This window comes from Phocoena phocoena, chromosome 1 (assembly GCF_963924675.1).
Source record: "Phocoena phocoena chromosome 1, mPhoPho1.1, whole genome shotgun sequence".
Classification (NCBI taxonomy): domain Eukaryota; kingdom Metazoa; phylum Chordata; class Mammalia; order Artiodactyla; family Phocoenidae; genus Phocoena; species Phocoena phocoena.
This window is the reverse complement of record NC_089219.1, coordinates 28,200,431-28,267,313: the sequence shown is the minus strand read 5'-3', so window position 1 is coordinate 28,267,313 and position 66,883 is coordinate 28,200,431. Positions and strand designations below refer to the sequence as shown.

General features: G+C 36.8%; 1 pseudogene; it reads right to left on the bottom strand.

Annotated features, from left to right (window-relative positions):
* Positions 1-35,497: 35,497 nt before the first annotated feature.
* LOC136124077 (neuropilin and tolloid-like protein 2 pseudogene) lies at positions 35,498-54,029 on the bottom strand (annotated as a pseudogene).
* Positions 54,030-66,883: the final 12,854 nt, after the last annotated feature.

Sequence of the window (66,883 nt, the reverse complement as noted above, 5' to 3'; positions counted from 1 at the left end):
GCATGAAATATGCACTTTGTGTGATCAACAGTTTAATCTAAGTTCTATAGTATATAAGAAGTCAACTAAAAAGTAACATTGCAAGCAACTTCCAAAATCTCTATGTTTTAATTCAGGATATGGTACTGGGAGAAAAGGTAACCACCTGAAAAAACTGGATCCCTAACTCATACCAAAATAACTTCCAGATGTATTTAAGGTTTAGACATAGAAAATAAAACACTAGTATTAAAAAAAACCACGGAAAAATTATTTTTAGGGGAAAAACCTCTCTAAGAATGACAAAACCTAGAATAAAAGACTGATTTACTGAATAAAAGACCAAATGTGACTATAAAAAAATTCCTAAAGAAAACATAACCCAAACCAAAAGATTAAAGACAAAGTTGTTCAAAACATTTTACTGCACTTTATATCACGAAAGGTCATTTCCCTAATGGATAAAGATTAAGACTCATAGTTCAATAAAGATACCAAAAACCAAATACATTTGTAAAAGCAAAGGATCTGAACAAACATTTCACAGGAAAGGAAACACTAAGGTTGAATTTTGCTCATAAGTGAAATGCAAATTAATAATGCAATTAGATAACAGGTTCATACAGCAGGCTGATAAAGACAAAAGGTTTTGATAACAGCCTGGCAGCTATGCTATTGGCCAAAGCTGCCAGACTATGACCTGAGGCCAGAAAAGTATACAAAGAAGAGTGTGGCATAGACCGTATGTGAGCTGAAAAGCCTAACGTAATAATATTTACTATGTGGCCCTTAACAGAAAAAAAGTCTGCCAATCCCTGTAGTAGAATACTATTAGAGGAAGTATAAAATGGTACAGTCGTAAAAAAGAGCAACCAGGCAATACTTATGATACTTTAAATACACATACCTCTTGATCCAGCAATTCAACTTCTAAGAATTTATCCTACAGATATTTCTCAAAAGATCTATGAAAAAGAACATGTATAAGCAGCAAAGACTGGAAACAGCCTATCTGTTCAACAGTGAGGCTCAATTAATTACAGTACGTACCTATAATGGAATATCATATAGCTGTTAAAAAAGAATGAGGCAACTTTATAGGAGTTCTCAGGGTCAACTAGTAAAAATATCTGAGTGAGGAAGAATATACATATATATGTTATCCTACCACTGCTGTATGTTTTATAATTTATGTGTATGTACAATTGTTTATACATTAAAATACCTTCCACTGATTTTCTGTGACACCAGAATCAGGTGGCTATAAGACAGAAAAACTAACTCTTCAAAGCATATCCTTCTGTATCTTGAGTTTTGAAGCACATGCATCTATTGTCTATTGAAAAAAAATTTTTTATCCTTATTTGAGTGCACTCAAGCTTTTTCAGAGATGGCAATTTCTAATAAAGGATCTAATTTGAATTTGCAATTTTGCTAGTTATCACACAATAAATCTGTAGGCTGCATAAAATCTTATGAGATTAAATTATGTTAGTTATATTTTAATATATATAATTAAATGGAACAGAATTGTACTCATTCTTATGGCCCAAATAAAAGAAATAGCTTCTGTTTCTCAGAGCCTACATCTACAGAAAAAATGCAACACTAAAATTATATTTGGGGATCACAGTAGATAATGAAACACTTGAAAGCAAATTTCTCACAGAAGATTCCTAGCTAGTTTTTAGACACTGTGAACAGGCTTGGTATGTTTGAGGGAAAGCAAGGAATATAGGGCTGGAATTGAACAGGCATGAGGAAGAGTGCTTAAAAATGACAAAAGAGAAAAAGCCAGAGGATACATATATTAGGAATCTGCAAACCACAAAAAAGATCCCAAAGAGTAATTCCATGATTTACGTTTTACAAGGAACACCCCAGCTTCTGCAGGAGTACTTTAAGGCTGTTAAATGTTACAGAGAGTGAAGAAGGGAAGGAAGAACACCACATAGGAGGCTAATGCAATAATCCAAGGGAAAACTGGTGGCTAAGACCAGGATAGTAATGGTGGATGTGAGAAAGAGTAGTCAGATTTGGGTATAATTTCAAAGTAGAGGCATTTCTTGGTATATGAGAAGCTGAATATAAAAAGTCAAAAAGAGCACAACAGGGTGCCATTTCTTGAGATGTAAACACTAAGGGAGTAACAGACTGAGAGGGGTAGAATGAATAGTTTGGTTTGGACCCATTAATTTTGAGAACCTTATTAAACCTTCAAATGGAGATATCAAGAAGGCAACTGGACATATTAAAGAGTTAAAGAGGAGACTCTTGCCAAGAAATGACATAAATTTGGGAGTCATCAATGAAGTTCATGGGACTAGTTAAGATCACCTAGTGACTGTACTTATTACTGATGGAAGAGAGCTGAGAGTCTTGAGATACTTCAACTTTTAGAAATCTGTAGAAAGGAAGGAATCAGAGAAAGAGGCTAAAATGGAACAGCCAATGAGGTAGGAGGAAAATTAGGTGGGTGATGTTATACAAGCAAAGTGAAGAGAATATTTCAATAAGAAAGAAGTGGCCAACCATAATGAATGTTGTTGAGATAACACATAAAATGAAGACTGAAGACTGGTTATTAATATTGGGAAAGATGAAACAAACTTCTTCCTTGACAAGAGCTATATCAGTGAAAAAATGGATACACAAAAGCTGGAGTGGGGTGATCCCATAAAGAGATTGAGAGGAGAGAACTGGGGAAACTTAAGTACAAACAACTCTTTAGAGGAGTTTTGCTCTAAATTAAAGAAAATGAGCAGAAACTGGACTAAAATCTGGAGTGAAAAGTTTTTCTGACTTTGTATTTTTGTTTTGTTTTTTTTCTTTTTTTTGGTGAGATTGTTTTTCTAAAGATGGAGAGTATTACAGCTTACAGTATACTCATGGAAATGATCCAATAAAGAAGGAATAACTATGGGAATAGAATCTAAAAAAGAGTGGATATATGTGTATGTATAACTGACTCACTTTGCTCTACAGCAGAAACTAACACAACACTGTAAATCAGCTACTCTCCAATAAAAAAAATTAATTAAAAAAAAGAGGGAATAATTAGTAAGTTCAGAGGGAAAATCAGGGCACGTGATCAGTACATAATTTTCCTTTGTGAAAGAATGAAAGGAGCACATGGGTTAAATGCAGGTAAGTTGTTAGATTTTGTAAAAGGAGAATGAAAGTTATTTTAAACAATTTAAGTACAATATTTGTGTCTGATAATGAAAATAAATTTCATGATGTCAAATCAACTTTTACTCCTTGTCCTCCTTTTGCTCAGTCCTTGCTTTAGTGACATACTGATATTTATATACTATACAGAAGAATCATTTCATTCTAAGGTACAACCACCAACAAGGAACCCACATAGATGAACATTATGAAAGGGCTGTTAGTTACTTTCATTGCCAATATATTACTCTATTACTTCCATACATTTTTGTTTTAATCAAAGGATAATTTTCAGAACTAAACTAATATCAATTATAATTTTAAGTTCAGAAGTTATGGTTCTTTAACAATTCTCTGACACTGTTTTCCTCTCTTATATAAAGAAACAAAGGATCAAAAGAAAAAAAAAATACAAACTCCAAAGAATGCAAAACAAACAATAAGCATAAAAATGAGGTAATCTTGGTTCATCTTAAATAAAAACTTAAATCTGCATTTTGTTTCTAAGAGATGATTTTCAATAAAATACAATCTCCTAAATAATAAAAGCCTCTTTAAACTATAAGATCAGGAATGCAGTCACCAGTTAAAAGTCCAATAAAGTCAGGAATCTTAAAAATGAAACGTACATGCCTTAAACATTTATTTTTATTTGGAATATATAAAAAAGCACCTTGGCCAATCAATGATGATCAATCAAGACTTTGGAAATGGGTATGCTAATTTAAGTTCTTTCTTGAACAAATCACAGCCATAATGCAATCTTCATGATTGCAACTTTGGGTTCTTTAAAATGGCATGAGGGACTTCCCTGGTGGTCCAGTGGTAAAGAATCCGCCTTACAATGCAGGGGACATAGGTCTGATCCCTAGTCAGGGAACAAAGATCCCACGTGCCCATGGGGCAACTAAGCCCTCACGCCACATCTACTGTGCTCACGGGCCTCAACTAGAGATAGCCTGCATGCCACAAACTACAGAGCCCACACGGTCTGGAACCCACACGCCACAACTACAGAGCCCACACGCCCTAGATCCCACATGCCACAACTAGAGAGAAGCCCTCGTGCTGCAATGTGCCACAACTAAGACCCCATGTAGCCAAAGATAAATTAAATAAATAAATAATAAATATGTTTTTTAAAATGGAATGAGAAAATAAAGACACTTGCCCCTCCATCTTTTTACTGAGTCTTTTTAAAGCATTAAAATTATTCACAGAAACAACAATTTACTTTTCAGAGGAAATTTTATTAGTGTCAAAATGGTACAATAAAAATTATTTAATTACAATGACAAGTACTACTCGAATAAACAGGTTTGGGAACAACTGACTCTTGGTAAGCATGCAATTCATCAAGAGCTGAATCAAGTTGTCTTTGTCTGAAACTACTAGATGCTCCTCAATAGCCACTCTAGCTTCTTCCCTTAATGACAGATCCTCATTCTCAGTGAGGCACAATTTACAGTAACAAGAAGAATGGTAATTCCTAATTATGATCCTAATCTGAAAAAGAATCTTAGCTACTAATAGGCCAATAACCAACAGAAAACTTTTCATGAAAATAGGACAATAAGTGAAACACAACAATCCAGTGTTCTTTCAAACTCCAAGCATCAACCCATTAGTGAGCCAGGGCCATGATTTGTTTTTTTTAAATAGGCTAGAATAGAAAACAAAGAACATAATTCAGAGTGACAACAAGTAATGCTACAAAACACCTGTACACACACACACACACACACAAGTAGGTCTCAATGTAAAATATATTTCTAACGATGTTTCAAAATTTTAAAAAACAGTGGTAATGGATGTTAACTAAATGTATTATGATAATCATTTTGCAATATATATATAAAGCAAATCATTGTGTTGTATACCTAAAACTAATACAATGTTATATGTCGATTTTATCTCAATTTTTTAAAATGTCTTAAACAAAACAAAAACAAGCACCCCTAAGATAATTTTGCTTCTGATGCACAATAATGCTTGAGGATCACTGAACTAAACAATGCTTCTCAACAATTACTGTATAAGAGAATCTCTTGGTGAGCTTGGAAATGGATTCCTGAGCTCCACTTCTAAAGATTCTGGTTCAGTAGGTCAAGGGTGGCAGCCAAGGATCTGACTTCTAACATACTCTCAGGTGATGCTAATACTGCTGATGCCCTACCACACTTTGAGTGACAGGCTCTAGTTTTTTATGAACCAGCCATAAATAAACTGCAGGTAATAAATCACTGTACTTAGAGGCTTAACAGCGATCTTCAGATTCATCAAGTCCAATCTCTTATCAGATGGTTCAATTTCTTCCACAAAACCCCAAGTGGTCAACCATCCCTTTGAATGTTTTACCAACAAAGATGACCCACTAAATGCTCTACCACACCAGAGATGAACCATTTATGACAGTTCACAAACAACCCATGTTAAGTACTAATGAAGATGAATTAGTTTCATCAGGGAGTCATGACTAAAGATTACAGCTCTCTTTTCTTGTTTTCATTTAAATACGTGTTGTTACTGTGGCATACTAGTAAGGTATGCCACTGTTCATTCTATACATTCAATGAGGAGAGATGAGATTCACAGAACTTACTTTCACTAATTTTTGCTTTTATTTGTTCCCACAGTGGGGAAAAAACAGTTTGAAACCGGTGGAATACTTAGAACTTGATTTTATAACTTACTAAAAGGTGATTAACAAATATGAACACTTGAAACACCTCTAACAGAAATCAGTTACGTTTTACTAATTTCAATAGTCCACCTGTACACTATTAAAGCTAAAATATAATTTAACACACATTATAAAGTAAAACACATTAACTATTTCTTCTTCACTATGAGGACAACTGAAATAAATACAACAGACTTTACTCATTGACATTTACAGTGCTCTGAAAGCAATGATCAAGAAGATCAGAGACATCTATAAATGGATATATTCGGCATGTACCTAAAAATTGTCCAGGGTCTATTAAAACTGAAGCATATCACTACAACAGAATGTTGTACATTTTAATGGAATAAAATGTTTATATGTTTTTATAACATTTCAGAAAACATATTTCTTCTATAAGTAGAAAACAATGAAATTTTAACAAAACAAAAGCAAGAGTAATTTATGCTAATAGTTGCAGAAGCACTATGCCACAGAGGTAGGGAGAGACAGTTCCAACTGCATCCCAAACCACAGTTCTACAACATTCCTGCAAATTCTAAAACTTCTCTAATATATTTACAGATAAACAAGGATCTGTTCCAGTCCTGAACCTAAATTTTTATCCCTTTTAACCGGGAAAAAATGCAACGTTCAAATAATCATTTTTTAAGGGCTTTAAAACTGTAGAAACATAGTAACTTGCACTTTTCCCCCTTCAATGGCATTAGTAAACTAACAATTCCACACTGTTACTCTCATGAACTCATTAAACACAAGATACACCAATTTTACTGGCACATATTACCTGCGACAATGGTCAACAGAGATTTAAACAAAGAAAGAAAAAGTCCCACTTGAACAATTTTATAGTAGGGGTTGGTAAACTACAACCCTTGACCAAGGGATGGCCCCTGAGCTAAAAATAGTTACTACATTTTTGAGAGAGTAGAAGAAAGAAGACAAAAGAGAAGGGAGGGGAAGGGAGGAAGAGGAGGAAGAGAAGAATACACAGGACACCATGTTTTCTGACTACACCCAACAGAGCTTAAATGGTTACTATTTGGCCTTTTTCAGAAAAGATTTCCTGAGCCCTACCTACAGGAACATTGCTGAGTGTAGTTCACACAGTATAACTGCATCATGCCAGAAAATCATACGAAGCTAAATAGGCCTAGGAAAGTCCTTAGGGCAATTATCTCCAGAACTATTTGTGAGCTATATCCAAAATGATTTAGAACAGGGCTTCCCTGGTGGCTCAGTGGTTAAGAATCCGCCTGCCAAGATAGGGGACACGGGTTCGAGCCCTGGTCTGGGAAGATCCTACATGCCGTGGAGCAACTAAGCCCGTGCACCACAACTACTAAGTCAGTGCTCTAGAGACCGCGAGCCACAACTACTGAACCTGAGTGCCACAACTACCAAAGCCCGCATGCCTAGAGCCCATGCTCCAAAAGGAGAAGCCGCTGCATGAGAAGCTCGTGCACCGCAACAAAGAGTAGCCCCCGCTTGCCACAACTACAGAAAAGCCCACACGCAGCAACGAAGACCCAACGCAGACAAAAATAAAACAAACAATAAAATTTAAAAAAATTTTTTAATGATTCAGAACAAAGAAATTGTAAATTAGGCACTAGCTACAATCCACTGTCATAAAACCCTACTTCCAGCTGTGGCACAGTACTGATAGAAGAATAATCCTCCTGTTGTGAATAAAAAGCTTGACAAAATATATAAAACCAATGTATTCAAAGTATGGACAACAATCAACAAAAGACTATGATCTCTTGAGAAAACGAACTAACGAGGTGACTGTCCTAGGCTTTCTGCCTATGAACATATAGCAAGTTCCAGTAATAGAGAGGAAAAACTCAAGTAGAGAACACTAGTCTCAATAAACTGGAGAGACAACAGACTGAGAAAGCTAAAGGAACTGGTATTTGCAGGACAGATTACCAAAGAAAAGACAAAGACCCACTGAAAGAGGACTAGAAATTCTTTGCCAGAACAGTAAACCACACATGAGACAGTGGGGAAGGTTATGCTTGTGTGATGTAAGGGAACATATGGGAACTCTGTACATTCTGATCAATTTTGCTCTGAACTTAAAAAATGTTCTAAAAATGAAAGTCTATTTTTACAAAAGAAAAAGAGACCTGGTCAAACAACTGGCAGCATCAATGGAGACCTCTGAAAAGTGGCACATTAAAAGTAGGGCTAGGGGAACTTCCCTGGTGGTCCAGTGGTTAAGACTTCAAACTCCCAATGCAGGGGGCCCGGGCTCGATCCCTGGTCAGGGAACTAGATCCTGCATGCTGCAACGAAAAGACCCTGCATGCTGCAAATAAACACCCCGCAGGCGTCAACAAAGATCCCGTGTGCTACAACTAAGACCCGGTGCAGCCAAAATATAAATAAGTAAATATTTTTAAAAATGAAATAAAAGTAGGGCTAAACTAATTCTAAAGTAAAGCCAATCCTAGAGCTGCCCTAAAAAGTTTTAAAAACAAGTCTCAAATCCTAAAGATGCTACCAGAAAACTACTAGAGCTAATAAATGAATTTGGTAAACTAGCAGGATACAAAATTAATGCACAGAAATCTCTGGCATTCCTACACACTAATGATGAAAAAGCTGAAAGAAAAATTAAGGAAACACTCCCATTTACCACTGCAACAAAAAGAATAAAATACCTAGGAACAAACCTACCTAAGGGGACAAAAGACCTGTATGCAGAAAACTATAAGACACTGATCAAAGAAATCAAAGATGATACAAACACATGGAGAGATATACCATGTTCTTGGATTAGAAGAATCAACATGGTGAAAATGACTATACTACCCAAAGCAATCTACAGATTCAATGCAATCCCTATCAAACTACCAAAGGCATTTTTCACAAAACTAGAACAGAAAATTTCACAATTTGTATGGAAACACAAAAGACCCCAAATAGCCAAAGCAATCTTGAGAAAGAAGAACGGAGTTGGAGGAATCAGGCTCCTGGACTTCAGACTATACTACAAAGCTACAGTAATCAAGACAGTATGGTACTGGCAAAAAAACAGAAATATACATCAATGGAACAGGATAGAAAGCCCAGAAATAAACCCACGCACATGTGATCACCTTATTTTTGATAGAGGAGGCAAGAATATACAGTGGAGAAAAGACAGCCTCTTCAATAAGTGGTGCTGGGAAAACTGGACAGCTACATGTAAAAGAATGAAATTACAACACTCCCTAACACCACACACAAAAGTAAACTCAACATGGATTAAAGACCTAAATGTAAGGACAGACACTATAAAATGCTTAGAGGAAAATATAGGCAGAACACTCTATAACATAAATCACAGCAAGATCCTTTTTGACCCACCTCCTAGAGAAATGGAAATAAAAACAAAAAGAAATAAATGGGACCTAACGAAACTTAAAAGCTTTTGCACAGCAAAGGAAACTATAAACAAGATGAAAAGACAACCCTAAGAATGGAAGAAAATATTTGAAAATGAAGTAACTGACTAGGGATTAATCTCCAAAATTTACAAGCAGCTCATGCAGCTCAATAACAAAAATCAAACAACCCAATCCAAAAATGGGCAGAAGACCTAAAGAGACATGTCTCCAAAGAAGATATACAGAATGCCAACAAACACATGAAAGAATGCTCAACATCACTAATGATTAGAGAAATGCAAATCAAAACTACAATGAGGGATCACCTCACACCGGTCAGAATGGCCATCAACAAAAACTCTACAAACAATAAATGCTGGAGAGGGTGTGGAGAAAAGGGATACCTCTTGCACTGTTGGTGGGAATGTACACTGATAAAGCCATTAAGGAAAACAGTATGGAGGTTCCTTAAAAAACTAAAAATAGAACTACCATCTGACCCAGCAATCCCACTACTGGGCATATACCCTGAGAAAACCATAATTCAAAAAGAGTCAAGTACCACAATGTTCATTGCAGCTCTATTTACAATAGCCAGGACATGGAAGCAACCTAGGTGTCCATCGACTGATGAATGGGTAAAGAAGATGTGGCACATATATACAATGGAATAATACTCAGCCATAGGAAGAAAAGAAATTGAGTTATTTGTAGTGAGGTGGATGGTCAGAATATAGAATATAAAATATAATCTGACACTCAACAATGTAACAGCTTAACCCAGCATCCAATCAAACATTATCACACACTTGAAAAAGTAAGACATGAGAGCCATAACCAGAAGACAATTCAGCCAACAGAATTGGGGCCAGAAATAATACAGATGATGGAATTAATTACCACAAAGGACTTGAAAAGTTATAAGGTCAGAAAATCAAGAAAAATAGAGAAGACCTGAAAAGATGCTGTCAATCAATTAAACCTAAATGACATTTATAAAATGTTAACCCCAAAATGTCAGAACACATATTCTTTTCCAATACACATGGAACAATCACCAACACTGATCACATGATAAATGATGGAAATATTGCATGGTAAAATTATCAAATAATGGAACTCATACAGAATATCTACTTTGATCAAAATGTACTCAGTAACAAGAGCACATGTGGAAAACCCCCAAATATTTAGAAATACTTTGAAAAAAAGCCATAAGTCAAAGAATAAATCACAAGGAAAATTAGAAAATATGAACTGAATGGCAATGAAAATACAACTTATCAAAATTTGAGAACTGCAGTAAAAGAAGTCCTCAGAGGGAAACTTACGGATTTATACACTTCTATCAAGAAAAATTCTAAAATCTATGACCTAAGCCTCTGGCTTCAGAAGCAAGAAAAAGATCAAATTAAGCACAAAGTAGAAGGAAAAGTAAAGATAAAAGAAAAATCTATGTAATAGAAAATAAACAGTGAAGAAAAACTAAGGAAACCAAGAGCAAGATCTTTGAAAAGAACAAAAATGTTATTTTTCAGTTTAGAAGTTTCTTTTTAAAAAATACGGTTTCTAATTTTATTCTCATCAAGTTCATGTTTTCCATTAAATCTTTATACTTTCTCTTACAGAAAATTACAATGAGATAACACCTCACACACAGTAGGCTGATTACCATCAAAAGGACAAAAATAACCACACTGGTGAGGATGTGGACAAATTGGAACCCTTGTGCACTAGTAGTGTGGAGGCAAAATGGTACAGCTGTTATGGAAAACAGTATGGCAGTTCCTAAAAAAGTTGAAAACAGAATTACCATATGATCTGAAAAGAATTAAAAGCAGGGTCTGTAAGAGATATTTATATTGGTACACCATGTTCATTGCAGCATTATTCACAATTGCTTAAAGATGGAAGTAATCCAAGTGTCTGTCCACTGATGAATAAACCGATAAAATGTGATATATCCATACAATGGAATATTACTCAGCCTTAAAAAAGGAAAGAAGGGCTTCCCTGGTGGTGCAGTGGTTGAGAGTCCACCTGCCGATGCAGGGGACACGGGTTTGTGCCCTGGTCTGGGAAGATCCCACATGCCGCAGAGCGGCTGGGCCCATGAGCCATGGCCGCTGAGCCTGCGCGTCTGGAGCCTGTGCTCCGCAACGGGAGAGGCCACAACAGTGAGAGGCCCGCGTACTGCAAAAAAAAAAAAAAAAAAGGAAAGAAATTCTGACACATGCTTCAACATAGATATACCTCAAGGACATTATGCAAAATGAAATAAGCCACTCCCATAAAGACAAACACTATGACTCCACTTATATGAGGTACCCAGAGTAGTCAAATTCATACAGACAGACAGTAAAAAGGTGGTTGACACAGCTGCAAGGAGAAACAGGGAGCTGTCTAGTTCAGCGTTGGGGACTTGCCTGGTGATCCAGTGGCTAAGAATACACGCTCCCAATACAGGGGGCACGGGTTCAATCCCTGGTGAGGGAACTGGATCCCACACAATGAAACGAAGATCCCGCATGCCGTAACTAAGACCGGGCACAGCGAAACAAAAAAATAAATATTAAAAAAAAAGGAATTTCAGTTGTGCAAGATGGAAAGTTATGGAGGTTGGCTGTACAACAATATGAGTGTAATTAACACTATTGAACTAGACACTTAAAAATGATAAAATGGTAACTTTTAGTTTCTGTGTATTTTACCCTTAAAATATTTTAATGAAAAAATACAAAGAGAGTTGAGGGGGGAGGAAAGGAGACAAAGAGAAGATGACATAAATTACCAATCTCAGGAATAAAAGAGCACTAAAGATTTCATCAGAGAGTAAAAATAAATTAAGAAAAAATTATAAACAACTTTGTATCTCCATATATACGTGTGTGTGTCTCTCTCTCTCTATATATACATACATACATACATATATATATATATTTGCCACACTGTGAAGCTTCCAGGATCTTAGTTCACCAATCAGGGATCGAACCTGGGCCCCCTGCACTGGAAGTACAGAGTCCTAACCACTGGAGCCCAGGGAATTCCCTACAAACAACTTTATAGAAACAAATTTTAAAACTATGAACTTTATGACAGTATATTTAAAATTTATTAACAATTTTATAGAAATGAATTTACAACTTAGAGCTACAATAGCCAGTGCAGTAAGCCAACAGCCACCTGTGACAATTTAAATAAAATTAGAACTGCAGCTCTGCACTCATCACATTTCAAGTACTCAACTGCCACAGGTAGTCAGTGGCTACTGTACTTTAAGAGTGTACATATAGAACATTTCAATTGACACAGAAAGTTCTACCAGACTGTGCTGTCTTATGAGAAAATGTCTTGAAAGGTGCAAATTACACAGAAGAAACAGAAAATATGAACAACATCAAGCTCAGATGACGTAAACGAAGTAAAATATTTAAGGAAGAATAATACCCATCTTGAATGAACGCTTTCAGCAAATATAAGGGAAAGGAACACTTCCTAACTAATTGTATGAAGCCACTATCACCCTGAAATCAAAGCCAGAGAAAGACGTGACAACGAAAGAAAACTATATATCAATATCCTTCATAAACATAGGTACATAAAAATAAGCATACTTAAAATATTAGCAAATTGAGATTTGAAAGATATGAAACAAATAATAGATCATGACAAAGTAGGATTTATCCCATGAATGCAAGGTGGGTTTAAGATTCAAAAATCAATTCACCACATTAACACAATAAAGAAAAACATGATCATTTCAGCAGATGAAGAGGAACCATTTGACAAAATATTCATTCATTGAAAAAAATCGTTCAGCAAATATAGAGAAGGTCCTCGGCCTGAGAAAAGGCATCTACAAAGATAATAATGATCAACTGGAAACTTAAAAAAAAATTTTAATCATTATAATAGAATAAAAAATAGGAATATTACATTTCAAGTTAGTAAGGGAAGAATGGATTATTATTCACTAACTTGGAAAAGAAAAATTGGCTAGTCCTATGGGGGAAAACTGTCCCTCAATTCATCCACACACACACAAAACCCAGAAAAAATATTGAAAACACAAAAAATAGGAAGGCCAAATTTCTTTTTTTTTTTAAATAAATGTATTTATTTAATTTATTTATTTTTGGCTGCATTTGGTCTTCATTGCTATGCGAGGGCTTTTCTCTGGTTGTGGAGAATGGGGGCTACCCTTCATTGTAGTGTGCATGTTTCTCATTGAGGTGGTTTCTCTTGTTGCAGAGCACGGGCTCCAGGAGTGTGGTCTTCAGCAGATGAGGCTCGTGGGCTCTAGAGTGCACGCTCAGTAGTTGTAGCGCACAGGCCTAGTTGCTCCACGGCATGTGGGATCTTCCTGGACCAGGGCTCAAACCCGTGGCCTCTGAATTGACAGGCAGATTCTTAACCACTGTGCCACAAGGCAAGCCCTAAATTTCCCTTTATTTTTATTTATTTTAACATGTTTATTGGAGTATAACTGCTTGACAATGGTGTGTTACTTTCTGCTTTGGAAGAAGGTGAATCAGCTATACATATACATATATCCCCATATCTCCTGCCTCTTGCGTCTCCCTCCCTCCCACCCATGCCACCCCTCTAGGTGGTCATGGAGCACCGAGCTAATCTCCCTGTGCTATGCAGCTGCTTCCCACTAGCTATCTATTTTACATCTGGTAGTGTATATATGTCCATGCCACTCTCTCACTTCGTCCCAGCTTGTCCCTCCCCCTCCCCATGTCAGTTTTTTTTTCCATTCCATATATATGTATTAGCATACAGTATTTGTTTTTCTCTTTCCGACTTACTTCACTCTACATGACAGACTCTAGGTCCATCCACCTCACTACAAATAACTCAATTTCATTTCTTTTTATGGCTGAGTAATATTCCATTGCATATATATGCCACAACTTCTTTATCCAATCATCTGTTGATGGACACTTAGGTTGCTTCCATGTCCTGGCTATTGTAAATAGAGCTGCAATGAACATTGTGGTACTTGACTCTTTTTGAATTATAGTTTTCTCAGGGTATATGCCCAGTAGTGGGATTGCTGGGTCAGATGGTAGTTCTATTTTTAGTTTTTTAAGGAACCTCCATACTGTTTTCCTTAGTGGCTGTATCAATTTACACTCCCACCAACAGTGCAAGAGGTATCCCTTTTCTCCACACCCTCTCCAGCATTTATTGTTTGTAGAGTTTTTGTTGATGGCCATTCTGACCGGTGTGAGGTGATCCCTCATTGTAGTTTTGATTTGCATTCTCTAATCATTAGTGATGTTGAGCATCCTTTCATGTGTTTGTTGGCAATTTGTATATCTTCTTTGGAGAAATGTCTCTTTAGGTCTTCTGCCCATTTTTGGATTGGGTTGGTTTTTTGTTATTGAGGTTCATAAGCTGCTTGTAAATTTTGGAGATTAATGTCCTTTAGTCAGTTGCTTCATTTGCAAATATTTTCTCCCATTCTGAGGGTTGTCTTTTTGTCTTGTTTATTGTTTCCTTTGCTGTGGAAAAGCTTTTAAGTTTCATTAGGTCCCATTTGTTTATTTTGGTTTTTATTTCCATTTCTCTAGAAGGTGGGTCAAAAAGGATCTTGCTGTGATTTATGTTATAGAGTGTTCTGCCTACGTTTTCCTCTAAGCGTTTTATAGTGTCTGGCCTTACATTCAGGTCTTTAATCCATGTTAAGTTTATTTTTGTGTATGGTGTTAGGGAGTGTTGTAATTTCATTCTTTTACATGTAGCTGTCCAGTTTTCCCAGCAACACTTATGGAAGAAGCTGTCTTTCCTCCATTGTATATTCTTTGCCTCCTTTATCAAAAATAAGGTGACCACATGTGCGTGGGTTTATCTCTGGGCTTTCTATCCTGTTCCATTGATGTATATTTCTGTTTTTTTGCCAGTACCAAACTGTCTTGATTACTGTAGCTTTGTAGTATAGCCTGAAGTCAGGGAGCCTGATTCCTCCACCTCTGTATTTCATTCTCAAGATTGCTTTGGCTATTCGGAGTCCTTTGTGGAAATGGAAGGACCATATGGAAATAAAAATTATGAAATTTTTTTCTAGTTCTGTGAAAAATACCATTGGTAGTTTGATAGGGATTACACTGAATCTGTAGTTTGCTCTGGTTAGTGTCATCATTTTCACAATGTTGATTCTTCCAATACAAGAACATGATATGTCTCTCCTTCTGTTTGTGTCATCTTTGATTTCTTTCATCAGTGTCTTATAGTTTTCTGCATACAGGTCTTTTGTCTCCTTGGGTAGGTTTATTCCTAGGTATTTTATTCTTTTTGTTGCAATGGTAAATGGGAGTGTTATCTTAATTTTTCTTTCAGCTTTTTCATCATTAGTGTGTAGGAATGCCATAGATTTCTGTGCATTAATTTTGTATCCTGCTACTTTACCAAATTCATTGATTAGCTCTAGTAGTTTTCTGGTAGCATCTTTAGGATTCCCTATGTATAGTATCATGTCACCTGCAAACAGTGACAACTTTACTTCTTCTTTTCCGATTTGGATTCCTTTTATTTCTTTTTCTTCTCTGATTGCTGTGGCTAAAACTTCCAAAACTATAATAACAGTGGTGACAGTGAGCAACCTTGTCTTTTTCCTGATCTTAGCGGAAATGGTTTCTGTTTTTCACCATTGAGAATGATGCTGGCTGTGGGTTTGTCATATATGGCCTTTATTATGTTGAGGTAAGTTCCCTCTATGCCTACGTTCTGCAGAGTTTTTATCATAAATAGGTGTTGAATTTTTTCCAAAGATTTTTCTTCATCTATTGATATTATCATATGGTTTTTCTCCTTCAGTTTGTTAATATGCTGTATCATATTGATTGATTTGTGTATACTGAAGAATCCTTGCATTCCTGGGATAAACGCCACTTTATCATGGTGTATGATCCTTTTAATTTGCTGTTGGATTCTGTTTGCTAGTGTTTTGTTGAGGATTTTTGCATCTACGTTCATCAGTGATATTGGAATGTAGTTTTCTTTCTTTGTGACATCTTTGTCTCGTTTTGGTATCAGAGTGATGGTGGCCTCGTAGAATGAGTTTGAGAGTGTTCCTCCCTCTGCTATATTTTGGAAGAGTTTGAGAAGGATAGGTGTTAACTATTCTCTAAATGTTTGATAGAATTTGCCTGTGAAGCCATCTCATCCTGGGCTTCTGTTTGTTGGAAGATTTTTAATCAGTCTCAATTTCAGTGCCTGTGATTGGTCTGTTTATATTTTCTATTTCTTCCTGGTTCAGTCTTGGAAGGTTGTGCTTTTCTAAGAATTTGTCCATTTCTTCCAGGTTGTCTATTTTACTGGCATATAGTTGCCTGTAGTAATCTCTCATGATCCTTTGAATTTCTGTAGTGTCAGCTGTTACTTCTCCTTTTTCATTTCTAATTTTATTGATTTGAGTCTTCTCCCTATTTTTCTTGATGAGTCTGGCTAATGGTTTATCAATTTTGTTTATCATCTCAAAGAACAAGCTTTTAGTTTTATTGATCTTTCTTATTGTTTCCTTCATTTCTTTTTCATTTATTTCTGATCTGATCTTTATAATTTCTTTCCTTCCACTAACTTTGGGGTTTTTTTGTTTTTCTTTCTCTAATTCCTTCAGGTGTAAGGTTAGGTTGTTTGAGATGTTTCTTGTTTCTTGAGGTAGTATTGTATTGCTATAAATTTCCCTCTTAGAACTGCTTTTGCTGCATCCCATAGGTTTTGGGTCATTGTGTTTTCACTGTCATTTGTTCCTAGGTATTTTTTGATTTCCTCTTTGATTTCTTCAGTGATCTCTTGGTTAATAAGTAGTATATTCTTTAGCCTCCATTTGTTTCTATTTTTTACAGATTTTTTCCTGTAATTGATATCTAGTCTTATAGTGTTGTATTTGGAAAAGATATTTGATATGATTTCAGTTTTCTTAAATTTACCAAGGCTTCATTTGTGACCCAAGATATGATCTATCCTGGAGAATGTTCCATGAGCACTTGAGAAGAAAGTGTATTCTGTTGTTTTGGGATGGAATGTCCTGTAAATATCAATTAAGTCAATCTTGTTTAATGTATCATTTAAAGCTTGTGTTTCCTTATTTATTTTCAGCTTGTATGATCTATCCACTGGTGAAAGTGGGGTGTTAACGTCCCCTACTATGATTGTGTTACTGTCGATTTCCCCCTTCAAAGCTGTTAACATTTGCCTTATGTTCTGAGGTGCTCCTATGTTGGCTACATAAATATTTACAATTGTTATTTTTTCTTCTTGGATTGATCCCTTTATCATTATGTAGTGTCCTTCTTTGTCTCTTGTAATAATCTTTAAAGTCTATTTTGTATGATATGAGAATTGCTACTCCAGCTTTCTTCTGATTTCCATTTGCATGGAATATCTTTTCCCATCCCCTAACTTTCACTCTGTATGTGCCCCTAGGCCTGAAGTGGGCCTCTTGTAGACAGCATACATATAGGTCTTTGTTTTGTATCCATTCAGCCAGTCATTGTCTTTTGGTTGGAGCATTTAATCCATTTACATTTAAGGTAATTATCGATATGTATGTTCCTACTACCATTTTCTTAATTGTTTTGGGTTTGTTATTGTAAGTCTTTTCCTTCTCTTGTGTTTCCTGCCTAGAGAAGTTCCTTTATCATTTGTTGTAAAGCTGGTTTGGTGGTGCTAAATTCTCTCAGCTTTTGCTTGTCTGTAAAGGTTTTAATTTCTCCATCGAATCTGAATGAGATCCTTGCTGGGTAGAGAAATCTTGGTTCTAGGTTTTCCCTTTCATCACTTTAAATATGTCCTGCCACTCCCTTCTGGCCAGCGCTTCTGCTGAAAGATCAGCTGTTACCCTTATGGGGATTCCCTTGTATGTTATTTGTTGTTTTTCCCTTGCTGCTTTTAATATTTTTTCTTTGTATTTAATTTTGGAGAGTTTGATTAATGTGTGTCTTGGCATGTTTCTCCTTGGATTTATCCTGTATGGGACTCTGTGCACTCCCTGGACTTGATTGACTATTTCCTTTCTCGTATTAGGGAAGTTTTCAACTATAATCTCTTCAAATATTTTCTCAGTCCCTTTCTTTTTCTCTTCTTCTGGGACCCCTATAATTCGAATGTTGGTGCATTTAATGTTGTCCCAGAGGTCTCTGAGACTGTCTTCAATTCTTTTCATTCTTTTTCCTTTTTTCTGCTCTGCAGTAGTTATCTCCACTATTTTATCTTCCAGGTCACTTATCCATTGTTCTGTCTCAGTTATTCTGCTATTGATTCCTTCTAGAGAATTTTTAATTTCATTTATTGTGTTGTTCATCATTGTTTGTTTGCTCTTTAGTTCTTCTAGGTCCTTGTTAAACGTTTCTTGTATTTTCTCAATTCTATTTCCAAGATTTTGGATCATCTTTACTATCATTACTCTGAATTCTTTTTCAGGTAGACTGCCTATTTCCTCTTCATTTGTTTGGTCTGGTGGGTTTTTACCTTGCTCCTTCATCTGCTGTGTGTATCTCTGTCTTCTTATTTTGCTTAACTTACTGTGTTTGGGGTCCCCCTTTCACAGGCTGCAGGTCTGTAGTTCCCATTGTTTTTGGTGTCTGCCCCCAGTGGCTAAGGTTGGTTCAGTGGGTTGTGTAGGCTTCCTGGTGGAGGGGACTAGTGCCTGTGTTGTGGTGGATGGCTGAATCTTGTCTTTCTGGTGGGCTGGGCCACGTCCGGCAGTGTGTTTTGGGGTGTCTGTGACCTTATTATGATTTTAGGCAGCCTCTCTGCTAATGGGTGGGGTTGTGTTCCTGTCTTGCTAGTTGTTTGGCATAGGGTTTCTAGCACTCTAGTTTGCTGGTCACTGAGTGGAGTTGGGTCTTAGCACTGAGATGGAGATCTCTGGGAGAGCTTTCGCCGTTTGATATTACATGGAGCCAGGAGGTCTCTGGTAGACCAATGTCCTGAACTCAGCTCTCCCACCTCATACGCACAGGCCTGACACCTGGCCGGAGCACCAAGACCCTGTGAGCCACATAGCTGCTGGTGTTGGAGGGTCTCCTGCAGAGGCGGGGGGTGGCTGTGGCCCACTGCGGGGACAAGGACACTGGCAGCAGAAGTTCTGGGAAGTACTCCTTGGCATGAGCCCTCCCGGAATCTGCCATTAGTCCCACCAAAGATTCTCTAGGCCCTAAATTTCTTAAATACTTGTAAAATCTATAGACTGAAAACTACAAAGGTTATTTAGTAATTTAATAATTTAGAAATTATTTACAGATTTAAAGAACTAAATAAATTCAGAATTATGTCATGCTCATGGATATATTTAAGATGTCAATTCTCCTCCAAATTAATCTACAGATTTAATGCAATTCCAATAAAACTCCCAATGGCTTTTCTGTATATTGATACACTTACATGTTGATTCTATGTATAAATGCAAAGGACTTGAATAGACAAAGCAATTTTTTTTAAGTACAGAGTTGGATGACTTATAGTAACTTGTTTTTAAGTCTGTAATTATTTCAAAGTTAAAGTTAAAATAAAAATGATTTCAGCTGTAAAAAGGAACGAAATGGGATCATTTGTAGACACATGGATGGACCTGGAGACTGTCATACAGAGTGAAGTAAGTCAGAAAGATAACGGTATTGTATATTAACGCATATATGTGGAATCTAGAGCAATGGTACAGATGAACCTGTTTGCAAGGCAGAAACAGAGACACAGACGGAGAGAACAAACGTATGGACACGAAGTGGGGAAAGGAGGGTGGAATGAATTGCAAGACTGGGATTGACATACATATACTAATATGTATAAAATAGATAAATAATGAGAACCTGCTGTATAGCATAGGGAACTCCACTTCACTGTACAGCAGAAACTAATACAACATTGTAAAACAAATATACCCCAATTTTTTAAAATTTAAAAATAAATAAATAAAAATGATTTCAAGATACAGTATATTTTTATCTGTAAATTATACTTCAGCAAATTTAGTTTTTTAAAATTTCATTTACAATAGCACAATAAGTTTTAAATATACAGGCATAACAAAATATGTATAAGACCTGTACTTGAAAACTACAAAACATTGCTTAAAGGAAAGAAGAGCTAAATAAATTGAAAGACACATCATATATATGAATTGGAAAACACTAGTATTTAGATAGACATTCTCCCCAAACTCATTTATAGATCCAACACAATACCAATCAGAAACCCAGGAAGATTTTTTATAGAAAATGACAAGGTGCTTCTAAGAAATTCCATGAAAATGCAAAAGATCTGGAACAGCAAAAACAACTTTGAAAAAAAATTACTTAAAATATCTCATTTAATATAAAACTAAAGTAATTAAGACAGTGAGGTACTGACTTAAGGAAAGGCATACAGATCCTTGGAACACACTGAGTCTCGAAATAAATTCAAATATACAGATCAACTGATTTTCAACAAAAATACCAAGATAAATCAATCAGAAAGAACAATCTTTTCAATAAATGTTGCTGATACAACTAGATATCCATATGCAAAAATTATTTATTTTGACTCTTAAATAACACTATACACAAAAACTAACTTGAAATGGATAATAAACCTAGTCATAAAAGCTAAGGCTAGGGACTTCCCTGGTGGTCCAGTGGTAAAGAATCCGCTTTCCAATGCAGGGGATGCGGATTTGATCCTTGGTGAGGGAACTAAGATCCCACACGCCACAGGGCAACTAAGCCCATGTGCCGCAACTACTTAGCTCCCGCACCTCAATGAGAGAGCCCACGTACTGCAAACTACAGAGCCCATGCACCCTGGAGCCTGAGCACAACTAGAGAGAGAAAACCTGCGCACCAAAACAAAGAGCCCCCGCTGCAACAAAAGATCTCGCACGCCTCAATGAAGACCCCGCATGCTGCAACTAAGACCTGACACAGCCAAAAAAGAAAGAAAGAAAGAAAGAAAATAAACTTAAAAATAACAAAAAAGAAATAAAATAAAAACTAAAAGGTAAGGTTAAAACTATTAAGTTTCTAGGAATAAACACATGAACATATTCTTGATCTTGCAATAGGTCTTCTAGTCAGAATACAATGAATACAGCCCACAAAAATATAATAATTAAAAAATGGAACTTCATCAAAATTAAAACTTGTGCTTTTCAAAGGACACCACTGAGATAATAAAAAGGTCAGCCACAGAATACAAAGATGGATGGATGAATGAATGGGTGGGTGGATGGATAGATATGGAAAGAGTTACACAGATACAGATGGATGGAGACAGAGATATCTACATCTATTTCTAATGATCTATAAAACAGAAGATTTGTATCCAGAATATGTAAAAAACCCTTACAACTTAATAATAGAAAAGAAAAACCTACAAATTTTTAAAAGGGGCAAAGATCTGAACAGACACTTTACAAAAGAACATTTTAAGAATGGCCAATATGGGCTTCCCTGGTGGCGCAGTCATTAAGAATCTGCCTGCTAATGGAGGGGACACAGGTTCAAGCCCCAGCCCGGGAAGATCCCACCAGCCGCGTAGCAACTAAGCCTGTGTACCACAACTACTGAGCCTGAGCTCTAGAGCCCACAAGCCACAACTACTGAAGCCTGCCTGCCTAGAGCCCATGTTCTGCAACAAGAGAAGTCACGACAATGAGAAGACCGCGCACTGCAACAAACAGTAGTCCCTGCTCACCGCAACTAGAGAAAGCCCGCACACAGCAACGAAGACCCGACACAGCCCAAAATAAATAAATTTATATTAAAAAAAAAGGAATGGCCAATACACACACTGAAAAGATATTCAAAATCATTAGTCAGCAGGGAAATGCAAATTAAAACCACAATGAGTTGCCACTATCGTTCCCATTTAAGAAAAAACCTATAATTCAAAAGACAAAGACCACTTAAATGAAATGAACAAATTACTTGAAGAACACAATTTACCAAATCTGACACAAGATTAAATATAAATAATCCTGTTATCTGTTTGAAAATTTGAATTCATAATTTACAAACTCACACCAAAAAATCTCCAAGCCAAGATGGTTTTATTGGTGAATCCTATAAAACATTTCATAAAGCTGTAACTCCAATCATACACAAAGTCTGTTAGAAAAATCCTTAATGAAATATTAGCAAATTGATCCCAGTAATTTTTAAATACTAATATTCTTCACCCATTCCTCAATGTAAAATGGGAATAATAATTTTTTAAAATGTAATAAAGCCTTAGCAAATGTGACAGTAACCTACAATAATTATCCCTAAATGATAAAATATGAGAAGTACTTAACTGGACTCAAAAATCAGTCAAAAGTGACAACTACCTTGAGTATCACTTACAATAAAATCCTACGAGGTTTGGCAAAAACATTAAATACATAATTTGAGTAGTCACTGGGATAAAGAAATAAAATATTTTTAGTTGATACAGTTTTATCACTGGAAAACTAGACTCAAATTTTAAAAGACTATTAGATTTAGTAAGGAAATTAAGTAAAATAATAGACTGTTCTTGTAATAAGAACGTAGAAATGAAAAAAAAACTCCATTTGCAGAGTTCAAATGATATGAGAAAAGCACAATACATATTACTTGTAAGTAACTATAAAATTTAAGTAAATGGCATAAACCAAAATCTGTATGATATAGTCTGCTCCTGAATAGAAAAATATAGTAAACTACTGATTCTCCCTAAAAAAAAAAATTTAAGTAAATGGCATAAACCAAAATCTGTATGATATAGTCTGCTCCTGAATAGAAAAATATAGTAAACTACTGATTCTCCCTAAAAAGTAACATATAAAGGTATGCATTTTCAATTAGAATTCCAACAGACTATTTTTGGATCTTCAATACAATCACATTAAAATTCAGTGGATGAACAGTCTAAAGAAAAGCTTTAAAATAACAGAAATTAAAACTAAGACATTGGCTTGACATAGCAGATAAATGTCTATACCTCAAAGCCAAAAAATATTTCTTATAATAATATATAATAATAAAATCAATGACCATAGTATATAATTTAATATTTACTGTAAACATTAACATGTAAATATATAAATATAGACTTTAACAGAAATATAGAAAAAGATTCCCTTATATATAGAACCTAAATATACCTCATAGTGCCAATTCAGTTCACTGATAAAAATATTAACTATTAAGAGGAAAAGATAAATTTTTAACATGTCAGCACAATCAGCTACTCATCTGAAGAAAGTGGACCCCAATCTTACCCTAAATCCAAAAATAAATATCAAACTAAGACTTAAATGCTAAAATATAATATAAAATCTTCCAAGATAATCCATTATAGATTATAAAATTTTATTGAAAAGCATTAATGATTTAAATAAATGAAAAGACACACGAAGTTCATAGATAGAACGACTCACTATCATAAACATGCCAATTCTCTCTCAGTTGATCTATAGACTCAAAGACAATCCCAGCAACATATTGCGCTTATTTGATTTTGTTTTGTTAGTGACTTGGCAAGATATTTCTAAAATGAACAGTAGGAAGAACAGGTGAAACATTCCTGAAGAAAAATTTTCAAGAATGTCAACCATCAGGTTATCAAGACTTATTATTAAGTAAATTAATTAAAAGAACATGGCACAGAAATAAACAAAACATCCATTGGAGAATGTGGAGAAAAAGCCCATAGGTATACACTACAGAGTAGCTTTTCAGGTAACTATGTAAAGGAAATAGTATTTCATAAATGGTGGTGAGACAAGTTGTTAGTATTATGGAAAGAAATAAAATTAGTTCCCTAAGCCAAACCATAAAACAGCTGATTCTATGATAAAGTAAAACCAATGAACATTTTAGGAAATAATATGTAAGATCTTTCTGACCTCAACCTAGAAAAGGTTTACCTAAATAAAATTTAAAAAAAAAAAAGAAAATCAAACCATAAAGGAAAAGACTGATACATTTATTATCATTCAAATAAATTAAAATTAATTTCTGCTTATGCAAAGTATTATAAAGATAAATCATGATTTAGGAAAATTTATTTTCAATATCTATAACTGACAAGTTTATTCTTCAGGATATTTAGAGAACAATAATGCAGTTAAGAAAAGACCTCTTTGTAGTTTTGATTTGCATTTCTCTAATGATTAATGCAAATCAAAACTACAATGAGATATCTCACACCAGTCAGAATGGCCATCATCAAAAAATTTAGAAACAATAAATGCTGGAGAGGGTGTGGAGAAAAGGGAACACTCTTGCACTGCTGGTGGGAATGTCAATTGGTACAGCCACTAAGGAGAATAGTATGGAGGTTCCTTAAAAAACTACAAATAGAATTACATATGACCCAGCAATCCCACTACTGGGCATATACCCTGAGAAAACCAAAATTCAAAAAGAGTCATGTACCAAAATGTTCATTGCAGCTCTATTTACAATAGCCAGGAGATGGAAACAACCTAAGTGTCCATCATCAGATGAATGGATAAAGAAGATGTGGCACATATATACAATGGAATATTACTCAGCCATAAAAAGAAACGAAATTGAGTTATCTGTAGTGAGGTGGATGGACCTAGAGTCCGTCATACAGAGTGAAGTAAGTCACAAAGAGAAAGACTAATACCGTATGCTAACACATATATATGGAATTTAAGAAAAAAAAATGTCATGAAGAACCTAGGGGTAAGACAGGAATAAAGACACAGACCTACTAGAGAATGGACTTGAGGATATGGGGAGGGGGAAGGGTAAGCTGTGACAAAGCGAGAGAGGCATGGACATATATACACTACCAAACGTAAGGTAGATAGCTAGTGGGAAGCAGCCGCGTAGCACAGGGAGATCAGCTCGGTGCTTTGTGACCGCCTGAAGGGGTGGGATAGGGAGGGTGGGAGGGAGGGAGATGCAAGAGGGAAGAGATATGGGAACATATGTATAACTGATTCACTTTGTTATAAAGCAGAAACTAACACACCATTGTAAAGCAATTATACTCCAATAAAGATGTAAAAAAAAAGAAAAGACCAACAACCCAATAGCAAGTGGTCAACAGATTTTGCAAGTGGGCAACAGATTTTGCAAAAGAGGAATCAGAAATGGCCAAAACACATGAAAAAATGTTCAACTAAATTACTAATCAGGAAAATGTAAATTTTAAAAAATGAATTCCATGTTATACCTGCTATAATTACAAAGTTTAAAAGTCTGATAATATCAAGTGTTGGCCAGATGCATAGTGATCAAAACTCTAAACAATGGTATAATTATAAATGGATGAAACTACTGAAAAAAATGAGTTTTGCATTTCTAGTAAGTTGAGAATATACACATCCAATGCCTGAGTAATCACTTTCCATATACACCCTAGAGCAGGGGTATGTAAATTGTGTCTGCATGCTAAATCCAGAAGCCACCTGTGTTGTATTTGTATAACCCATGAGCTAAGAATGGTTTTCACCTTTTTAAGTGGTTAAAAAAAAAAATTAAAAGATATTTCTTGACACCTGAAAATTACACTAAATTCAATATTCACTGCCAATAAAGTTCAATTGGAAACAAACACACTAATCCCTTCTTATACTGTCTATGACTGCTTTCATGCTAAAAAGTCAGAGCTGAATGCTGCAACAGAGAAAGCATACCTATAAAGCCTAAAATATTTACTATCTGGTCTTTTAGAGAAAAAGTTTGACAATTCCTGTCCTAAAGAAATATATTCTAAACTTGTTTTTGACAGACTCACCACAAGAAACAGATTTCACATTGAACTCCATACATGGTACTTTCTTGTATGAATCAGAAAACATGCAAGGATGTTCATAGAGGAAAGATTTGTAATGGAAAAACTAGAAACATCAAGAAGTATTGGATTGGCCAAAAGGTTTGTCATTTTCTGTAGGATGGCTCTAGTAGGATTTAACTATCTTTAAACTTCATTCAAAACAATTTTGTTAGGTTGTATTGTGACAGCTGTCTTATCAGCGAGTACTTAAAAAAAAAATCAAAATTGGTAAACTTTTGTGTAGCCATTTTAATATTGAATATGGAAGCAAGAAAGCAACATTTTCGGCATATTATGCTTTATTATTTCAAGAAAGGTAAAAATACAACTGAAACACACAAAAAAGGTTTGTGCAGTATATGGAGAAGGTGCTGTGACTGACTGAACATGTCAAAAGTGGTTTGCAAAGTTTCGTGCTGAAGATTTGTTGCTGGGCAATGCTCCACAGTCAAGTAGACCAGTTGAAGTTGACAGTGATCAAATCGAGACATTAAGTGAGAACAGTCAATGCTGTACCACATGGGAGATAGCCAACATACTCAAAATATACAAATCAAGTGTTGAAAATCATTTACACCAGCTTGGTTATGTTAATCGCTTTGATGTTTGGGCTCCAAGTATATTAAGCAAAAAAAACCTTCTTGACTGTATTTCCGCATGCGATTCTCTACTTAAAACGTAAGGAAAACATTCGTTTTTAAAACAAATTGTGACAGGTGATGAAAAATGGATACTGTACAATAATGTGGAATGGAAGAGACTGTGGGACAAGCGAAATGAACCGCCACCAACCACACCAAATGCCGGTCTTCATCCAAAGAAGGTGATGTTGTGTATATGGTGGGACTGGAAGGGAGTCCTCTATTATGAGCTCCTTCTGGAAAACCAAACCATTAATTCCAACAAGTACTGTTCCCAATTAGACCAACTGAAAGCAGCATTCGACTAAAAGCATCCAGAATTAGTCAAAAGAAAATGCATAATCTTCCATCAGGATACTACAAGACTGCATGTTTCTTTGATGACCAGGCAAAAACTGTTAAAGCTTGGCCGGGAAGTTCTGATTCATCTGCCGTATTCAGCAGACACTGCACCTTCAAATTTCCATTTATTTCAGTCTTTTAAAAATTCTCTTAATGGAAAAAATTTCAATCCCCTGGAAGACTGTTGAAAGGCACCTGAAACAGTTCTTTGCTCAAAAAGATAAAAAGTCTTGGGAAGATGGAATTATGCAGTTGCCTGAAAAATGGTAGAAGTGGAACAAAAGGGTGAATACGTTGCTCAATAAAGTTCTTGGTGAAAATGAAAAATGTGCCTTTTATTTTTACTTAAAAACCAAAGGAATGGGCTTCCCTGGTGGCGCAGTGGTTGAGAGTCCGCCTGCTAATGCAGGGGACACGGGTTCGTGCCCCGGTCCAGGAAGATCCCACATGCCGCAGATTGGCTGGGCCCGTGAGCCATGGCCATTGAGCCTGCGCATCTGGAGCCTGTGCTCCGCAATGGGAGAGGCCACAACAGTGAGAGGCCCGCATACTGGAAAAAAAAAAAACCAAGGAACTTTTTGGCCAACCCAATATATATACACTAAAATAGATTTTGAAATTTTGATATATTTTAAACATAAGGCCTAAAAGTATAAAACTCCTAAAAGAAAACATAGGGGAAAACCTTCATGACACTGGATTAGGCAATGATTTCTTGGATATGACACCAAAAACACAGGCAACAAAAGCAAAAATAAACAAATGGGACTACCTACATCAAATTTTTAAAACTTCTGGATGTCAAAAGAAACCACCAGGGCTTCCCTGGTGGCGCAGTGGTTGAGGGTCCGCCTGCCGATGCAGGGGACACGGGTTCGTGCCCTGGTGTGGGAGGATCCCACATGCCGCGGAGCGGCTGGGCCCGTGAGCCATGGCCACTGAGCCTGCGCGTCCGGAGCCTGTTGCTCCGCAGCGGGAGAGGCCACAACAGTGAGAGGCCCGCGTACCGCAAAAAAAAAAAAAAAAAAAAAAAAGAAACCACCAACAGAGTGGAAAGGTAACACATGGAATGGAAGCAAGTATTTGCAAATCATACATCTGACGGGGGTAATATCCAGAATATATAAAGAACTCTTACAAATCAACAATAAGAGAAAAAACAAATAACCCAACTCAAAACTGACAAAAGGACTTGGAAAAAGACATTTCTCCAAGAAGACAAATGGCCAACAAGCATATCAAAAGATGCTCAACATTACTAATCATTAGAGAAATGCTAATCAAAACTACAATGAGATATCACCTCACACCCATTAGGATGGTTACGATCAAAAACACAGAAAGTGACAAGTGTTGACAAAGATGTGGAGAAACTGGAATCCCTGTGTTAGTGCGAATGTAAAACGGTGCCACCGCTCCTGAAAACAGTATGGCAAGTCCTCAAAAAAAATGAAAACAGAATTACCATATGAACAAGCAATCCCATTTCTGGGTATATATCCAAGACAAATGAAAGCAGAATCATGAAGAGATATCTGCTCGCCATGTTCAGTGCAGCATCATTCACAAAAACCAAGAGCCAGAAGCAATCCAAATGCCCACCAACAGGTGAATGGATAAACAAAATGTGGTACTACCCATACAGCGGAATATTATTCAGCCTTAAAAAGGAAGGAGGGCTTCCCTGGTGGCGCAGTGGTTGAGAGTCCGCCTGCCGATGCAGGGGACACAGGTTCGTGCCCCGGTCCGGGAAGATCCCACATGCCGCAGAGCAGCTGGGCCCGTAAGCCATAGCCGCTGAGCCTGCGTGTCCGGAGCCTGTGCTCCGCAGCAGGAGAGGCTACAACAGTGAGAGGCCCGCATACCACAAAAAAGAAAAAAAAGGGAAGGACATCCCAATACATGTTACAACATGTATAAACCTTAAGAGGGGAGGGAAATTTTGTTCAATGGATACAGAAATTTCAGTTTTGCAAGATAAAATAGTTCTACAGATTTGTTGCATAAAGACGTGAATGTACTTAATATTATGGAACTATACACTTAAAAATGATTAAGATGGTAAATTTTTTCATTATGTGGGTTTTTTTACCACAATTTAAAATGAATAAATGAAAATTATGGGCTTCCCTGGTGGCACAGTGGTTGAGAATCTGCCTGCTAATGCAGGGGACATGGGTTCGAGCCCTGGTCTGGGAGGATCCCACATGCCGCAGAGCAACTAGGCCCGTGAGCCACAACTACTGAGCCTGTGCGTCTGGAGCCTGTGCTCCGCAACAAGAGAGGCTGCGATAGTGAGAGGCCCACGCACCGCAATGAAGAGTGGCCCCTGCTTGCCACAACTAGAGAAAGCCCTCATACAGAAACGAAGACCCAACACAGCAAAAATAAATTAATTAATTAATAAACTCCTACCCCCAACATCTTCTTTAAAAAAAAAAATTATAATGTTTATATAATGAATTACTATACATCAGTGATGAATGAATGAGAGCTAAATGATCAGTACAGACAAATCTCAAGAATATACAATAAGAGACTTCCCTGGTGGCGCAGTGGTTAAGAATCCGCCTGCCAATGCAGAGGACATGGGTTCGAGCCCTGGTCCGGGACGATCCCACATGGCTCAGAGCAGCTAAGCCCGTGCGCCACAACTACTGAGCCCGTGTGCCACAACTACTGAAGCCTAGATGCCTAAAGCCCATGCTGTGCAACAAGAGAAGCCACTGTAATGAGAAGCCCATGCACCATAACGAAGAGCAGCCCCCACTCGCCACAACTACAGAAAAACCACGCACAGCAATGAAGACCCAATGCAGCCAAAAATAAAATTATTTAATTTTAAGAGAAAGAATATACAATGATAAAACAAAGTGGTAACATATACAGTACGATTAAAAAATACAGAGTTCATAAATAAACAAAACTAAACAATATATTGATCAACAATGAAAATGTGGTTAAAAACTATAAGAAAAGCAAGGAAAAATGGCAATAAATACATACTTATCAATAATTACTATAAATGTCACTGGACTAAAAGCTCTGATCAAAAGCATAGAGTGACTGATTGGATAATAAAACAAGAACGTAAAATATGCTGCCTACAAGAGAGCCACTTTAGGGCAAAAGACATGAATGGATTGAAAGTGAGAGGATGGAAAAAGATATTTCACACAAATGGAAATGACAAGAAAGTGGGGACAGCAACACTCGTATCAGATAAAACAGACTTTAAAACAAAGGGTATAAAAAAAGGCAAAGAAGGACACTATATAATGATAAAAGGATCAATACAAAAAGAGGATATTACACTCATCAAGATAAATGCACCTAATATAGGAGCACCCAAACACATAAAATACGAACAGACATAAGAGGAGAAACTGACGGGAACACAATAATAGATTTTACAACCCCCCTCACATCAACGGACAGATTTTCCAGACAGAAAACTAATAAGGCAACACAGACTCTAAATGACACAATAGAACAGTTAGACTGAATTGGTATCTATAGGACACTATAGCCAAAACAACCAGAACACACATTCTTTTCAAGAGCGCGTGAAACACTCTCAAGGATAGACCACAGTCTGTGGCCCAAAACAAGCCTCAACAAATTTAAAAGGACAGAAATTATTTCAAGCATCTTCTCTGACCACAAAGGCATGAAACTAGAAATCAACCACAGAGAGAAAAACAAGAAAAAAAACGATTACAGGGCTTCCCTGGTGGCACAGTGGTTGAGAGTCTACCTGCCGATGCAGGGGACATGGGTTCGTGCCCCAGTCCGGGAAGATCCCACGTGCTGCGGAGCAGCTGGGCCCGTGTGCCACGGCCGCTGAGTCTACGCTCCACAACGGGAGAGGCCACAACGGTGAGAGTCCCGCGTACCGCAAAAAAACAAAACAAACAAAAAAAAACGATTACATGGAGACTAAACAACATGCTACTAAAACACTAATGGGTCAACAATGAAATCAAAGAGGAAATTAAAAAATACCTCGAGATAAATGACAGTGAAAACAAAACCATATAAAATGTATGGGATGCAACAAAAGCAGATCTAAGAGGGAAGTTCACAGAGATACAGGCCTTCCTCAAAAAAGAAGAAAAATCTCAAATAAGCAACCTAACCTACCACCTACAATAATTAGAAAAAGAAGAACAAACAAAACTTAATGTCAGAAAAAGGAAGGAAATAATAAAAATCAGAGAGGAAATAGAGATTTTTTTAAAAATCAATAAAACCAAGAGCTGATTTTCTGAAAGGATAAACAAAATTGACAAATCACTGGCCAGGATCACTAGGAAGAAAAGAGAGAAAAGCCAAAAAAACAAAATAAGAAATGAAAGAGGAGACATAACAACCAATACAGCAGAAACTCAAAAAATCCTAAGGAATTACTATGAACAGTTATATGCCAATAAAATATACAACCTAGAATAGACAAGTTCCTAGAAACATACAGCCTGCCAAAACTGAATCAAGAAGAAACAGATAATTTGAACAGACCAATCACTAGAAGTAAAACAGAATTTGTAATAAAAAACAAACAAACAAACAAAACCCTCCCTGCAAACAAAATCCAGGACCATAAGGCTTCACTGGGTAATTCTACCAAACATACATAGAAGAACTCATACCTATACTTCTACAACTCTTCCAAAGGATTGAAGAGGAGGGTCATGATTGAAGAGGAGGGTCAATGACTCCCGCATTCATTCTATGAAGCCACCTACACCCTAATACCAAAACCAGACAAAGAAAATACAAGAGAAAATTACAGGCCAATATCTTTCATGAAAACAGGTGCAAAAATCCTCAACAAAATATTAGCAAACAGAATCCAACAACACATAAGAAGGATTATACAACATGATCCACTTGGATTTATTCCAGGTTCACAGGGATAGTTCAACATATGCAAAGCAATCAATGTGATACATCACATCAACAAAAGACAAAAACCAACAGATGCAGAAAAAGCATTTGATAAAATTCAACATCCATTCATGATAAAAACTCTCACCAAAATGGGTACAGAGGGAACATATCTCAACATAATAAAAGCCATTTACGACAAACCCACAGTCAATACAGCACTCAGTGGTGAAAACCTGAAAGCCTTCCTGCTAAATTCTGGAACAACACAAGGATGCCCAATCTCACCGCTTCTGTTCAAACATAATATTGGAAGTCCTAGCCACAGAAATCAGACAAGAAAAAGAAAATGTATCGAAATTGGAAGGCAAGAGGTAAAATTGTCATTGTACACAGATGACACAATACTCTATATAGAAAACCCTAAAGACTCCACACAAAAACTATTAGAACTAATGAATGCATTCAGCAAGGTAAAAGGATACAAGCTTAATGTAAAGATATCTGTTGCATTTCTTTACGCTAACAATGAAATCTCAAAAAGAAAGTTTAAAAAAAAAATCCCATTTAAAATCACATCAGGTGACATGATACTATACAAAGAGAATCTTAAAAATGCTACCAAGACTACTAGAGCTAATCGATGAATTTCATAAAGTAGCAGGATACAAAATTAATGCACAGAAATCTCTTTTACCTATTATTCCTTTATTTCTACCAAATAACAATTATAATTCAAAACCTGTGATTCCAGTGAACTAGGGGGCAATTCAGAAATTAACACAACATTGTAAATCAACTATACTACAATAAAAAAATTTTTTAATCTCTCTATTCTATTTTTTTATATATTTATTTATTTATTTGGCTTCACCAGGTCTTAGTTGCAGCATGCGAAATCTTCGTGGCCACGTGCAGGATCTTTTTTAGTTGCGGCATGTGGGATCTTGAGCTGTGCATGTGAACTCTTAGTTTCGGCATGCGGGATCTAGTTCCCTGACCAAGGATGGAACCCGGACCCCTGCATTGGGAGCACAAAGTCTTAATCACTGGACCACCAGGGAAGTCCCTCTCTATTCTATCTGAACTTCTTTCAAACTTCACATAAACTGGCAATGGTTAAGGGAACATGAATTAGGGTAATGCACCGTATATCAGTCACTTCCACTATCACCATGTTATCTTGAATAATCCACAGCACAAATCCTCCAAATGATGAACTAGAAGTTGGACAGCCCTACTCTCTCTTTTGATTTGCATAAAATATTGAAGGCTTTTTTCTTTTAAATCCCTTTCACTGAAAACACTACATATTTGGAAAATCAATTCAGCTTTTTCATGTTTAAACCAAATTTCCCAAAGTCCTCACTGATGGAGTTACATTCTATCAGTTTATGCGTCCCAACAATTAGCAGACACTATAGTCTGCTGAAAGTTTCAGAAGGATTGTGCCCTAGAAGGGCTGAACTTGATCTATAAGACCAAATATGTGAAGCCACACGTCCTGGTGGTCTTGGGCAATGAACATATGGTAAGTCTGGTATTACACAAAACATTTTGATGCACTTGCCTGAGAAACAGTGAATTTCCTTTTTTCTGGACATCAACATCAAGACAAAATGGTAGGCCTCAAATGACCATCTTTGGAATCAAGCACTTCCTGAATACCATCTATGTAGCAGTCTGCCCTTATCTCTCCTGAATAGGTGTCTGTGTTCCTGAGTTCCCTTCACAGAGGGAGGCCAGTCTCCTCTTCCAAGCTAGTCACTTCCCTGCCTTCAACAGCCCCTTAATTATAAACTACCAGAAAGGGGGAGATAAAGGTAATCTTTACCACACCATTTGCACTTAACATTTGGTATAAAATCTCCTGCTTGTAAACCTCCAGCCTAAAAATGTTTGCAGGGATGAAGCAAAAACAGCACCAGGCACCAGAAACATAAACCCCAAATGTTGTGTGTACAGACCCATTGTATAGCAGCTTGGTTACTGCCTTAAGATTTCTGCTACCACTTTAAGATTGTTGTTACTGCAACATCTTTAACAAATAAAGCATCAGATTAAAACCATCATTAGAAAGCTATTTGATTAATTTCTATTACTAGTATACAGGCTTGAGCAAAGGCATATCCAGAAGCAGGAAATCAAAAATTATTTGCTAAAAGTGAGACATAATGGCTGAGGGATACCTTCTAACAGCCCCATGTTTTACTTTTTGATCCTGTTACCCCTGACCACAGATGACTGGTTCAAAGATAAACATCAGATGCAAGCTGGCCCAATCATAATCTTCTTCCTAGGAACTTAAAATCTAAAATGGATAAAAATAAAGACTAAAAGTCATTGGGGCATAACTGTTTTCTGGCAGTACTAGAGAGAGCAGGCCCACAATCACATTTTGCTGAGTTCCCTGGGGGAAATTTGTTCTTAACCTCCTCCCTAAATTCTGTGAAATCCCCCAATATACTTCTAAAGTGTTTTTCTGGATAAGTGAGCAAGAGTCTATTTTTCTTGCTTACATGCAACAGAAAGGATATTCAATAACTAAACCCAATGAGGATCAGGAGAGCTAGTTACTTCTCAACATGTAGTCTGAAAACTGTTATCACTCAAAAAATATAAACAAACTAATTCCAAAGAGAAAGAAGGTACTCACAGATCCTTCTGGTGAAAGTAAACAAAAAACAAAAGAAATGAACATTCTCCTTGACTCAGGAATTCTAGATGATAAAATTTATCCTTCATAAACAACTGCATGAACATCCTTTGATGATTCATCAATTCTATTGTTAGATTCACTAAACTTATTGAGGTAATCATTTCACGATGTAAGTCAAAACAGTATGTCAATTATATGTCAATAAAACTGGAAGAAAAAGTCTATCCTTAGAATTTATCCTACAAAAACACTTCAGCAAGTAGACAAAGATGTGTATAGAAATGCATACTTAATATTGTTTATAATAGTAAAAAGTTGAAAATAATATACACACATGTAAAAGAGGAATCTGATTAACTTATAGTACAGCCATACAATAAAATACTGAGTACCCACTAGAAAGGATGCAATAGGTCCATATCCACTGGCACAGAATATATCTAGGCAGTTGTATGAAAAAAGCAAGAACAACATTCATAGGATACATAAATCCCCACCCATCACATAGAGATATACATTTACATTCATAGAAAAAAGTCTGGAAAGATATATATTATATGTTTAAAACTGATTCTCCTTGGAGAATGGTAAAGGCTTTTATTTTCTGCTTTATTCATTTTTGTATTATAAAATAGAATGTATTACTTTTATAATCTAAGAAACAAAGTTTCTTTTAAGAAAACCATATAACAATGGAAAAAATATAAGAGAAAATTAAGAGACCCTGTAAACAAAGTAGAAACCTTTACTGAGTGATAAGTTCAATATGATACACACACACACAAAGCACGGCTATATTTCAACATTAATAACTATGAGAATAAAATATTTAAAGAAAAGAGTAAGATTCTTACAATTCAGATTAACTTTATTAAAATACTTAACAAAGTGTGATAAGATCTAAACTTAAATCAAATTGGACCATCACATTAATTAGCCCTAACTAATCACTGTTATAGATTAATGTTTTCTCTAGACACATTTATTATCTATCTAAAGACATGATTGGTTTCTTTCTAGAACGGTACTTACAGTTCTCTACAATTTCATCAAAAACTGCACCAGTTTTCTGCTCAAACTGAAAAAGCAAAAAAAGAAAAAGTAACATTATTATCATATCCTTCATTCATACCCTTTAGTGTCCCTCCTTATTCTCCTTAGAGCTGTAATCTTCAACCCAAAGTATATGAATTCACAACAACATAAACAAAAACACCACCAAACAGAGTAAAGTAAAATTCAGAATGAATAAAACAGGTTCTCAGGCCAAAGCCTGCAACCCAAAAATGAAGACATAAATACATGCCCTCACTATAAAAAAGCTACTTATTTTATTTTTTTAAGTTTTTTTTAAAAAACTGAAGTATAGGGCTTCCCTGGTGGCGCAGTGGTTGAGAGTCCACCTGCCGATGCAGGGGACACGGGTTCGTGCCCTGGTCCGGGAAGATCCCACATGCCGTGGAGAGGCTGGGCCCGTGAGCCATGGCCGCTGAGCCTGCGTGTTCAGAGCCTGTGCTCTGCAACGGGAGAGACCACGACAGTGAGAGGCCCGCGTACCGCAAAAAAAACAACTGAAGTATAGTTGGTTTACAAGGTTTCAGGTGTACAAAAAAGTGATTCAAAAAAGCTACTTATTTTTCAAAAATCACTTTCCTATCACAAAATACAGAAGATCATATACTTTTGTAATAATAATAATAAAAAACACAGCCAACACTTACTGAGAACTTACTAACAACACTTATTATTAAGAACTATGTAAAACTTCTAATCAAAACTGAACAGAACAGGGCTTCCCTGGTGGCGCATTGGTTAAGAATCTGCCCGCCAATGCAGGGGACACGGGTTCAAGCCCTGGTCCGTGAAGATGCCACATGCTGCGGAGCAACTAAGCCCGTGTGCCACAACTACTGAACCTGTGCACTAGAGCCTGCAAGCCACAACTACTGAGCCCATGCGCCACAACTACTGAGCCTACACTCTAGAGCCCGTGCTCTGCAACAAGAGAAGCCACTGCAACGAGAAGCCCACGCACCCAACGAAGAGTAGCCCCTGCTTGAGGCAACTAAAGAAAGCCCGTGTGCAGCAATGAAGACCCAACGCAACCAAAAGTAATTAATTAAAAAAATAATAACTAAACAGAACAACCAGCATCAATAGGTTTTGCTCTTAGGCTAAAGCCAGAAGTCTGCTGCTCTTTAATATTTATTTATTTTTTGGCTGCGTCGGGTCTTAGTTGCAGCACGCGGGATCTTTCGTTGTGGCACTCGGGCTCTTCATTGCAGTGCACGGGCTTAGTTGCCCTGTGGAATGTGGGATCTTAGTTTCCTGACCAGGGATCAAACCAGCGTCCCCTGCATTGCAAGATAGATTCTTAACCACTGGACCACCAGGGAAGTCCCTCTGTTTCTCTTTAAATGAAAGTAAGCCATATTACAGGAATGGTTCCTTTTTGAGTATGTTAGGGCCCAAGACAGAAGCAGAGCCAAGACTGACGTAATTTCAGGCCTTTAAAACAGACATAGGGGGGGAAAAAGTAAAGCAGCGGCAACTCCACCCAGAAGTTAATAAAGACACTACTAGTATGTTTCACTCCTAGTCTTCAAAGGTCTCCTCACTTTGGCAAGTTTGAGCATTCCAATCTCCTGCTTCTCTACCTACTACTCATCAATGAGGCAAAAACAGAAACAAGTCAGCTTTGTGATAAACCTTGCCTACTAAGCTAGAGTGAAATCTCCCCATTCAAGGGAAAAACTTCAGGGAAAAAGAACTACCTACGTAACTACAGATGAAACACAACACGACAGCTAGCTAACACTCATAAATGTGAACAGACAACTGAGGATCCCAGGTTTCTGAAAGAAATTAACTATGGGAAAGAGAAGGCTCAAGGTAAATTAACAGAATAACCACTCCAGAAGGAAACAATTTACAGAAAACAAACTTCTAAAAAATATTTTAAGTGGTATCTGAGATATCTGAGAGGCTACTGATACAAAAAACTAAACATCAGAAAATATTTAGATGGGCCATGAAAAGGAGACATGAGTAAATATTTTGAAACAAGAAAATGGCAGCAAAAATAAAAATCTTACTGGCCAAGCTAATGACAGAGTTCTCAGTTTCCAAAAAGCAAAAAGTCAAAGAGTTGGAAGATACTTTTATGAAAACATGGAAAATTAAACGATTAGGTGTAACAGAAATCTCAAAGGCAAATCCAAAGAAGAGAACAATAGACAGGTGAAATAATAGAAGAAAATTTCCCTGAACTAAATAAATGAATATTTGAGATTGAATGGGTCCACCAAATAACAAAGAGAAAGCGAAAAAAAAGAGACATCCTGGTGAAATTTCAGAGTTTCCAAAAGCAAACAAAAAGAGAAAAAAAAGTATAGTGCAGGTGATTCATTAAACACAGTTAATATAACTGAATTCAGTGATATGAACACTGAAAAGGAAAGCAAAGAAAAGAAATTGTAAAGGTTATTCTACCTACCATTCCACTCAATGAGCTATGTTCTAGAATAAAAGGGAAATGGGAGATGTGACTGCAAGCCAGAGAATGAAAGCACTTGTCTGCACTGAAAGGGATCCGAGGGTGGTAGGATGAATTGGAAGATTGGGATTGACATATATACACTATTGATACTACATATAAAATAGATAACTAATAAGAACCTACTGTACAGCTCAGGGAATTCTACTCAGTCCTCTGTGGTGACCTAAATGGGAAGGAAATCCAAAAAAGAGGGGATATATGTATATGTACAGCTGATTCATTTTGCTGTACAGTAGAAACACAACATTGTAAAGCAATTATACTCCAATAAAATTTTTAAAAATAAAGTAAAATATGTAAGAAAAAAAAAGAAAGAAGGGGATCCAAGTTTTTGAAGATAATGCACTTTTTGTACAATACTGCCTTTCTTTTTTCTGGTGATGAAAATGTTCTAACGTTGATGTGGCTGCACAACTGTGAAAATACAGCTACTGAATTATGCACTTTAAATGGGTGAACTGCATGACATATGAGTTACATCTCTATTAAGCTGTTTTAAAAACACATTGAGAAAAATACTTCTATGAAGTTTAGGTATTAAAAACCAAAAGGCACTACTGAAACAAGATTAACAGGGAGATGTTATGTGGGCATATACCAGTATTTTTTAAAGAATAATTTTTAAAATATACATTCAAATGTGTTAAATAAATAATGTTTAATACAATGAAGTCCCTCAAGTACAATTTCCTGTGTGATGAGGTTACCTCATTTTAGTGCTAACCTCTTTATGTATTTGAACTTCTTGATAAGGCAGAGCATCAATTAGGGGAGAGTCTGTCTTTGACTCATTTTGATTTTGTTGTTGTTTTTGGTTTTTTCTTCTTTAAAAATCCTTTTTATTTTATATTGGAGTATAGTTGATTTACAGTGTTGTGTTAGTTTCAGATGTACAGCAAAGTGACTCAGTTATACATATACACATATCTATTCTTTTTCAAATTCTTTTCCCATACAGGTTACTACAGAGTATTGAGTAGAGTTCCCTGTGCTATATAATAGGTCCTTGTTGATTATTTTATATATAGTAGTATGTATGTTAATCCCAACCTCCTAATTTATCCCTTCCACCCACCTTTCCCCTTTGGTAACCTTAAATTTGTTTTTGAAGTCTGTGAGTCTCTTTCTGTTTTGCAAATAAGTTCATTTGTTTCATTCTTTTTGTTTCCACATATAAGTGATATCATATGATATTTATCTTTGACTTACTTCACTTAGTAAGATAATCTCTAGGTCCATCCATGTTGCTGCAAATGGCATTATTTCATTCTTTTTTAAAATGGCTGAGTTATATTCCACTGTATGCATGTACATCTTCTTTATCCATTCATCTGTTGATGGTCATTTAGGTTGCTTCCATGTCTTGGCTATTGTAGATAGTACTGCAGTGAACATTGGGGTGCATGTATCTTTTCAAATTATGGGTTTTTTCCAGATACATGCCCAGGAGTGGGACTGCTGGATCATATGATAGCTCTATTTTTAGGTTTTTAAGGAACCTCCATACTGTTCTCCATAGTGGCTGTACCAATTTACATTCCCACCAACAGTGTAGCAGGGTTCCCTTTATTCCACACCCTCTCCAGAATTTATTATTTGTAGACTTTTTGAGGACGGCCATTCTGACTGGTGTTAGGTGATACCTCATTGTAGCTTTGATTCACATTTCTCTAATAATTAGTGTCGTTGAGCATCTTTTCATGTGCCTGTTGGCCATGTATATGTCTTCTTTGGAGAAATGTCTATTGAGATCTTCTGCCCATTTTTTGATTGGGTTGTGTGTTTTTTTGAGTTTTTATTTGTTTTAATTCACACCTGCTGGTGACTACTCACTTAACATTGCCCAAGCAGGTCACACTAACATCACTCTCAATTATGGACTCCATCAGGACTCCAGAACACCTGCTTGGCCTATAATCTAACCAATGGGGTGTCAACAAATGTACAAGTAATAAGACTTAGCTTTGTTACAATATAGTGATTTCGCTAAATATGTATGGGTGCTTCTTGTCCAGCCTGTATATTTATAAATAAGAAATTAGATACAAATAGTAATTTAGCTTTGAAATTAATGTACTACTCATCGCTCAAGTTTCATGAAAGATTTAATTGGACTTAAAAGCAAAGCTGACTTCAGGACTTCCCTGGTGGCGCAGTGGATGAGACTAAGAGCTCCCAATGCAGGGAACTGGATCCCACATGCATGCCGCAACTGAGTTCACATGCCACAACTGAGGACCCCACATGCCGCAACTAAGGAGCCCTGGAGCCACAACTGAGGAGCCCATTTGCCACAACTAAGACTTGGTGCAACCAAATAAATATTTTTTTTTAAATCCATAATAAATATTTTGTATGGGCAAGGATTTTCTCAGTACTACAAAACCTAAAATTAAAAGTAAAAACATAAGTGAATATAGATATTAATTTAGGACAAAAAATTACTGGTTCATTTTTAGTTATCAAAATAGTCTCATAGGTTCTACCCATTCAAAACATATAACTGTTCATATTTAAACTTATAAAATAAATAACTTTAAGGTTTTTACTTTCAAATTTCCTTATCCACAAAATATATATATAGTGATACTCACACTGCCCAGGATTGTTAGGATGATCAAATGAAAAGCATTTAGCATGGTACTTAGCAAACTGTAAATATACAGTAGATGTGAGCAATATGATTACACTAATAAAAGATATCTTCCCTTGTTTTAAAAATTAGGGTTCATTAAAACATTTCACTTGTAAAAATGTGTCCACTGCTTAAAATAAAAGGAAAGCACTGGGCAAATGTTTCAGCCCTCTGTATTTCAAAAATTAAGCATTGGGGATAAACTATATTTTTACTTAAAAAACAGAACACTGAAGTTCCCTAACCCTGGAGGAATTAAAAATCCCAATATACTGTGAATTGATAAACACCACCCACAGCCACCTGCAGAAAAAAAATTAAACATTTAAAAAATCACAGTTAGAGGGAATCCCCTGGCTGTCCAGTGGTTAAGACTCTGCGCTTCCACTGCAGGGGGCCCGGGTTCGATCTCTGGTCAGGGAACTAATCCCACGTGCCACGTGGTGTGGCCAAAACAAACAAACAAAAAATCACAGTTAGAAATTTATTGGGACTTCCATGGTGGTCCAGTGCTAAAGAGTTCACTTTCCAATGCAGGGGACGGAGGTTCAATCCCTGGTTGGGGAACTAAGATCCCATATGCCATGGGGCAACTAAGCCCACATGCCTCAACTAGAAAGCCCGCATGCTGCAAACTACAGAGCCCACGTGCCACAACTAGACAGAGAAAACTCACACACCACACCCAGACAGAAGCCCACGCACCACAATGAAGATCCCACATGCCACAACTAAGACCCGATGCAGCCAAGAATAAAATAATTTTTTTAAAAAAAGAAACTTATTGGATCCTAAACCAATAATTTTTATTTAAAAAAAGTTAATTTGGGCTTCCCTGGTGGCGCAGTGGTTGAGAGTCTGCCTGCCGATGCAGGGGACATGGGTTCGTGCCCCGGTCCGGGAAGATCCCACATGCTGCGGAGCGGCTAGGCCCGTGAGCCATGGCCGCTGAGCCTGCGCGTCCAGAGCCTGTGCTCCACAACGGGAGAGGCCACAACAGTGAGAGGCCCGCGTAATGCAAAAAAAAAAAAAAAAAGTTACTTTTCTCTTTGATCCTCCATACAACTTCACAAATTCCCTGGACATAATTGCTAGAATGCCTAATACCATAAACACTTTTCTCAAACTGGTTTTAATATCTGTAACAATTTGAGAGTTTATATGATAAATTTATTCAATGAAAACTAAACAATAGACCAATAGCTATAAAATAGTTGAGGGAGTTGAAGGTGGATTTTTCAATGATTAAGCAGATACTGAAAACTATCAAATGTGCTTCAACATCTTCTTCTCTAAAACCTACTCTTTTCACCTTTTTTCATTTTAGTAGTAGCCCCAACACCCTGGAAGTCAAACAAGAACTCTCAAAACTTTTCCTCCATTCTCTTCAACTGATCAGTAGTAAGACTATCATTTATATTTCCAACACATCTTAGGGTTTTGGATAAACCAGTACTCTCTATGATGAGCTAACCTATACAGGAGGTCAGGAGAGACAAAGAGACACACTGTTCTGTAATTTAAGATCTGAAGGATGACTAAGAATTAAAACAGGTGAAAAGATGGGAGAAAAGGTTCAAGAAAAGAACAGCAAATGTAAAGGTTCTTAGCAGGAGATAAAATAGAGAATTCAAAATTGAGAAAGACTAGGTGGATAAGAATTCTGGGAGTAAAGCAGGTCAGCACTGTAAAATAAAGCTGATGACAAATCATGGGCCAAACACTGGACATTCTTCACAGTCAGGGTGACCACATATTCCAGTTAGCCAAAAGCATCTCAGCTTAGGCCTATCATCCCCATGTAATTGTTAATGTCTCATCCCTTTCACTCTCAAAAGTGTCTCAGTTTGGGACTTCCTTGGCAGTCCAGTGGTTAAGACTCCCCACTTCCAATGCAGGGGGCGCAGGTTTTGATTCCTGGTCGGGGAACAAGGATCCGGCATGCCACAGGGAGCAGCCAAAAAAAAAAGGAAAGAAAAAAGTCTCAGTTTGGTCACCCTAAGTATTAGTCATGTTTAGACACCGGACTGTACCCCAAGAAAAAAAAATGAAGGAGATGGCAAGAAGGAAGATTTGTGCTCTGAAAATTACTCTATGGAGTAAGGTTATTTCTTACTCCTACCCAAAGTTCTCATCATACCACTCTCATATTGTTTTCTTTCTACTGGGAATGACTTCTATCTGATAAAATTCCAATGCTACTGCTGGGTTTTTTTGTTTTTTTTTTTTTCTGCCGTGCCGCGCAGCTTGCAGGACCTAGTTACCCAACCAGGGATTTAATCGGAGCCACTAGCAGTGGAAGTGTGGAGTTCTAACCACTGGACCACCAGGGAATTCTCTCCAATGCTTCTTTAAAATACAGCTCTTCAATAAGGCCTTTTCTGATAACCCATTTAGAATTCTTGACTTCTTCTCTGTAGCACTTGATTCATATTTCATTTACAGTCACTTGTGGCACAGTTAACTTATGTATGTGTCAGTATCACTTTCTAGATAAATCTTTTTTATCGTGGGATACCTATAGGCCATAGCACATTGTGTTGTATAATCTCTCAGTATCTTTCATATAAAGTGAATATCATAACTTTGCATTTCTCAGTATTTGTTATGCAAAACCTTCAAGAGGCCCTAAGAAAAAAGAGTTCTGTGATCAGATATTTTTTCCAAATATAATATTATAGAACTTTTCCACCATTTGGCATGAAGTTTTATTCACCATCCTCAATTTGGTAGGAAAAAGATGTTATCTCATTTAAATTTGCATTTTGCTGTTTTATTTACATTTAATTGCTTTCATTTTCATTTTTGAAATTTTGAAGCATCCTTCCATATAATTATTAACCATTTGTGATTATCATTTCTATCAACTGCCTGATTACAGAATTTTTTAGATTACCTGATGCAATGGTTCACAAACCATAATGATTAGTGATCAATACTTAGCAAGAACCTTACCCTGTGCCTGGTCTTTTCCAAGCACTTTACATGACTTAATTCAATTTAACCTCCTCAAAATCTCATCAAGTAAGTACAGTTAACACCTCTATTTTGTAGGTGAAGAAATGGAGGTACTGAGAGTTTAAAAGTACACACACATAGAGCTGTGAAAAAGGCTCCCCAGAAAAAAGCCCAAACTTCTGACCCTCCACAGTCTGGCCCTACTTCCTCTACTGCTTCATCTTTTCCTGCCTTCATATACCCATTACATCCCCATCCCCAAAGCAAATGCTCTAGCTAATGACCTACAGCTCACCCAATCCATCACGTAGTGTCATCTCTCTAGACCACTATGCAGTGTTTAAGCTTCTCCAGTCTTAAAATCAATAGCTAATGCCTCAACTAAAGTTACAACTCTTTAACGATGCCATAATCTCACATAATCCACAAACATCCAACCTCCTGAACAAGGTAGAATTCACAACTCTTTCCCAGCTCTACACCTACAGATGCGTCTATGACAGCAACTATAAAAACTTTACTCCCAAGTTGGGGATTCTATAAGAAATCAAGTACCCATCCACATCTCTGAAGCTGTATCATGAAATATCCCATCAACAGGGGTTATATAAACCTGGAGTTGTAACCCCATTTTGGAGACTATCTTAAAAAGGAACAATAAACACTGTCTACACAAAAGCCTTTAAAGTTATACAAAAAGTAAAAATAATCTAGTTAGTTTCTTTCAACAGAACCTAAATGAAATCAAGACTCATAAAAAATTAGAGATTCCACATTTTTCAAAGCAGGGAATCACTTCTCGGCCTTTCGGCTAAGATCAAGTGTTGTAGTATCTGCTCTTACCAGTTCAAAGCAGGAAGAAAGTTAAAGTATATTCTAGTCTAGAGAGATTTGTGTCTGTTCCATACTGCTGTAAGCCTAGCACCTACAACAATAATGCCTAACATACAGAAGATCAATAAATGTTTGCTGAACAAAAGAGTTACTTTTACTAGTTAATAAGTATTTAAAACTCATTTTATATTAAAAACTTAAACATCCTCAGTTTACTTTAAAATTTGCAAGAATCACAAAAATTAAGCAGGAGCATCAAATAGTTTTTATGCTTGCAACAGACCACTCCAAATTAAATGTCCAATCCTCTTCCCTCAACCCCACAACTGTAATGCTAGTCTTTTTTCCCTACTGCTACTCCAATTCAAACATCCTTTACTTAAAGCTTCAAATTTATTCATATTGATAATCTTTATAATCATTTTATCAACTTGGAAAATATAACAAATTTCTTATGGGAAAAACATACTTTTTATACAGTAAGTGCTCACTTTGCACTGTAGTACAGGACCACAAAAATGACTTTGCAATCTGAAATCAAGCAAAGCAATCTGAATAATTAAAGGGAAAAAATTACATTGTTCTGTTTAAGACTCTTTTACTGTCAGTTAAAATGTATAGAGAAATGAAGAATACTGTGTAATATTTACTATTTTATAATTCAAAACATAAGAAACATTGAGAATCAGTATTTTGTTTCTTTGTAAAAACCTTACCAAGAAAGTAAGACAGTGCTTACCTCCTTCTTTTCCTCATATAACTTATGATACAGAGTAAGTATCTCTTCCAAGCCTTGGCAAAATGTCATAACTCTTTCCAAGTTTGGTTGGACATGCAACATTTTATCCTTTGCCCTTTCAATCTTGTCATATACTTCCAAGAGTTCCTTTAACGTGATATTTTTGCCAGTCACTTCCTCTGAGACATTTTCATCCTTTCTGTCACAATCACTTTTCTTCATTTATGTTCATAAATTTGCCTTTACTAAGTTCCTCAGACTTTATATCTATATTCTCCACCTTATGACCACTTCATGATCCTATGTCTTCCATCACATAAATTACTGATGAGACTGCCTTCCAAAACAGACCTATCCCACATTAAATAGTTGATGATCAATTATTTGCTCAACTAATCTTTGGAATCTGGGAGTAAAATTCACAGCAGTATCCCTATCTGCTCTAGCAGCTTTAATCCATGCTGATTCTGAAATGAAACCAGCCTTTACTGGTAATGAAAATTTCTTCAGTCTCTTTGTAATTAGTTTTCTTTCAATGCAGCTTGGCATGAATGCTAGTCAAACTGATTGAGATCTGTTTCTATTACAATTTAAACTACATGATGTTGAAGCAATTTTACCTTATTTTTTATATTCATCTCATGTTTTCAATACAGTTCATACCAAACCTTCATACAGGAAAAGTACTTGTCCTATCTTCACTACCTGCCACTATTTTCAAATATTCTATAACATCCAATTTTTCAGATCTAGTATTAGCACCTTTCATTTCTTTGATGAACTTCCATCTCTGCTGGTCAACTCTCTCCTTTGATTGTCCAGTTTTGTAAAATGTCACATGAATTTATCATTGGAAAACAAAGAGGTAACACATCTGTAAACTTTGCTATCTGTACAAAAAATGAATAACAGACGCACAGTGGCCAACCTCCAACAGACTTTGAGAGAAGCAATGTGATTGGTCACCAATTATGATGGGCATCTATCTATTGATATATGTAGTGATTTGTGAACTGAAGAGCGAGCATCAAAGTTTATACACTACATAATTATTCACAGTTAACATACCCACAGTAAATGACAGCTGAATTGTGTCGTTAGGTGACCGGTGTTTTTTAACTAAACTATACCAACAGAAATTCGAGCGTATCAGAAGCCTGCAAAGTGAAGACTGACTGTACAGAGGAAACAAAATGTAAGTATGTAGTTAGATGTGGAAAATATTTACTGTTAAATATGTAATAGGTCTCAAGAAATACTGTTAACATCAGCAGAGTTTCTTTCTAGATGCTACTCTGCTTCTAATTCACTAACAGACCTTAAGCTAGAAACTTAACTCTTCCGTGGCTCAAATTCTTCAACCCATATAAATGAATGAAGTTGGTCTACAATATCCTAAAAGTTCTCTCCAGACTCTCAAACTTGATGCTCACAATTCCCTTCAAGCTAGGCATAAACTAAAAACTCAAATTGGTATAACGGAGACTGAAAACTTGATGAAGACACTAAAAAAGTAGACCTCACTCTCTCTCCTTAGGTGCTTTTTTCCCAATTAAATGACTTAAGATATTGACAAGTCTTCCCTTAAAATGGAATCAAATCCGCACTCCTTTCACATTTTTATTCATTCTAAAATTTATGTAAAGTAAAATATAATAATTATTTCCACTAAAATTACTTTGACATGAACTAAAACTTAAATAGGATCGATTTCTCCAACAAAACAAAACTATCAACTTACTATAAGTATACTTAGTGTTTGTAATTAGTATCTCATGTGCTGTCATCAAAGTTACAATTAGAAGCAACTTAAGTGGACTTTCCTGGGGCGCAGTGGTTAAGAACCCGCCTGCCAATGCAGGGGACACAGGTTCGAGCCCTGGTCCGGGAAGAACCCACATGCCATGGAGCAACTAAGCCCATGCACCACAACTACTGAGCCTGTGCTCTAGAGCCCACCACCCACAACTACTAAGCCCGCATGCCACAACTACTGAAGCCTGCGTGCCTAGAGCCTGTGTTCCGCAACAAGAGAAGCCCTTGCAATGAGAAGCCCGCGCACCGCAACGAAGAGTAGCCTCAAATCGCCGCAACTAGAGAAAGTCCACATGCAGCAACGAAGACCCAACACAGCCAAAAATTAATTAATTTTAAAAACAAAAGAAACAACTGAAATAAGCTGGATTTTACAAATTCATAATTCTATGAAATGAAGCAACTGAATTAATTCCAAATTCAGAATTATACTGAACTCAGACAATAGAAATGTATTACTAAAGATTCACAGAATGTATCATTTCACTGCTTAATTAACATGCATATTTTAATGGAAAAGACATTTGTTCAAATAGCTACAAAAACCTAATAAACAAAATGGACAATATTTATCACCAAATATAGACAGAGTATAGATTCTCAGTCATCGCTGAGAAAAAAATTTCAAATAAAAATCAGACTAAACTGTGAAAAGCTATCGTCCTAAAATAACTTCTCTTATGACTTTTTTCACAACAGCTACGGAGAAAATTAAGCTATCCAGATTTAAAAAGGAAAAAGAAAAGTCATTTTTGAATAGGTGGACAATGTCTCCCTTTCAATCTGAATATGTATTGATAGAATCCTACATTTACCCTGAAACATAAACTAAGGAAGAAGGAAAATATGTGCTCCCATGATTCTTTATAATATGTTTGAAACTATTTAGCTATACTTTTGTCATCAAATTTTCTACTCCAAAATGATGTATAAATTTGGTTCCTCATTTGGAAGCTCAGGAACATTTATTATAAAATTCATGAGACTTCCCTGGCAGTCCAGTGGCTAAGACTCCAAGTTTCCAATGCAGGGGGCGAGGGTCCAATCCCTGGTCGGGGAACTAAGATCCCACATGTCAGATGGCCAAAACAAAACAAAACAAATAATATTCACTGTTATTAAGATCTCACAGGCGGGGCTTCCCTGGTGGCGCAGTGGTTGAGAGTCCGCCTGCCGATGCAGGGGACACGGGTTCGTGCCCCGGTCCGGGAAGATCCCACATGCCACGGAGCGGCTGGGCCTGTGAGCCATGGCCGCTGAGCCTGCGCGTCCGGAGCCTGTGCTCCGCAACGGCAGAGGCCACAATAGTGAGGCCCGCGTACAGCAAAAAAAAAAAAAAAAAAAAAAAGATCTCACAGGCCACACAGTGTGGCCAGAAAAAAAAGAAAGCAAAAAACAAAAAAATAATAATAAAATTCGTGATATCCCTCAAGGGAAATAGTTTCACTGCTTCCTAATATCTACAACAAATACAAACTTGTAAATTATAAAACTTACAACAAATAAAAGTTATCTTCAATTATTTAAGGTAAAAATAAAAACCTCAGATCCCTGACATCAATCAAGGTGCAAACTGCCACAACCCAAAAAAGTAAAAATCAATCCGAAGAAATCTCCTAACTCATATATTGACAAAACATTGAAAAGTTAACTGATGTCTAGCTTCAAAGTATCTGTGGAATGAAAAAACAAAGGCAAACAAAGATTACTCAGCCTACAAATATCTGCCGCCATCTAAGAAACCTTTGAAAAATAAAACCCCAGAAGCAGTGGTTCTCTACATGTGGTTCTTAGACCATAAGGGTCCCAGAATCCTTTCAGGAGTCCCCCAAAGTCAAAACTATTTTCACAGTAATACTAAGACATTCCATGTATTTTTACTGTGTTGACATTAGCACTAATGGTACAAAATCAATTCTGGGTACAACTACTGGCCCCTTAGGCAGTAGCACCAACCTGTATGGATCGTTGAGTGTATTCATCACTGCCCAATAACGGCTGTCATACATATATATTAGAAAGAAAATATGATTTAAATATTTAAAATTTCTTAAGAGAGAGTATCTCGTAGAACTAACCAGACATGATCAAGCACTTCTATTTAAAGAATAACTTAAAAGCAAGCCCAGTCAGTTCAAGTTAACTGAAATTAAAATATTAATTCCTTTAGTGATAACCCACTAACTTTTTCTATCACAAAAGACATTTACAAAATCTAAGTTTTCTGTGTTTTTTCCAAAGCCACAATTAATGTATGGTAATAAGATTGTATGTAATTATACTTTAGTGTAACATTTAATATATTAAACAAGGTAATATAGGTAGAGGCCAGAAGGATCAAACTTGTCACTAAAAAAAATTACTTTTAGTTGAAAAATAATTTTTAACTAAATTTTCATAGTTTTTAGCTCTCACACCTAATTTACTGTGTCATGTTATGTAAATTCCAGATAATCTGACAGACCAGTAAAAAAGAAACCAATAAAAATATGTCTAACAAGATTGAAAACTTAGTATTTCTGGATCATTCACCTTATAAAAAAATGAGAGTTGGGACTTCCCTGGTGGCGCAGTGGTTTAGAATCCACCTGCCAATGCAGGGGACACGGATTCAATCCCTGGTCCGGGAAGATCCCACATGACACAGAGCAACTAAGCCCGTGCGCCACAAATACTCAGCCTGAACTCTAGAGCTCGTGAGCCACAACTACTGAGGCCGTGCGCCACAACTACTGAAGCCCACGCCTAGAACCCGTGCTCCACAACAAAAGAAGCCACCGCAATGAGAAGCCCGTGCACTGCAACGAAGAGTAGTCCCCGCTCACTGCAACTAGAGAAAGCCCACGCGCAGCAACGAAGAACCAACACAGCCAAAAACAAATAAATAAATAAATATTTCTTAAAAAAAGAAAAACACGAGAGTTACTTGTCATTTTAAATGAACTTTTTGTTAAATGCATACAGGCATACCTTGTTTTATTACACTTCATTTTATTGCACTTTACACACTGAGTTTTTTACAAATTGAAGATTTGTGGCAATCCTGCATCAAGTAAGCCTATCAGAACCCTTCTTCCAAAAGCTTCTCGCTTTCTGTCTCTGTGTCACATTTTGGTAATTCTCACAATATTTCAATTTTTTCATTATTATTATATTTTTACGGTGATCTGTGATCAGTGACCTTTGATATTAACATTGTAATCTTTTCAGGGTGTCATGAACTACAGCTATATGACAGTGAATTTAACTGATAAAGTGTGCGTGTTCTGACTGCTCCACAACCAGCCATCTCCCCCTCTCTCTCCCTCTCCTCAGGCCTCTCTGTTCCGAGACACAACAATATTGAAATTAGACCAGTTAATAACCCAACAATCGCTTCTAAGTGTTCAAGTAAAAGGAAGAGCTGCACACCTCTCGTTTTAAATAAAAAACTAGAAATGATTAAGCTTAGTGAGGAAGACATGTCAAATGCCGACAGGGCAAAAGCTAGGCTTCTTGCACCAAACAGTTGGCCAAGATGTGAATGCAAAGGAGAAATAATTGTAGGAAATAAAAAGTGCTACTCCAGTGAACACACGAATGAAAGGAATGTAGAAGAGCCCTATTACTGATACCGAGAAAGTTTTAGTGGTCTGGAGAGAAGATCAAAGCAGCCACAACACTCCCTTAAGCCAAAGCCTAATCCAGAGCAAGGCTCTAACTCTATCTTCAGTTCTATGAAGGCTGAGAGAGGTGAGAAAGCCACAGAAAAAAGACTGAAGCTGGCAGAGGTTGGTTCATGGGCTTTAAGGAAAGAAGCCATCTCCATAACATCAAAGTACAAGGTGAAGCAGCAAGTATTGATGTAGAAGCTGCAGAAAGTTATCCAGAAGATCTAAGATAATTAATGAAGGTGGTTACATTAAACAGCAGATTTTCAAGGTAGATGAAACAGCCTTCTACTGGAATAAGATGCTATCTAGGACTTTCATAATTAGAGAAGTCAATGCCTGGCTTCAAAGTTTCAAAGGACAGGCTGACTCTCGTGTAGGGGCTAATGTAGCTGGTGACTTGAAGTTGAAGCCAAAGCTCACTTACCATTCTGAAAATCCAAGGGCCCTTAAGAATTATGCTAAATCTACTCTGCTTGTGCTCTACAAATACAACAACAAAGCCTAGATGACAGCACATCTGTTGAAAAGATGGTTTACTGAGTATTTTAAGCACACTGTCGAGACCTACTGCTCAGAAAAAAAAATTCCTTTCAAAATATTACTGCTCACTGACAATGCACCTGGTCACTCAAGATCTCCAATGGAGATTAATGTTGTTTCGTGTCTGCTAACACAACATTCATTCTGCAGCCCATGGATCAAGAGGTCACTGTGGCTTTCAAGTCTTATTACTTAAGAAATACATTTCATAAGGCTATAGCTGCAATAGACAGTGATTTTCTCTGCTGGATCTGGGCAAAGCCAACTGGAAGCCTTCTGGAAAGGATTCACCATTCCAGATGCCATTAAGAACATTCATGATTCATGGAAAGAGGTCAAAATATCAACATTAACAGGAGTTTGGAGGAAGTTGATTTCAACCTTCATGGATGACTTTGAAGGGTTTAAGACTTCGGTAGAAGAAGTAATTGCAGATGTGGTAGAAACAGAATTAGAATTGGACCCTGACAATGTGATTGAATTTCTGCTATCTCATGATGAAATTATAATCAACAAGGAGATGGTTATAACTCCTCAGGGATGAGCAAAAAAGTGGTTTCTTGAGAAGAAATCTACTCCTGGTGAAGATGCTGTGAAGACTTGAAATAACAACAAAGGACTTAGAACATCATATAAACTTAGTTGATAAAGTAGTGATGGGGTTTGAGAGGAATGACTCCAATATTGAAATTTTACTGTGGGTAAAATGCTATCAAACAGCATTACATGCTAGAGAGAAATCGTTTGTGAAAGGAAGGGTCAATTCATGCAGCAAACTTAATTGTTGTTTTATTTTAAGAAATGGCCACAGTTGCCATAATCTTTAGCAATCACCACCCTGTTCAGTCAGCAGCCATCAACATCAAGGCAGGAGGCCCTTCCACCAGAAAGAATATGATTTGCTGAATGCTCAGATAATGGTTAGCATTTTTAAGCAACAAAGTATTTTAAAATTAAGGTATGCATATCGTTTTTTCAGATACAATGCTATTGCACACAGTAGATTATAATACAGTATAAATATAACTTTCATATGCACTAGGAAACCGAAAATTCATGTGAGTTGCTTTATTGATAGATTCGATTTATTACAGTGATCTGGAACTGAACACACAATATCTCTGAAATATCTCTATATGTGCTCTCTCTTTCCAAAAGTGAGGAAAAGATAATCTATATAAAATTTCCTAGCTAGAGAAACTGGATAAACTCAATCATTTGTCTGTAAAACTCTTAGCTAATGAAATTCTATAAATGCTGTTTTAGAATTATTTAAAGATTAGCTGCTCCCTTTTTGAAAGGACATACATACACCTGAAACATACCTCTTTAAACCAGGAATATATAATAACTATATGTATGCATAAATTACATAAGAGTTGATATATATATAATCTCAATTATAAGCACTTATGTAATATTCAAAATTTTAAATAATCATATATCACTCTGATAAACAAAAAATAAAATTGTAAGCCCAGATAAGTTATTCTATGTACAAAATTAAACTATATACACTTTCGGGCTTCCCTGGTGGCACAGTGGTTGAGAGTCCACCTGCTGATGCAGGGGACACGGGTTCGTGCCCCGGTCTGGGAGGATTCCACATGGCCGCTGAGCCTGCGCGTCCTGAGCCTGTGCTCTGCAACGGGAGAGGCCACAACGGTGAGAGGCCCGCATATCGCAAAAAAATAAAAATAAAAATATACACTTTGGATATAACTCTTTTTTTTAATAAATTTATTTATTTATTTATTTTTGGCTGCGCTGGGTCTTCGTTGCTGTGCGTGGACTTTCTCTAGTTGCAGCAAGTGGGGGCTACTCTTTGTTGCAGTGCGCGGGCTTCTCATTGCAGTGGCTTCTCTGGCTTCTCTTGTGGAGCAAGGGCTCTAGGTATGCGGGCTTCAGTAGTTGTGGCACACGGGCTCAGCAGTTGTGGCTCATGGGCCATAGAGCGCACGGGCTCAGTAGCTGCGGCTTGCGGGCTCTAGAACGCAGGCTCAGTAGTTGTGGTGCACGGGCTTAGTTGCTCTGCGGCATGTGGCATCTCCCCAGACCAGGGCTCCAACACATGTCCCCTGCATTGGTAGGCGGATTCTTAACCAGTGCGCCACCATAGAAGTAAGTCCCTTGATCCACTTTCCATGTCAACTTAGCTTTTGGAGTAGCTTTAATCGTCCATATGCAATCAACTGCTTGGCCAGGTTTTGTTGTTCTCCTCTTGTTCTACCTCACTAGAACGTACAATTCCATCAGCTTCTGACAGCTCAAACTGGCAATTTCCTAGGTAGGTAAAGCCTGGATCTGGAATAGACAAATATTTTGCTGGAAATCCCAGTCCTTCAAGTTCTTCATCAGAACTTAACTTAATCCACATGAATCTCCCTGGTGATCTAATTAATGGAGGGCTTTTCACACCACAGTAATGATCTACAAGTGGAGAGAAACCAAACGGCCCATCTTGAACTTCCAAGTGATCAAACCGACTTTCAAATGATGGTTCTATATAATAATGTTCATCAAAGGTCAACTCTGTTTTTTGACATGGAGCAGCTTCCAAAATGTAGATACATTCTTTGTTTGGTGGATATGAGTAAGGATAATTTGGTGAAGCAAAATGACCTCCATTGCTGGTTTGAACCCAAATCCCACACTGGGTTGCAGGAATGTGCTTGATTCCAATATTTTGTCCATCTTGGGTCTTTTGGCCACAGCAGTCCCTTCCACTACAAGTACTGTCATTAACAACACTTTGAGGACCAAGCAGAGCTGCTCCAGGGCCATGTTCCCGAGCTGCCCGGCGCTTCACGAGGGGCTGAGGCAGCAGCAGTGGAAGCGTGGGGCTCACAGCTCAGCGTGGCAGCTGCCCCACTCCGTCCCCATAGCCCACACCAGGTTGTTCCCTGCGGGGTAGGCCTCAGGTCTGGCGCCCGCCATACCCAAGCCTCTCGGCAGGCTCTCGTGCTGCCCCAGCCCCATGACAGGCATCACCTCCTGCTCTGCAATGCTCCATCCCATCGACCGCTTAGAGCCAGGGAGTGCAGATACAAGGGACCAGATCTATGCAGGCCAGTCTGCCTGCAGCCACAGCACAGACCCCGCTGAAGTGGCCTAATATAATTTTTTAAAAACAAAATGGCAACAACTGATAATACAATAAAGGTCTTTATCTTAGCCAACACACACACACACACACACACACACACACACACACACACACACACACACCCTTTACAAATACCCTAACTTCCAGAACTGTCCCTGGGAACAAAATAACAGATAAAAGCTTATTTTTAACAACATGCAGGATAGACATTTTTGCCACATAATTTCCAACTATGAAAATTTATTAAAAAGTCCCTATGCAGGGAAACAATTAAGTTATTTATTAATACACATTACACTATGGAATTCTATGCAGACTTTACAAAGAATGAGGTAGAAAGTTCTGGAGATGGATGGAGGTGATATTTGCCTAATATTCTGAATATACTTATTGCCACTGAACTTAAAAATGATTAAAATGGCAAATGTTATGTATATTTTAACACCATAGACACACACACACAAATAAGGTAGATCTGAATATACTACTATGATGCGACACATACACTGAGTGAAAACAGAAAGATTTAAAACTCTGAAACAACTTAAGGACAGAAAAACTAACAGAAAGACCAATGTCTCAATAAGGAAACAGAAGATATAATGAAAAAACAGATTAAAGTTTTAAAACTGAAAAATCAAAAAACCAAAATAAGAACTCACTGAATGGTTACCAGGGGCTGGGGGGAGGGGCACGGGGGTAACGGGATAGTCATTATTTAATGAGTAAAGAGTTTCAGTTTGGGATAATGGAATAGTTCTGAAGATGGATAGGGTTTACACATCAATGTGAAAGTTATTAACGCCAATTAATTCAACACTTAAAAATGGGTGAAATAGTAAATTTTGTTATGTATACTTCACAATAAAAAAGGCATAATGAATAAAACTAAAACAAACTATCATTCATGGGCTCATTAGCAAAACAGAGATGGAGAGAAAAGAGTCATGAAAATAGATCAAAAGAATCACCTTATCTTAAAAAAAAGAGAAAAAAAGATTGAGGGGATAAAAAAGAATGGTGCCTCAGACATCTGCCAGCCATATCAAAATACAACATTCATGTAATCAGAATCCCAGAAGGAAAGAAAACCTAGAGTGCAGAAAAAATACTTGAAGAAATAATGGCTGAAAACTTCACAAGTTTGAAAAACACATATATATCTGCAGATTTAAGATACGCAAACCCCAAACAGGATAAATTTAAAGATAGTCACATTAAGACATTCATAATTAAACTGCTGAAAACTAAAAACAAAGAAAAACATCTCGAACACAGGCAGAGAAAAACAACATTTTACTTATCACTGCATATTTCTCATCAGAAATCTTGGATGCTAAAAAAAAAAAGGAAACTATTTTTAAAGTGCTGGGAAAAAAGAACTGTTAAACTCATAAATCTATATACAATGAATATACCTTTTGGAATAAAGGTGACATAAGGATATTCTTTGATGAGGAAAACTAAAAGCATTGACTATCAGTGGACCTGCTCTAAAATAATTGTTAAGAAAGTTTCTTGACCCAAGTGAAATGATATCAAAAAAATTCAGAATATCAGGAATGAAGAAAGAGCAACAGAAACTAGTAACTACCTGAATAACTATAAACACAGACCAATCTTCCACCCTTGAGTTCTTTTAACATATATTTGACACCTGAATATAAAAATTATAACATTATACAATAGAAATTTGGTACGTATATGAAATATGACAACAACAATATAAAAGGGAAGGATAAAACAACCTACATGGTGGTATCTAAATTTCACTTAAAGTGATGAAACATTGATTCTGAGAAGCCAGTCTCAAAATGTTAACGCTCTGCTTCAGTTCACCTTTCACAAGTCTCCAAAACACAAAATTATACTGACAGAAAACAAAACAGTGGTTAAGCAGGAACAGATAATAGGACTATAAAAAAAATATCACACTAGAGTTTCTTGGAGTGACAAGATTGTTAGGAATCTTGTTTGTAGTGCTGGTTACAGAATCTATGTCTGTGTTCAAAATTCATACAACTATACACCAAATCTAAAAAAAGAAATTTTAGCATTTGTTCATTTCTAAAATAAAATACACATACACATGCAAGATAAGCTTATACATAATCATAAATAAATATACTGAGTAGTGAAATTACAAAAGATTTTTATTTTTATATCTTTTAAAAATCTTTCAAACTGTCAAAAATGACTAAATGCTTTTGTAATAAAATAAAATGATTCAAAAATAACCAAAATATACTTAAACTATGAATATGCCACTTAAGTACAGTTCACAAATAGCATTACTTGAAAAATGAATAAATTAGAACATAACGTGGGACTTCACTGGTGGCACAGTGGTTAAAAATCTGCCTGCCAATGCAGGGGACACAGGTTCAATCCCTGGTCCAGGAAGATCCCACATGCTGCGGAGCAACTAAGCCCATGTGCCGCAACTACTGAAGCCTGTAAGCCTAGAGCTTGTGCTCTGCAATAAGAGAAGCCACTGCAATGAGAAGCCCGCACACCGTGATGAAGAGTAGCCCCCGCTTGCCACAACTAGAGAAAGCCTGCGTGAAACAACGAAGACCCAATGCAGCCAAATAAATAAATACCTATCCCACACACACACACACACACACACAAAAAACAACGTATTCTGAGATCTCAAAGTGTAAAGCTTAATCATAACAGCAGACAGCTGCTATCTAACCCCCACCCCATTCTCTCACAACGAATTGCCCTCTCTCAAAATTTACAACAAATAATCCCAAGGACTCTAAAGAGTCATATTAAACTGTACAGCCACATGCAAAAGAATGAAACTGGATCACTATCTTACACCATACACAAAATGTAACTCAAAATCGTTAAAGACATGAACGTAAGAATTGAAACCATAAAGTTCCTAGAAAAACATAGACAGTAAGCTCATTGACATCAAATTTGCAGATGATTTTTTGGATTTAACAGCAAAAATATAAGGCAAAGAAAGGAGAAAAAAGGTGGGTTTACATCAAACTAAAAACCTTCTGCACACCAAAGGAAACCATCGACCGAATGAAAGGACAACATACAGGAGAAAATACTTGCAGATCATATATCTGATGAGATTAATATCCAGAGTATACCAAAAACTCATTACAACCCAATAGGAAAAAGGAAAACACTCCAATTAAAAAATGGGCAGAGGATCTAAACAAATATTTTTCCTAAGACATACAGATGATGAACAGGTACAGAAAAATGAGCTAAATATCATTAATCATCAGGGAAATCAAAACCACAAACCTGTTAAGATGGCTATTTAAAAAAGACAAGAAATAACAACTTCTTGTGAGGATGTTGAGAAAAGGGAACCCTTATGTACTGTTGGTGACAACGTAAACTGGTGCAGGTACTATGTAAAACAGGATGCAGATTGCTCAAGAAATTAAAAAAAGGTCTTCCCTCATGGCACAATGGTTAAGAATCCGCCTGCCAACGCAGGGGACACAGGTTTGAGCCCTGGTCCAGGAAGACCCCACATGCCACGGAGCAACCAAGCCCGTGCGCCACAACTACCGAGTCTGCACTCTAGAGCCTGCACGCCAAAACTACAGAAGCCTGCGAGCCTAGAGCCCATGCTCCTCACCAAGAAGCCACCGCAATGAGAAGCCCACGCACCACAACGAAGAGTAGTCCCCACTCACTGCACCTAGAGAAAGCCCGTGCGCAGTGATGAAGACCCAATGAAGCCAAAAATAAATACATAAAATAAATGAATTTATTAAAACAAAGAAATTAAAAACAGAATTACCATATGATTGAGCAATTCCACTACTGAGAATTTACCAAAGAAAATGAAAACTCTAACTGGAAAAGATACATGCACCCCCATGTTCACTGCAGCATTATTTACAATAGCCAACACATGGAAGCAACCTAAGTGTACATCAATACATGAACAGATTAAAAAAATGTGGCATAGATACACAATGGATATTATTCAGCCATAGAAAAGGGGGAAGTTTTGCCATTGGCAGCAACATGAATATACCCTGAGGGCATTATACTAAGTAAAATAAGACAGACAGACAACTATTGCATGATCTCACTTACACGTAGAATACAAAAAAAAAAAAACAAGCTTATAGATACAGAGAACACATTGATGGTTGCCAGAGGTTGTGGGGGAAAGGGGTAGGCAAAATCGGGGAAAGGGGTCAAAATGTACAAACCTCCACTAATAAAACAAGTAAGTCTTAAGGATATAACGTACAGCATGATGACTACAGTTAATAATGCTGTACTACATATTTAAAAGTTACTAAAGAGCAGATCTTCAAAGTTCTCATCAAAGAAAAAAACTAACACTATGGTGATGTGTGTTAAGTAGACCTGCTGTGGTGATCATTTCATAATATATACAAATATAAGAATCATTTCAGACGAGGAGCTGGAATAACCTACATAAATGATAATCACCCATCAGCAGACAAGCTGATTAAACTTTTACTGAGCTCTGCCCAACAGAGCAATACCCAGCTCTACACACCACCAGTCCCTCCCATCAGGAAGCTTGCACAAGCCTCTTAGATAGCCTCATCCACCAGAGGGCAGACAGCATAAGCAAGAAGAACTACAATCCTGTAGACTGTGGAACGAAAACCACATTCACAGAAAGATAGACAAATTGAAAAGGCAGAGGACTATGTACCAGTTGAAGGAACAAGATAAAACCCCAGAAAAAAAGCTAAATGAAGTGGAAATACACAACCTTCCTGAAAGAGAACTCAGAATAATGATAGTGTAGACAATCCAGGACCTTGGAAAAAGAATGGAGGCAAAGATCAAGAAGATGCAAGAAATGTTTAACAAAGACGTAGAAAAATTAAAGGAGAAACAGAGATGCACAATACAACAACTGAAATGAAAAATACACTAAAAGGAATCAATAGCAGAATGACTCAGAAGAACAGAAAAGTGACCTGGAAGACAGAATAATGGAATTCACTGCCATGGAACAGAATAAAGAAAAAAGAATCAAAACAAATGAAAGACAGCCTAAGAAACTTCTGGAACAATATTAAGCACACCAACGTTCACACTGTAGGAGCCCCAGAAGAAGAGACAGAGAAAATTTCAAGAAAAATTGTGAAGAGATTATAGTCGAAAACTTCCCGAACACGGGAAAGGAAATAGCCACCCAATTCCAGGAAGCACAGAGAGTCCCAAGCAGGATAAACCCAAGGAGAAACATGCCGAGACACACAGCAATCAAACTGACAAAATTAACGACAGGGCTTCCCTGGTGGCGCAGTGGTTAAGAATCCAGCCGCCAATGCAGGGGACACAGGTTCGAGCCGTGGTCCAGGAATACCCCACATGCCACACAGAGCGACTAAGACCGTGCACCACAACTACTCAGCCTGCACTCTAGATTCTGCAAGCTACAACCACTGAACCCACGTGTGACAACTACTGAAGCCTGCACACCTGAAGCCCAAGCTCCGCAGTGAGAGAAACCACCACAATGAGAAGCCCACATACCACAACAAAGAGTAGCCCCTGCTCACCACAACTAGAAAAAGCCCACGTGCAGCAATGCAGACCCAATGCAGCCATAAATAAATACATTTTTAAAAAATTAAAGACAAATTATTCAAAGGAAAAATGACAAATAACATACAAGCGAACTCCCATAAGGTTAACAGCTGATTACTCAGCAGAAACTCTACAGGCCAGAAGGGAGTGGCATGATATATTTAAAGTGATGAAAGGGAAAAACCTACAACCAAGATTACTCTACCCGACAAGGTTCTCATTCAGATTCTATGGAGAAATCAAAAGCTTTACAGAGAAGTAAAAGCTAAGAGAATTAGGCACCACCAACTAGCTCTACAACAAATGCTAAAGGAACTTCCCTAAGTGGGAAACACAACAGAACAAAAGGACCTACAAAAACAAACCCAAAGCAATTAAGAAAACAGTAATAGAAACATACATATCAATATTACCTTAAATGTGAATAGATTAAGTGCTACAACCAAAAGACACAGGCTCACTGAATGGATACAAATACAAGACCCATATATATGCTGTCTACAAGAGACCCACTTTAGACCTAGGGACACATACAGACTGAAAATGAGGGAATGGAAAAAGATAACCCATGCAAATGTAAATCGAAAGAAAGCTGGAGTAACAAAACTCATATCCAATAAAATAGACTTTAAAATAAAGAATGTTACAAGAGACAAGGAAGGACACTACATAATGATCAAGGGATCAATCCAAGAACAAGACATAACTATTATAAATATATATGCACCCAACATAGAAGCACTTCAATACATAAGGCAAAAGCAAACTATAAAATAGGAAATCGACAGCAACACAACAATACTGGGAGACTTAAAAACCTCAATCACACCAATGGACATTTCATCCAGGTAGAAAATTAAGAAAGAAAAACAAGTGTTTTTTTTTTTTAATTATTTATTTTTGACTGCATTGGGTGTTCGTTGCTGCACATGGGCTTTATTCGTGGTGAGTGGGGGCTACACTCCGTTGTGGTGTGCAGGCTTCTCACTACGGTGGCTCCTCTTGTTGTGCAGCATGAGCTCTAGGCACGAGGGCTCAGTAGTTGTGGCATGGGCTCTAGAGCGCAGGCTCAGTAGTTGTGGCTCACGGGCTTAGTTGCTCCACAGCAGGTGGGATCTTCCCAGGCGAGGGCTCAAACACATGTCCCCTGCATTGGCAGGTGGATTCTTAACCACGGCGCCACCAGGGAAGCCCAAAACACAAGCCTTAAATGACACAATACCAGATAGATTTAACTGATATTCATAGAACTTTTCAACCGATAACAGCAGATTACACTTTCTTCTCAAATGCACATACAACAATCTCCAGGATATATCACATCTTGGGTCACAAATCAAGCCTTGGTAAATTTTAGAAAACTGAAATCATATCAAGCATCTTTTGCAAGCACAATGCTATGACATTAGAAATAAACTAGAGGAAAAATAACATAAGAAACACAAACACGTGGAGGCTAAACAATATGTTACTAAATAACCAAGAGATCACTGAAGAAATCAAGGAGAAAATCATACAATACCTAGAGACAAGTGAAAACGAAAATATGATGATCCAAAACCTGTGGGATGCAGCAAAAGCAGTTCTAAGAGGGAAGTTTATAGCTATACAAGCCTACCTGAAGAAACAAGAAAAATCTCAAATAATCTAACCTTACACCTAAAGGAGGTAAAGAAAAACATAGAAAACCCGAAGTTAGGAGAAGGAAAGAAATCATTAAGATCAGAGCACACGTAAATGAAATAGAAACAAAGAAAATAGCAAAGACCAATAAAACTAAAACCTGGTTCTTTGAGAAGAAAAACAAAATTGATAAACCTTTAGCCAGACTCACCAAGAGAAAGAGAGAGAGAACTCAAATCAATAAAATTATAAATGAAAAAGGAGAAGTTACAACAGACACCGCAGAAATAAAAACCATCATAAGAGACTACTACAAGCAACTCTATGCCAATAAAGTGGACAACCTGGAAGAAATGGACAAATTCTTAGAAAGGTATAACCTTCCAAGACTGAACCAGGAAGAAATAGAAAATATGAACAGACCAATCACAAGTACGAAGTTTAAACTGTGAGTAAAAATCTTGCAACAAACAACAGTCCAGGACCAGATGGCTTCGCAGGTGAATTCTATCAAACATTTAGAGAAGAGCTAACACCCATCCTTCTCAAACTCTTCCAAAAAATTGCAGAGGAAGGAACATCCCAAACTCACTCTACAAGGCTTCCATCACCCTGACACCAAAACCAGACATAGTATAAAAACAAAAAATTACAGACAACAACACTGATGAATATAGATGCAAAAATCCTCAACAAAATACTAGCAAACATAATCCAACAACACATTAAAAGGATCATACACCACGTTCAAGTGGGATTTATCCCAGGGATGTGAAGATTCTTCAATATACGCAAATCAATCAATGTGAGACACCATATTAACAAATTGAAGAATAAAAACCATATGATCATCTCAACAGATGCAGAAAAAGCTTTTGACCAAATTCAACACAAATTTATGATAAACTCTATCCAGAAAGTGGCCAAAGAACGTACCTCAACATAATAAAGGCCATATATGACAAACCCACAGCAAACATCATTATCAATGGTGAAAAACTGAAAGCAACTCCTCTAAGATCAGGAACAAGACAAGGATGTCTACTCTCGCCACTATTATTCATTTTTGTAAGTCCTAGCCACTACAATCAGAGAAGAAAAAGAAACGAAAGGAATCCAAATTGGAAAAGAAGAAATAAAACTGTTTGCTGATGACATAATACTATACATAGAGAATCCTAAAGATGCCACCAGAAAACTACTACAGCTAATCAATGAATGTGGTAAAGTAGCAGGATACAAAATTAATGCACAGAAATCTCTTGCATTCATATACACTAACAACGAAAGAACAGAAAGAGAAATTAAGGGAACAATCCCATTCACCACTGCAACAAAAAGAATAAAATACCTACGAATAAACCTACCTAAGGAGGTGAAAGACCTGTACTCAGAAAACTATAAGACACTGATGAAAGAAATCAAGATGACACAGAGAGTGAGATAAATCATGCTCTTGAAAGAATCAATATTGTGAAAATGACTATACTACTCAAAGCAATCTACAGATTCAACGCAATCCCTATCAAACTACCAATGGCGTTTTTCACAGAACTAGAACAAAATATTTCCCAATTTGTATGGAAACACAAAGGAACCTGAATAGCCAAAGCAATCTTGAGAAAGAAAAACGGAGCTGGAGGAATCAGGCTCCCGGACTTCAGATTATACTAGAAAGCTACAGTAATCAAGACAGTATGGTACTGGCAAAAAAACAGAAATATAGATCAATGGAACAGGATAGAAAGCCCAAAGATAAACCCACACACACGGTCACCTTATTTTTGATAAAGGAAGCAAGAATATACAATGGAGAAAAGACAGCCTCTTCAATAAATGGTGCTGGGAAAACTGGACAGCTACATGTAAAAGAATGAAATTAGACCACTCCCTAACACCATACACAAAAATAAACTCAATATGGATTTAAGGACCTAAATGTAAGGCCAGACATCATAAAGCTCTTAGAGGAAAACAGAGAAAGAAAACGCTTTGACATGTATCACATAAGATGTTTTTTGAGCCACCTCCTAGAGTAATGGAAATAAAAACAAAAATAAACAAATGGGACCTAATGAAACTTAAAAGATTTTGCACAGCAAAGGAAACCATAAACAAGATGAAAAAACAACCCTCAGAATGGGAGAAAATATTTGCAAATGCATCAACAGGCAAAGGATTAATCTCCAAAATATATAAACAGCTCATGCAGCTCAATATTAAAAAAACAACCCAATTAAAAAATGGGCAGAAGACCTAAATAGACATTTCTCCAAAGAAGACATACAGATGGCCTAGAGGCACATGAAAAGCTGCTAAACATCACTAATTATGCAAATCAAAACTACAGTGAGGTATCATCACACACCAGTTAGAATGGGCATCATCAGAAAATCTACAAACAACAAATGCTGGAGAGGGTGTGGAGAAAAGGGAACCCTCTTGCACAGCTGGTGGGAATGTAAATTGATACAGCCACTATGGAGAACAGTATGGAGGTTCCTTAAAAAAACTAAAAACAGAAGTACCCTATACCCAACAATCCCACTACTGGGCATATACCCAGAGAAAACCATAATTCAAATGAGACATGCACCCCAATGTTTACTGCAGCACTATTTACAACAGCCAAGTAATGGAAGCAACCTAAATGCCCATCGACAGACAAATGGATAAAGAAGCAGTGGTACATATAATACAATGGAATATTACTCAGCCATTAAAAGGAACGAAATTGGGTTTTTGTAGAGCCATGGATGGACCTAGAGACTGTCATACAGAGTGAAGTAAGTCAGAAAAAGAAAAATAAATATCGTACATTAACGCATATATGTGGAATCTACAAAAATGGTACAGATGGGGCTTCCCTGGTGGCGCAGTGGTTGAGAGTCCACCTGCCGATGCAGGGGACATGGGTTCGTGTCCCAGTCTGGGAAGATTCCACATGCCACGGAGCGGCTGGGCCCGTGAGCCATGGCCACTGAGCCTGCACATCCGGAGCTTGTGCTCCACAACAGGAGAGGCCACAACAGTAAGAGGCCCGCATAGCGCAAAAAAAAAAAAATGGTACAGATGAACCAGTCTGCAAGGCACAAATAGAGACACAGATGTAGAGAGCAAACATATGGACACCAAGGGGGGAAAGCGGGGGTGGGGGGGTTGGGGAGGGTGAAATGGGAGATTAGGATTGACATATATACACTAATCTCTATAAAATAGGTAACTAACAAGGATCTGCTGTATATAAAAATAAAATAAAATTCAAACAAATAAAACAAAACAAACTTACCCTTTCCGTATAAGATAAGCCTAACACAGTACCTGGTACAATTTAGATAATGAATATGTTTATTGACTGAATAATGAAAAGATAAAGCTACTCTTATAACCTATGGAAAATATACACTTTCAATCTGCATCAAAGAAATAAGCTAAATTTCCAAAAGTACACCCAAAGAATAAAGCTTACTGAAATAACCAATAAAAAAAGAAAAAAAATATATATATATATATATATTTTTTTTTTTTTTTGGCTGTGCCCCACAGGTTGTGTGATCTTAGTTCCCCAACCAGTGATTGAACCCAGGCACAGCAGTGAAAGCACTGAGTCCTAACCATTGGACAGCCAGGGAATTACCAAATAAAATAATTTTTAAAGATGTTAAATGAAAAGATATATGTTGCAAGGGCAACCTCTAAAAGGAAAAATGACACAAAGATGAACACCTAAACACTCAAAGTGGAACAATGAAAGAGACGCAACACAGCTACAAGGGAGGAATGAAGAATAAATGAATAAATAAAAAATAGATTTCAAGATAGAAAACTTAAACCTAACTATAAAAGTAATTACACTACCTGTAAAAGGAATAAATGCAACAATTAAGTGTCACACAAGAGATGGGTAAGACGCAACTATATGGTATTACAAAAAACACATTTTAAACATGAAGACACAGATACGCTGAAAGTAAAAGGAGAGAGGGAAACACATGCCATTCAGATACTAAGCACAAAAAACCTGATTTAACTATATTAATGTCAGATAAAGTAGACTTGAATAGAAAGAGTATTACAAAAAGTCATTTAATATAAGATAATCAACAAGGTATAATTCTAAAAGTGTTGGCAACTAATTAACACAACTTAAGAATACATGAAGCAGGGACTTCCCTGGGGGTGCAGTGGTTAAGAATCCGCTTGCCAGTGCAGGGGATATGGGCTCGAACCGTGGTCAAAGATCCCACATACCGTGGAGCAACTAAGCCCGTGCACCACAACTACTGAGCCTGCGCCCTAGAGTCCACGAGCCACAACTACTGAGCCTGCGCTCTAGTGCCCGTGGGCCACAACTACGGAAGCCCACATGCCTAGAGCCCGTGTTCTGCAACAAGAGAAGCCACTGCACAACAACAAAGGGTAGCACCTGCTCACCATAAGTAAAGAAAGCCCGTGCACAGTAATGAAGACCCAACACAGCCAAAAATAATTTTTTAAAAATACATGAAGCAAAAACTAGAACTTAAGTGATAAACAAAATCTCCAACTACGATTGTAGATTTTAGGTATCAGTAGTTTTAGAACAAGGAGACAAAAAAAAAAAAAAGACACAAAAAGTGTTAATGACTCCATCAAAAAACTAGACCTAATTGATATTTATGAAACACTAAGCAACTGTACTATATACTCCTTTTTTAAGTGTACCTAGAACAAGCACCAAGATATACATGCTGTACCATAAAAAAAAGCATCAATAAAAATAAAAGACAGTACGTTTACTGACTTCCAGCATATTAGATATAGATAACAAATATTAACACCAACATTTATACACTAAATATGTTTATAATAATGCACGTATCAGATGTTTTAAAATCACAGAGGAAATAATATAATATTTAGAGCTAAATGATAATGAAAACAAAACTAAGTCTTGGAATCTATTTAAAGCAGTACTTAGAGATGTTTAGTTTTAAATTCCTTTGTATTTTTCAAAAGTGTGTCAAATCAAGCAGCTAGGAATAGAAAGCAAAATAAACCCAAAGGCAGTGAAAAGGAAATAATAAAGATATGAACAAAAATCAATTAAACAGAAAATGAAAAACTAAAAAAAATCAGTGAAATCAAAAGTTCTTTCTTTCAAAATATTAATATAATTGAAAAACACCTAGCTAGGCTGATCAAAGAAAAAATAAAGACACAAATTGACAATAAATATCAAAGAAGAGACACAACTACACATAGTCTGTAAAACAGTCATTAAAAGAATAAGGGAATTTTATGAATAATTTTATGTCAATAAACTGAATTACTTAAGATGAAATGGAAAAACTTC